The sequence below is a fragment of the Lethenteron reissneri genome, chromosome 52 (genome assembly GCF_015708825.2).
Source record: "Lethenteron reissneri isolate LAM-NWPU_2019-01 chromosome 52, ASM1570882v1, whole genome shotgun sequence".
Lineage (NCBI taxonomy): Eukaryota > Metazoa > Chordata > Hyperoartia > Petromyzontiformes > Petromyzontidae > Lethenteron > Lethenteron reissneri.
In genome coordinates this window covers 2,532,532-2,591,458 of record NC_083830.1, presented here as the reverse complement: position 1 = coordinate 2,591,458, position 58,927 = coordinate 2,532,532, and the positions used below count along the sequence as shown (strand labels likewise).

Sequence of the window (58,927 nt, the reverse complement as noted above, 5' to 3'; positions counted from 1 at the left end):
AGTGGCAGAGTGGTTAGCACACTTTGCTCTGACCCCAGCGTGGCGTGAGTTTGAATCGAGGCCACGAATTATGTCGGTGGTGATATCTGACTCAGTTTTGTGTTCCGCCATCACCAACCCGCACTGGCCAGTTTGGTGAAGTATTGTGAAAAAAACCCAACGGCCGAAGAAAGGCATGGTGGAATGCCTGAATGGTAAAGGGCTGTATATTATTGCTTTCATATCATTTTAATCGTTCACACATTGATTGCTGTACATTGTTGACCTCGCAGGCATCCTGACGCCCGTGGTTTACTTTGTGGATTATGAGCGCCATTGCATTTACATGGAGGACCTGGCGAGCGCCATCACGGTGCGCGAGTATGTGCAGTCCACATCGCAAGCAGCAGCAGGGGGAGAAGCTGCTAACCTTGGCGGTGCTGATCGGACGCACGCTGGCGCACATGCACACACAAGACGTGGTGCACGGGGACCTCACCACCTCCAACTTGCTGCTGCTCTTCCCGCCAGCGGAATCCCCCGAGCCAGGAGCCGGCGCTGCCTCACCGGAACCCTGCACACAGCAACCCCAGGTGAGCTCAGTCACTCTCCTCCACCCCTGTCACTCAGAAATTCCACTGCAGTGGTTAGGGGCAGTACCGTGGCCCGGGCAGTTGTGCGTGTGCTGCTTTTGTTGTTGCAGAGGTTTGTGGTTCGAGCCTTCTTGGCCATACTGGTTATTGCTGCAGGTTTATCGACCGTCAAAATACTGCTTCACAGGGGACGTTGAAGAACCAATGACGTTATTGTAAAAAAAAGAGGCGATGTATTGCTGGCATCATGGTTAAACTTTTAAGGCGGTCTGTGTGTGTGCGGCCGTCTGCTGCGTCAAGGTGGGTGAAGAAGATATCCCTGCAGATGCTCCATCGCTCACCGCCGCCACCAACACCACACACCCCGCACCATCCGTGCTGCACGTGCCCCCACAGCCGACTCCGCGCATGGCGCTCATCGACTTTGGGCTGAGCTGCGTGTCGACGCTGGTGGAGGACAAGGCGGTGGATCTGCACGTGCTGGAGAAGGCCTTTCTGAGCAGCCACCCTGGCACGGAGGCTATGTTTGCGGCCGTGCTCGCCGCCTACACGGCGACGATGAAGGGCCGCTTCGCCGCACCCATCATCGCTAAACTCGACGAGGTGCGGCTCCGTGGCAGGAAGCGCTCCATGGTGGGGTGAGGAGGAGAGGGAGGAGGAGGAGGAGGGACGAAGGAATGGAGGTGGAGAGGGAGTCGGAAGGGGTGAGGGAGAGTGACTGACACGCCATAGTAGGTTGAGAAAGATGAGGGGGTGAAGGGGTGACTGGTGGCGGAGGAGTAGGAGAAGGGAGGCGGCAGAGGAGGGGGGGTGACGGGCGCTGTTTATGATGGAGTAAAGCATAACGAGGTGGAGGCAGCAGAGGACGTGGGGGAGGCTGTAGTGGTCCCGGCCAAAGGAATATGGCTGTTGTGGTTATAATGTGGCTGTTCTGTACTGATGCACCGCATTTTTCCCTTTGAAACTCGCTGGGTCGCTGGCTGAACACATTTTCTGTTTAAGAAATAAACATTGAAATGAATGGTAGTGGTTATGGTTGTGATTATGTGATGCCAGCTGTTATTGGTGCTCTGTAAAGCACACATTCAGACAAAGGTGGAACACTGTCATCATATTTGGGGGGGAGCACCCAGTTCTACATCACTATACTCGATAGAATTCAACATGCAGTTAGGTTGATTGATGGTCCAGCATTGATGCACTCCAGTTACTCAATCACAAGGGGTCAGTTGCCTCTTTAATGCTCTTCTGTCATTATTACTGTAGTTTATGATCTGATGACATTAACTTCTTGATTCCTCCATCCATTTTGAGGAAACAGTATACAAAACACTGTCTCTGCATTCAGCCACCAATGCTGCAAACCGAAACACTTCTGTTTCTGTTACTTCGCTAGCACGGATCGACTACGGGATTACTTCTTAGTGTCGTTTTTTCCCAATCTGTCATAACCTTGCACAATTCAAGAAAAGTCTCAACTCTTATGTATTTCAACGTTTATTGCACTGTGTCTTGCTGGCAACTTGAGGTTTTGGACCTTTGCACCTGTGCTCAGTGTCTGGATTAAACATATATTGCAGACTAGCGGTAAGTACCCGGCGTTGCTCGAGCGAAAAAGGCAGACACACACATGGACTTACACGCAGACATTGACCCACACACATAGAAACACATCGACTTAGACGCACACACACATATGGTTAAACCCAGGATGGATCGTTAGCAGGCCAGCCTAAATGTTTCTAACCGGCGAAGATGTTCCATTAGGGAGGTGCATGTTTCGCAAGCGTATAGAAGGGAGGGAATTACCGTGGCCGAGAAGACCTGGAGCTTCATGTGGAGCGAGAGACCAGGTAGCTTCCACACAGCGTAACGCATGCGATGAAAAGATAATGGCGCTCGACTGATTTGGGGTGAGACCTCTGCTGTTAAACCGGAGCCGGTCATGAGCACACTGGCCAGGTATGGGAATCTCGGCAATCTCTCCACAACCGCCGCATCACCAATTGTGAGTTGGGGTGGATTGTTGGATGGTATAAAATACCCAGGCAGGTGCTTAGTTTTGGTGGGGCTGATGGTAAGGCCCCACCTCTTAGTGGCAAGCTCCAGGTTCATCAGCAGTGAGCAGCAATCACCAGAGCATCGGCATACATAACATGGTTGAGTAATAGGGAGGCATCCCTTGACCGCACCCGGGCATCGATCAGCCTCCTATTGTATCTGTACCATATGGTAATTCCTCGGGTACAGCCATTGAAGGCTTCACGAACTACGTGGTCAAAAGATATGTTCAATAATGTGGAGCCAGAGGGACATTCCTGTCACACCCCAAGGTGTAGAGGGAATGGCTCTGACTGACGGCCACCTAGTTTGACGTGGGACCGCTCACCATCTCTGATTGATGGACACAAGACGGAAATCTGACGCGACACAGGGGCCAGCGTGCCACTGGTTGAGGCCCCGCATCGACCAACTGCTAACTCCAGGCCCGGAGCTGCACACTGCCGGTGGAGTGGAGTTGGGTTGACTGCACCGCCCGATGCTGGACCTCCTCCTGGGGAAGGAGGGGGGGACACAGCATCCAGCATTAGCTCCTTGTCACCCAAACTTTGTCCCAGCAACGCATCGCTGGGACAGACCTGCAGGAGAGATGTCCGGCTGTACCTCCATTATTATTTGATATTTTGTGTTTTATAATGCGCAGCAGACCCAACAAAGGGCTTCAGAGCAGCGTCTATAAAAAATTAAAACTCTGGGTTGAAGCCAGGCATCTAGACAGACAGATCGTTGATGACCAGTCTGCCCAGCAGATGGGGAAAGAGATGCAATGGAGAGAGGTGACGGGCTTATAGCTGTGTGTGTGTGACCGCAGTGAGCTGTCACCATAGTGAGTTGCATTTTTACTTATTCATCATTAAGTGTCACAAGCTTCGTAGTTGAAATGTATTTAAGCAGTGATGTAAAGTCCTTTGTATAGACCAGGGGTCGGCAACCTACGGCTCCGGAGCTGCATGCGGCTCTTTACGGGCTGCTTCTTGACGATATGTACGTATGTACAGTATGTACATAGATGCATTGCGGCTCTTGAAATACTGAATTTTGTACCGAATTGGAAAGAAATGGCTCTTCTTGTTATTTTGGTTGCCGACCCCTGGTATAGACAAATCGCTGATATTTTATTTATGAAAACGGCCACTAAAACCTATAATGTATTTACCAACTTTACCGTTTCTTTCAAATCTATACAACCAAATGACCCTATTTTGCCGGCTCTCAGAAGCTAATTGGGGCTGGGAGATTGCTGGCCACTATGCAGGCTCTGCCCGCATAGTGGCCAGTAGATGGCAGTAGAGCAATACAAATCTTTAATCTATCTGTGCTGAGCTTAGAGTGTGTCATGCATGGAGGGCTTTTCTCCGGGTTCTCAAGTTTCCTCTGACGTGTCAGTTTCATTTATTAGGTACTAGCTGTACTACCCGGCTTCGCCCGGGACTTGGATTCACGACGCCCGGCCGCCTTTGTCTCCCCAGTGGCGATGTTCACACACCACACCAGTTACTCGTTTGAGGCTGAGTCGACCTAGGGGAGGCCCAGGACCGGTTAAAATAATCGTCACCGGTGGTATCCGTGAGCGGGAATCGAACTCGGGTCGCCGGGTTCGTAGCGCGGCGCGCTACCCACTACACTACAATGCGTGACGCTTCCACATGCGCGGGTCACGTGACAGATTTGACGTCACAGCTCACTTGTGCAAAAAATATATGCATTATTGAGCTCCCCCCCCCCCAAAAAATATACAAAGTATAAAAAAATATATACAAAGTATATAATATACAAAGTATATTTTTTAAATATAATTTTCGCATGGCGTACAGTCTGGAAACTACCCACATGGCAAATTTCCAGTTTGTTGCATGTCGGGAAGTACGCAAAACATTTTGAACAGACACACATAATCACAACTTTGCCTTTTATATATATGGAGATAACCCTGTGAGCCATGCGGCTCTTGACTCGGGTGCAATCGCATGAACCAAAACACTCATTCGTGGAATCGGCAAAACATCCACAGAGCAGGACCCTCTTGAGAAAAAGTATCGAGACTCAGTTAAGGATGTCCTGGGGAAAAATAAAAAGAATGACTATACTTTTAATAATTTTTTTTTTCCTTGGCATCTCAGTGTCAATTTCTTTTTCCAATACATCTTCAGCCTTTCAGTCCGATTGTCAGATATTGGCAGAAACATTAACTCATTCTAACATCACAAGTGCAGTCTTTAGCTTTAGGGTAGGGGTTTTCAATTACATCATTGTCAGCAATATTCATGATTAAATCGCTTGCAAATCAATCACGGTCCTACAAAGCAATAATCCACCCAGCACCTGAGCACGATCTGATTTCCGTCGCTCCATCTCTGCAGTGAACGTCATCTTGGACGCATTCTAGAGCTTAGTTGCAGCCTGGTTTGTCCAAAAAAAAGTTGTATTTACACACCAGGTACTTCAACATGCATGGCACCTCTCGCTGTACCTGTGGCTTTCCGTCACGCGCCTCCCTACCGCTTCAGTCTACCAGCCACCCGGAAAATATTCGGCGATAAATTAAGCCGTGGCACATTATATACTTTGGCTGCCACCCAGTTGTGTCGCCGAGGGGGTGATGTACCATTCTCGTTCCGTTGTGGATGTGCACTGATGCCTACTCTCAGGCACGTAAAATGCAGATCGATCGATCGAGTTGCTATTCTTACTCACTGGCCATCAGTCCACATTCGTGACGTTTCCTGCCCAAGCCCAATTACTTTTCTGAACGGTCAATATCTTGTCTTTAACACGCATCTGCTCTCCAATCCATGTGCGCTTCTCTTTCCGTCTGTGTCAGCGAAAACAATGTCAAGTCTTTGAAAGAAGAGGGTTACTCTATGAGACCTCCTTTACCAGTGGCAAAATATAGTAATAGGGTTTTACCCTTTCAACTGGTACAAAAACTGACATGATGCCTTGTATAAAGGTGTCAGTTTTTGTACCAGTTGAAAGGGTAAACACCGATTACTATATTTTGCCACTGGTAAAGGAGCTCTCATAGTGTAAATACTTACCCCGAGCTCTCAATATTCTGATAGTGCGCTGTTTTTTGAGTTGTACGCCTTTTGGCGTCATCTGGTCCAACAAAAATGGAGACTAGGCTCTAAGAAAAGCTGTCTCGGGTGTGGACCAATCAACTTCAAGGACAGTGCATATCATTATCATCATCAGAGTTGTTTCATTTTCTTTGCATTTGACTGCTTGTGTTGTGGTTATTGCAAACATGATGCCTTGTATAAAGGTGTCAGTTTTTGTACCAGTTGAAAGGGTAAAAACCTATTACTATAAGAGGGTTACTCTTTGGTTCTTTCGGTAAAGTCACGTAGAAAGAGAAAATAATAAATTAAATAATAGCACACGACGTTTCGATCGCAACACGAGCAATCATCATCAGGTACAAATGAAAGAGAAAATATAACCTAGTAAACTTAGAAATATAATGCAATACAACACAGATAGTCGGCTAACATAACAGTCAACACCCTACCTATTTGTACCTGATGATGATTGCTTGTTTTCATTTGTACCTGATTATGATTGCTTGTGTTGCATTCGAAACGTCGTACGCTATTATTTAATTTATAATTTTCTCTTTCTACGTGACTTTACCGAAAGAACCAAAGAATAATTTCCTGCAGTCACTAAAGCGCCAAATCAAGAAGAGGGTTCTTGATTGCCAACGCTAATACCTGGTTCTACGTGTCCCGAAGTTAGGATCTCTGTCACGTAACTCAATTCCGCACTGTCAGAAATGTTCCGATACGGGAATGTATTTCGATAGGGCTGAGTCGAGGGTTACGATGGGACCCACATGACGTGCAGGGACAATCACTCTGAGTGGCTGTTAAATAACGGAGGTGGTGTCTGGCAGGGTGCAGAGGAAAAGGGACAGAGGGTTCAAGAAGTGGTCAAACATTCATGAATGCTGGATACAGTATTCTTTTGCAAATACAAGCTTCAGGTGTATTCTGTTTAACCAGGTGATAACTCAACGGGCCAAGATGTCTCATTTGCAAGAGTGACCTGGATCACTAAATAGGGCACATAAACTTGCTACTTGTCTGAGTAAAAAAAAATGTTAATATGATTTTTTTATATGGCATTGTGGTGCTTACTTGCTACGTTTGCATGCCTAATCCTTGAGTGAGGGATTTCTCTGGGAACATGTTTCCTCCCCACTGTGAATAACGAGTCAGATATTAATCCCCGCCTGAACGTGTCACTTTCAGGCGGGGATTTTTTTTTATATAAGACACGCACAGGTTATCATACACCGGTGACATTTTTCTGACCGGCATGTTACTCATAGTTATCTCGTCTTTCGCTCCCCTCTTTGTGTTCCTGTGTGCGTTCGGTGCATACCGGTTTGTTCCTTGGGGTTTCTGAGGATTTGATGATCAGAATCAGAATCGTAATATTTATTATACTGGGGGAATTCGATGAGCTATAAAAAATATACTATTTTGGACATCTGTACACTACTGTCCATCTGTACACAGATGTCCAGTAGGGGCTGGTTAAGAACGTTTCAATAACAGTACAACACCATTTTAACACGTAGGCTTTCGCGACCAATATCCATAAGAACGTTTTTTGGGTTAGATCGCGTAAATCTATAAATGTGTCGTAAAAACCCGCCACCACCTGACACAGCGGCGTCATTTTTCGAACAACAAAAACAACAAAAGGAATCGCTAATTCGGACCATGACGCAGCCAAACAATGGGCCTCAACTCCCGCGGATGGCGTCGTTGTTCGCTTCCAAGTAGTCGCCCGCGCGTCGAACACTTTCAGTGCGCACCGGCAGGGCTCATCGGCAGCGCAGAGGCAATCGTTTGATGATTTCCGGCCAAATTTCGTGGGTTTCCTCTCAACGTCGTCGCCCCCTTGAATTGCCAACGCCAAATGCGCCCCGCCCTCGGTTCTACGTCGTCCTGAGGTGAAGCCATCAACTCTCAACGTAACTCCATCGCGCAGTGTCAGATGTGTTGAACCAAGGCCGTAATTATAATATTAATTGGGGGGGACACAATATTCAAATATGCTCAAAATGCCCCCCCCCCCCCAATATATTGCTATAAAAATAATTGCTATCCAATATCTGGACTTGTCCTCATATAAATCAATGCACAGATTTCTGTTAATATTATTGTGGTTATGGTTGTTATTTATTAATCCCTAATCTCTGCCATTACATACAATGAAACAAGAAATTGTAAAAAAAGAAAAAACAGAGCAATGTAATACAATACACTATTAGACATTATTGTAAAAAATAAATAAAAAGTCCATCTTTTTTTTAACCTACGTGACTTTACCGAAAAAACCAAGAGTATAAAAAGTCCATCCCATGTGTTAGTGACTTTTTTATATTTTAGGCAGGAAATTAGTTTTCAAATTTAAATATTTTTTCTGGGTTGGTGACCCCCAGACACTCAGGAAGATTTGGTCCCCCCCCCCCAATGTTGACTCCATGGCTACGGCCTTGTGTTAAACCAACGTCAACACCAACGTTGGCTCAACGTCGAAACCAACGTTGGCTCAACGTCGAAACCAACGTGGCATTTATTGCCCCCCGACCCGCCATTGCCCCCCACCGCGTGCCGCTTAACCTCATGAGCGGCGACGCTGCCGGGCAGGCCACAGGGGCCAGCGGGGGCGGACGTGAAGGTCGTCGGCACGCGCCCATCGCTTAGCCCGCCCGCTCGCTCTGTGTGGACGGGGCCTCCTCCCCTGTGGCCCCACACACGCGCGCAAAAAACAACACACAGGGGGTGGCAGTGACAGATTGGGAGCCCCCCCCCCCCCCCCGAGTTGAAAGTGCAGCCCGACCCACATCAACCATCGTCGTTACGCGCAAGCTTCCTTCAACGTGACGGTTGATACAATCACGTCCGGGACACCCCCCCCGACAAAGACAAAGATCCCCCGTGTAGCCTGTGACAGATTGTTGGGGCAAGTGCTGTTAGCGAGCACCTACGACGGGGTGGGTGGACAGCACCACGCCCCGGCCGCCGATGTCTCCCTAGTGGCGATGTTCCAACAACCCTAACCAGGTACTCATTTGAGGCTGAGTCGACCTAGGGGAGGCCCAGGACCGGGTTCGTAGCGCAGCGCGCTAACCGCTACGCTACCGCTCCCCACTACCCCCCCCCCCCCCACATATCCTCACACCGACACGTGCCCCCAACACCCCCTCCCCCACACACCCTTCACGCCCCCCCCCCCACCTCTTAAACCCCCCTCGACTCCTCACCCCTCCCCGTGCACCCCCCACCGCTGCCCCTAACGTGACGCTGCTCAGGTTGTGTGCGGGGGGGGGGGTCAGAGGTCAGCTTCCTTCCGCCCGTCAGCAGCTGTCAATCAAAACAGCGGCTGCACCCAATGTCTCACGAAGCGGGTGCTGTGTCAGAGTGAAGGCTGCTGTTGCTGCTGCCCGAGGTTGCCTGGCATGTGCATGTATGTGATGTAATGCTGAACTTCTTTCGCGCCGTACGTGGCCAACCGTGCTCATCGGAGGAGTCGGGGCTGCTGCCATCTGGAGTGGAACTCGTCGTGGTCTTCGCCTCTTCAAGCTGTGGGTCTGGAAGCGTGTTGGCTGTCCTGACCCGGTATGTAGTTAGGGGCCGGCCATAAATGACGTCACGCGATTTTGGACGATTTTGGACTCCCCCCCCCCCCCCTTCGTCACACGGCGTCACAAAAAGTCAGACCCTCCCCCCCTCAAATATGACGTCACAAAGCTCTGCCCCCCCCCCCCCACAAAAAAACACATGCTTCAAATCGCTTTAAACTATTGTCATTGTAGTGCGTATTTAATGTGGCGCTGCACTCTGATGTTGTCGGAGAAAACATTTATTAAAGAGTCTATTTAATTAAGTAGAACATGTTGTCTATATGTATTTAAAGTTGCGCATTTTGATGTGACGTCACATTTCTCAACCCCCCCCCATCGTCACACATCGTCACAAATGTCTGACCCCCCCCCCCCCACTAGATGCGTGACGTCATTTATGGACGGCCCCTTATCCCCTATGGCTGTAAAGGCTGGAATAAGAGAGAGTGCCTCCTACTAGTGTTTCTGAATTGGTACACTACACGTGTTGAGTACATGTCTGGGTGGTAACCGGCAGAGATGGGTTTTGATGAATGCAGTGAATTGAATTCGAGGAGCAACTGCGGGGGTTCTTTGATGCAGTTAGGGAAACCTGAGTTGGTTTATGATGTCCGAGTCGGCGTTTGATCAATGTGACATCTGTTTGCTGCAGATGTCACTTGTAAAGTTCAGCCCTCGGCATGTCACACCATCCAGCGTTTTATGGCTTGAACGAAAAATACGAATCCTTGAATAGACATCTATAACAAAATAAAACATGTCTGCTGTATTACTGTTTGCTGCAGATGTCAATCGTAAAGATCAGCCCTCAGCATGTCACACCGTCCAGCGATGTATGGCTTTTAAAAACAATTATTACAATAATCTTTGAACAGACATCTCTAACAAAACAGACCAAATTCCGCCGCATTACTTAAGGTCTTTATTCATTTTACTAATTGACCCGTTATTATAGTTTTTATTTTATCTTCAAAACAAGTTAAAGAGGCTCATGGGGAGCGAGGTGGGAAAAAGAGATGTGGGAACAGGGGGGCCCACCCCGCTGATCTCACATTTGTGACCCTGACCCAGCTGCCCTCCTCATAAAATGCCATTCTATCCGAAAATACATCACTCGCGAATGACAATGGGTGGTATTTGGGAGGGGGGGGGGAATTATGCTGGCTAGGTAAACACCCCCCCTCCCCCCCCGTGGAAAGATTATATCCATGTTGACAGCCTTGATAAACGGGCGCGAACAAATGCTGGAAAAAAACCGCCGGCAAGTTGCAACTTTGGAAGGAAGCCACCGTTGTTTGTTCAGCGGCCGTCACTAGAACGGGACTGGCAAGAAAATGTCTCAAATATGCAGCTACCATTCTCTGATTTCAGTAAAAGAGATAATGTGACAGCTTGGGGTCAGGGGTCAAAGGAATGAGGGATTAGAGTTTTTTTTTTTAAATTAAGAACGCGGCTCTATGAGCGTACACGTGGGACCATGATTAAAGGGAGCGGGACAAAAAAAACACGCAAAAAATATGTATTTGAAGACCGGGTGTTTGTTCCAAAAAATGTTTTTGTCGCAATCGAATGAGATGTGGGCCCAGACACACGAGCAAAAACAGTGGTGGTGCCCGCTCCGTGCGTACGTATGCATAAACACACACAGAGGCCCTTTCAAGTCGACTGCTCTATGATGAGTCATTGGCTGGGTATGAATGTAATTGTATATTTGTGAGGTGCGCGCAATAAAAAAAACACTAAAGGATTGGCCTCAAAGGACGAACCATGCCGGAGGCAAGCTTCCGACGATCAACGATTCCAAAGCATCCGGATCCATGAGTAATTGTGTCTGAAATGTGTGCGCGCGTGTGTGTGCGCGTCTACGGGAGGGGAGCGGCAGTGCAGCGGTTAGCGCGCAGCGCTACGAAACTGGCCACCCGAGTTCGATTTCAGACTCGGGAACACAAACACCAGCGGTCCTGGGCCTCCCCTAGGTCGACTCGGCCTCAAATCAGTATCTGGTACAGTGCGTACCAGGGGGTGCCGGAGTGGCGAGATGTTAACTGCCTCGCCTGGTATGCAGGAGGTCGTGGGTTCGAGCCCGATCCTGACGCCACTATATTTGGAGTTTGCGGTGTCTCTCTCCACGTGGTCGCGTGCATTTTTCTCCGGGTCCTCCAGTTTTTCCCTCCACATTTAGAATCAAACTGCGTTTAGAGTATTTGGCTGCTATACATTTCCACGTGATAAGCCACTTCGTTGAGCTATCATTTGTGGCCGGGTCGCTTCTGAAAAATAGCTTTCAAGCTCAGTGGGTCTTACATGATAAAAAAAAAGTTTTTCGAAGTTTATTATCATCAACATCATCATCATAATATATGACTTGATATTGCACCTTACAAGTATGAAACAAGTCTCGAATTGCCAACAGAATTAAGGGGCACAACTAAACGGAGCACCGCACACAAAGGCATGAGCGGCACAGGTCAACTTAGAATCGCAAACGGTTTACATGACAACGAGCAACATTGTCGATACCGGAGGGTATATGATCATTCGTCACGTCTCTCCCCACTGATTTCCATCTCCAAACTCATTCCCATGGTCACACAATAACAACAACAAAGTTAACTTTCTATCGCCTCTAAAGGCGATTGTATTTAAATTTGACGTTTCTGGCGTGCTTTTGCTCTCTGACCTATGAAATGTCACGTCGATATTGTCCGATGTTTGTTCGTGAACTTTTCAACGAAACTCAAAACTATTCTTTTACACGACAACGCCTGGCGAATTCCTCATTGAAGAGTTTCAAGAAGGAGAGCCGGAACGACTAGTTGATGACGTCGATCCATCGACTAAAAAAATATTGAATCACTCCTTTTGCACGGAATGCTCGCAAGACACAGTGGGAAACTCCCTGAAAGCCACGTCCAGCGTGACGTGTCTGATAATGCGGATAACATCATCAAGTCCCGCCCATCACCTCCCGTCCAGCGGCACACGTGGAAACACAGGTGCTTTTTTTTCCCCGCCCAGATATTCTTGCGTTATCCAATTGGTTGAGTAATTTAACCAATACTTGCTAATCAACTAGAGTACTTTAATATTCATACATCCCAGCTGTAATTGTAGGTTTATAACAGTATTACCCATTTATCGTCCTCAACCATCATCTATCCACTGCTAAATGAAGGGCTGCCCGAGCCATCACCACTCATCGCGTTCTTGCGATGCAACAATCCATCTCGCACCCACACGCAGGAGGTGATCCCATCGCTCCATCTCAGCAGAGGATGCCCTCTCAGACGCCTGCACTGCATTCCCAGTGTTGTAATATGACAAACGCTGTGATTGAAAGTGAAATGTAGCGGAACACAAAGGACAACAAACGTCTCGATGGCTTTTAACTGCGTTAATATAATGCATGACAGTGAGATTAATGTCAACTGCCCGTTCAAGTAAAGAATAGACTATTATCCATCAGTGGATGGAGACTGGCTGATGACAGCAGACCTCTGATCTTGTCAATATACCATGCTACCGTCTTGTCTCATCCACACCCTGTCCAACCACCTCGTGTCTCATCAACTCCGTGTCAAACCATCACACTGCAGCTCACCTCACTTCTCTCTCTCTCTGTGTGCTACCTTCCTCACACCGCTCCTCTTTGGAATTCCCCCCCCCCCCCAGCCAAGCGCTTTGCTCAATCCACTCGACGCGTTCCACACTCTTACAACTTTCATCGAGCTGTCTGTTGCTGACCGCTTGACATTGTTGGGTCTTTGGGCCTACTGTGCCCAGAGATCTCGGGTTTTAAACCCAGGTCATTAAATGGGCATTTAAAGACACGATTTCATAATGAACCTTTTTTCCCCCTTCAGAGACTGGTTTCTCAGGAATGGGGGGGGGGTGGGGCGGGGTAAAGGTCAGCGTGTATTGTGACACAGAGTGTAGCTACGGGAGATTGGGAGGGGGGGTAGTTGGATGACGAGATGGATTGGGGATGGGGGACAGGATTCGTGCTCATGGAGGGACGCGGTGATGATGTCACAGCCGTGCTGAGATGATGTCACAGCCGTGCTGAGATGATGTCACAGCCGTGCTGGGATGATGTCACAGCCGTGCTGGGATGATGTCACAGCCGTGCTGGGATGATGTCACAGCCGTGCTGGGATGATGTCACAGCCGTGCTGAGATGATGTCACAGCCGTGCTGGGATGACGTCACAGCCGTGCTGGGATGATGTCACAGCCGTGCTGGGATGATGTCACAGCCGTGCTGGGATGACGTCACAACCGTGCTGAGAGAACGTCACAGCCGTGCTGGGATGATGTCACAGCCGTGCTGAGATGATTTGCGGTGTCAGAGGCGCAGCTTCTTCTTTGCGCCCTTCAGTGTGCGCCTAAATTGCTGTGCAGAAACAGAGGGCGTAGGTTTGATATGGGCAGAGGGAAACAACGGGGACGTACTGAGCCTCAATCAGGGCAGGGAGTCGACAGCACGGGTGGCTGGGGTACGTTGCAGACCATGTGGACAGCAGAGAAGAATGAGTGGCCTCGCACTGAGCTAAGGCTGACTGGGAGCTTTGATAGAAAGTCTTGGTTTCTGGAGCTGAGGAGTGCGTGAAGGGGAATAGGTTCAGATGGGAGGGGAGTAGAGTGAGATGCGAGAGGAGAGGTAGGAGAGTTTGTGGATGGGAGCAGAGTGACACTCTGCTGTAATGCACATTTTCTGACTGATGGGCGTACAAAAAACAAGTTACTGACCCACATTGTGCCCATCGCCATCAACATTCGGGAATATACATCACCACGCTGGTCAGTGCGTGTTGGTGACGCTGGCAGAACAGCAATGGATGTTGCTGCACGGCCCTCTGCTGCATGCCCAACAACGCCTGTCTCTCGCGCAAGCTGGGTCGCCCATCCTGCAAGCGATGTACAGGCTCAAAACCTGCTGAGCATACGAGGTCCGATGGGGATCGCCCGCGCTCCGGGTGATTTGATCCCAGTTCAGCCGCGTAAATCGGGTGCCGTCATAGCTGCTCGCAAACTCGTCAGACGTGCGCCACAGTTAAGGCTCAACGGAGGAGAGATCTTGTCAGTGATGGCAATAAGGAATGAGAACAGGACGCGAAAGCGCAGGGCTCCAAATGGCTCAAGAAAAATACATCGACACGGGATATCGGACGTCAGCTCAAATTTAGATCCTATTAACCATGCCACGATCAGTCACATAAAAGGCCAATTCGTACTATTTTGTTCTTTCGGTAAAGTCACGTAGGTATAAAATATAAAATAAATAAAAATGTATTTTATATTTTCTTTCGGTAAAGTCACGTAGAATGGAAATAATAAAATAAAAAAAACATAATAAAATAATTCTCACGACGTTTCCCTGAATCCCTGCAGTCACGAAAGCTTTAAATCGAAATTTACCGAAATAACCAAAGAGTATGAAATCTTGCAGTCACAAAAACTTCAAATCTAGGCCAATTCATCTCTCATCTTTATGGTGTCTGCATCTCTCATCTCACTACATCTCTACTTTGCGTCTACGCATCTCTCTTATCTGGCTACAATACATCTCTTATGAATCATCTCTGCTTGAGGGCCCACCAGCCGCTGACCCTGGATCCTTGGGCTAGCGGGTCGCTCTACCTGAGCGGCGTGTCTCCGTGTGCCGTGTGTTTGCGCAGGGGATTGCACTGTTAATGAGAAGAACGGAAGGCGAGCCCAGAGATTGTAATCTGGACATCAACAAAGAATTAGCCGCCCGAGTTCCAAGTCTCTGCATATCGCATTTCCAGCACTAATATGAGCCACACATCACACACCCACACACCACACACACAAGCACACACACACACAGACTCACACATCACACACCCACACACACACTACACACACACACCACACACACTACACAGACGCCACAAATCACATAACCCACACACACCACACATCACACACCCACACACGCCACACACCACACATCATACACCCACACACGCCACACACCCCACATCGCACACACACTCCACACACACAACACACACACTACACACACGCCACACACCACACATCGCACACACACACGCCACACACCACACATCACAAACGCCACACACCACACGCTACACACCACACATCACACACGCTACACACCACACATCACACACCCACACACTAGACCCACACACACACCACACTCACACACGTACAAAACCGAGCGTCTCATCAACAACAACAACAAAACAAACCCAGCGCACACTCGCATGCGTCGCATTATCCGGACTGACAAGACACTGGATTCGTGAGACGCATTCCAAAACATGAACCCGGTTGTCAATAAAGTTTCACGAATCCGGTCACACGTACACCGGATTATAAGACGCAACCTCCCCCCATAATTTTTTTTTGGGAAAATTCAAGAGGAAGAAAAAAAACGTGCGTCTGAAATTCCAGAGAACGGGATAAAGGGAATAACATCCCACCTGTAAATCCACTGCTGGATGAAGGCCTCCTAACTGCGCGCGGATCATGATTTTAAGGGGCGGGTTTTACCGCACTGATCGGCGCGCGATGGCAAACAGCGAGCATAGAAGTACAGTACAGCAAAGGGTAATCTCTGAAGTGCACTTATAGTCCCGCAGCAGCCTATAGCAACCTGTTGCACACATTGCCCGCCCCCACATAATGCCTGCCGAAGGGGGGCAACCCCCCGCAAGCCACGCTCACCCACGTGACTGATAAAGGACGGTGACGTCACCAAACCCATACAAGCGCTAACCAAGTTAAAAGCCTGCTTAGCTTTCGAGATTCGGACGAGATTGAGCGCGTTCGTGGAAGATGTTGGTCATCGCTGACCTCAGAGTGCGCGCGTGCATGCGGTGTAATGATGATGGCGCAGTAACTCGCTGATTTAGAACTGAGATCGGATGGGATGGTGTCACGTGCAGCTTATATCGGCCTAAAACTTGAGAGGCATCCTCTATAGGGTTGGTGCTGTGAGCTCCTTCCACTCTACCCTGACCCCCCACCACCACCACCTAGAGCTCGTGTTGCCATGTTCCTCCTTACGCACAAGCAGAATCTTTATTCATACCGGAGGAATTCGATGAGCTATAAAGCTTTTTTTCCCCACAGACGCCCAGTATAACGTGCATCCTAAATGCTTGTAAATGTTAAAGGCGCAGCCCTGCAATTGCCCGCTCAAGCCAATGCTGGCAGAAATGCATCCGCTAGGAGCTCTCGGGGAGTCGCTCGAGAGGATATTTTGCCCAATTCTCCCAGCTCTTACCATACGTCTTGGCCTCTTCCTCCAGACATGAAAAAAAGTTATTGCCACAAACACGTCGTCTTGAATTGATGTATTTTCATGTTAAGGAAGTGTTACTGACACGTGTGCCGGGTCTTCTTCTTCCAGACATGTTGGAAGAGGTGGGAGTCCCCACTCTTTACCCCACCGAACGCGACCTGCCGATCTACTTAACCGTAGTTGTACCCATGCATATAGTACTGCTGCGTGGACAGAGGCCAGGAATTGGAGAAGCAGCAATATTTACTCTGCCGCGCCTGGAGATCGAACCGGCGACCTCGTGATTGCAAGTTCGGTGCGCTGACCATTACCTCCGTGGGGAAGGGAGGGGAAGGGGTGAGGGGGGAGGCTTGAGTCATTCCAGTTCTGGGTGCCCCTAGGGCCAAAATACCTAAATCCGGTGCTGATTGTACGTATGGTCAAATAAAGTTCAAAGCGTCTCCCTGCTAACAGGAACCATTGGCACGGCACCCCCCCCACCCCCCCCCCCATCAGCATTCGGCTTTCGTGAGCCACCAGTGGTGGAAATTCCACGTTTCCGTGGTGGGAGCCAGTCCACATACGAGCACACATGTTTCATTGGCGCTAGATATTCCCGCGGATGGGAAAGGGGTTCATGCGAGTGAACTCGTCCTCCGAAAAGAATTAGGCTCACGTTCAAATAAAAACATTTATTCCAGCCATTCTTAATCCACATATGGATGCTGATACGTTCTCAAGTTCGTTATTTAATCGATATTATTTCAACATGTTGTAACAGCTCAAGTTGCAACGTTTAATAATGCTGCCACTGAAACAGTGACGGGTGCGTGCGGGGCGGCGGTTAGCGCACCGCCTTTTAAACTCAGTGCCCTCAGTTCGATTCCTGACCACAGCTCAAATCATGCGGTAGCGAATGATATTCGAACCGGTCATTGTGGTCGACCTTCACCAATCCGCCGTGACCGACCAGCGTGGTGAAGTATGGACAATGGAACCCCACCCCACCTTCCCCTACGACGGATACGGCGTATTGACAAATATACGTAACATTTAAAATGTAATTTTTTTAATTACGTGCAATAACACATTACTACTAATACTACATATAATTATTAACACTATTTATGTGTTGTTAATAACACAACAGTATATACAGTACAGTATATACAACGTAAACATTGACTCGTACTGCAGTTATCGACTTTCGTTGGACGTGAGATGAGCACTTTGTTCATATTCTTGTATTCGATTTAAGATCGATTAATATCCGGACCTTGTGCGTGGTTCTAAAGAGATCATGGCATTATCATCATCATCGTTAAGCATGCGTTTGAGCGTGCACGTATTCGCGTTAATCATAAGCTGAACAAAAAAACACCTTCGTTGGAGAAAAGTAAAAAAAAACAAGCAAGCGCACAACAAGCCTCGCTCGCAAATCTGTCCCTCCACAATTAAACAATTAAAAGTATCAATCTTGATTTTAAATTTTCGTGATTGCAGGAATCCACGTAGTTCTTTCGGTAAAGTCACGTAGGTATAAAAATAATAGATCACGACGTTTCGATCGCAACACAAGAAACCGTCATCAGGTGGGACAACCACAGCAAGAAAAAGAAAACCTACTTCAGCAGTTTGTTCTTGTTATGGTTGTCCCACCTGATGACGATTGCTTGTGTTGCGATCGAAACGTCGTGATCTATTATTTTTCTACCTACGTGACTTTACCGAAAGAACCAAGGAGTAATTATACAAGTATGTTTAAGCGCATCTCAACAGCCACACGGCCTTCCTAAGAGCGCACAATTTCAGCAGCATTTGCTCAACAAAAGTTCAACTCCCGCAACTGACTTCGACATTCGATGTCTCGTCAGTGGCTCGCTTGAACCAATCCTGGTGAACTACCAAATGTTCACAGGCAAGGGTCCCTGTCTCTGTTAGATATGGGTCCTAGTTCCACGCACATATCGATCGGACACAACACAATAATTATTAGGCTCATTGTGGAGTTTAAAAGTAACAATATATATAACGAAGCAGACACAATAAGCCTCCTGCGCATATTATTCAAGAAAAGACATCGCATTCAACAAAGTGATAAACATGTAGAGTTTAATACAATAAAATGGAAATGTATAGAAGCATTTAAGTCTTAACAACCTATCGACTATATTTAAAATACGTTGAGAATGCATTGCACTGTTTTTTTAAGTTAATAAAACATTTAAAAAAATCATGATCAGGGCTTTGTTAATCATCTGCTGGATGATTTGTGTGTGGGGTTGTTTTGGACATACTTCACCACGCTGGTCAATGTCGTTTAATATAGTATATACTTTTTTTACAGAACTTGCTGAAAATTATTAAGCGGTAGGGAATGTTCCTACAATAGATATTTACAGAATACATTTAAGAAACATGTTTCGGATTGACATAGCTAGAGCAGATCGTCATCACACGGTTGAATCTCCGACTGGACCTGATGTTGTTGGTGTCACGCAGAGATATCCTTCCCCGTGATTTAGACGACTGCATACAGAGAGAAGCCTCACCGGGGCTGATAAAGGATTCCTCTATCTAGGAATGTATATTTCCGATAAGGGCTCAGTGTGTACCGAGGACCCTTTAGAAATCGTATACTGTATATGTTTCTTTAGAACGTTTTTTTCCTTCTCTTTAGAACTGGTGATTGGTGTGTTTAGTGTTTGTTGTCCATCCCCGCGCCTCCGATTAGCACGGTTTGCTACGTACGGTGCGCAAGAAATTCAACATACACACATGGGTGGTCTTGGCAAGAGGAGGGCTCTTAAATGTTTATGCCCAATTCTGTATCTGTCCAAATATCAGCAAATTATTTGGGTGATGCTGCTGCTGCTGCGTTGGCAGCGGTGCACAAGCACAAATGACAACAACAAACGCCACACATTCGTCAACAGCACTGATTTAATAAGAAACGTCGCCTATTATCTTAGATCAGTGGCACTTCTTCAGCGCACCAAGTAGGGTGATTGCCCAAAACGTCACCTAGTTTTTCCCCCCATGTTTAACGCAGTGTTGATGGACACAAATGCGTCGAGTCTCGTGAAAAAGAATCGGATTTCCGTTCTCTGTCCTCCACGCATCACCAACGCGATTCGTTTTAATCCGTCAGCCGACTGGCGCGTTGACGAAAACGAACGCTTTGTGTCGGATTCGCTCTTCTGGGGACTCATCAGCAGAGTCGGGCTTGTTAAACAAACGCTTTCTGGATTCCCGGATGTTTCTCTGAGAGAGCACTCCATGATAACCGCGCAGCAATGTTCAATGCAACACGATGATTGAATACAAACTTACTCTGCGTTCATATTCTTGGTTCTTTCGGTAAAGTCACGTATAGAAGGGAAATAAGAAAATAAGAAAAATATAAAACAATAAAATCATCAGGTGTGTGAAATCCACAACAATAACATTTTCTTGTTGTGGATTTTACACCTGATGATGATTGCTTGTGTTGCAGTCGAAACGTCGTGAGAATTTTATTGTTTTATATTTGTATTATTTTATTATTTCCCTTCTACGTGATTTTACCGAAAGAACCAAGAATATGAATCCCTGCAGTCACGAAAGCTTTAAATCAAAATTTACTCTGCGTTGTTATTTGTTTTTCTATGTTGGAGACTGAACATTATGTTTGTATATATAATGCTCCACAACAACGCATAATGTTTGTATACAATGTATGTAATGTAACTGTGCGCAGTGTGTGAAGCATTAGGAGAGACAAAGGCGTCCGGGCGTGGTTCTGGACCCCCCCCCCCATCCCCTTGTGAGCCATTCCGGCCTTAATAGGTGCTCGCTAACAACACCTGCAAATAAGCGGCGAATCTCTGAACCTTTACTGGGCGTCCCCTAGGTTGACTCGGCCTTAATTTAGTACCTGCTGCGGTGTGTAAAAACATCAGCACTGGGCCACCCACTCGTGCGCTTAAGCTCACGAACAGCACTTGCTCCAAACGGTCTGTTGAAGGCTATACGGGGGATCTTTATCAGGTTGAATTCTCCGTGTGTGTGTGTGTGTGTGAATGCGCTGCGTATTTTTTTGCCCGGGACGCAACCCAATATGCCGAATGGATGAACACCGGCTCTTTAAAAAAAAATCACCTCTAATCCGTAAGGACAACACAGCAAAAAGACGGGGCGCAAATATTTGCCCATTCAGCGCAGAGACAATTTAACACAATGCCTGCACAATCATCTGCAATGCAACATTACGTACAAAAGACAAAGATCCCCCTTATAGCCTTTTACAGGCTGTTGGGGCAAGTGCTGTTTACGAGCACCTATGAAGGCCGGCACGGCAGACGAGGGGGTAGGTGGCCAACACCACGCCCGGCCACCTTTGTCTCCCCAGTGGTGATGTTTACACACCACACCAGGTACTCATTTGAGGCTGAGTCGACCTAGGGGAGGCCCTTTACCGGTTCAGATAATGGTCACTGGTGTTGGCTGTGAGCGGGAATCATTACGTATCAACATTACGCACTCAATCACACACACATTCAGATGCACGTATGTGTGAGTAGACATAACACGATATTTTTGTTGTTGTGATACTACGTTGACAGTGAAAACAACTATATGTCTGTCTATAACATCGTGGCATTAAAGGGAAAATATAACAGAAAGCGTTTCGGAAAATGGCCCATCTTCATAACACATGGAAAGTCCAGATAGAGTGAATAAGAGTTTAATGTTTCTTGATGAACATGCTTCAATTGTAGTATTGAGTAACATACACTCTTCAATAACCAAATGTGTACTGACACATTAACTAAATTGTGTTAAATGTCATAAAATGTGGCTGGAGCATTGCATTATGGGTAGCCCTGTTGCAGTGTGGTCTCGTATCTGCCTACGCCAAAATAAGCATTATCATTGTCTACTTAGTTCTAATTGTAACCATGAGTATTAGAAACAGTACTTGTATTTTCTATTTAATTCTGATAATCATTCTAAGTATTTACTCACATTATCCACTTCTCAAATGTTCATTTTCGGATTGTTATCATTATAAGCGTAGATTGGACTATATTTTTGTACATAATTTTTGATGTCAAGCCAATATAAAACAGCATAATTCACATTTAACTTAATTTAAGTTACGGCCGTTAACATGTTAAAATCAACGATTGATTTTATATATATGCACAAGTTTGTCTTTTATAAGTTGTTAGATGGTTGTTCACATTCAACGGTATTTTTTAAAATTGTGAAATTACAAAAAAACAATAATAGGAATTTAAATACCCTGGCAGTAATTTGGCAGTATTCGCCCGCATGTGTAAGGGACCGTCCATGAATGACGTCACGCGATTTTTAACGATTTTTGACCCCCCCCCCCCTCGTCACACGGCGTCACAAAAAGTCAGACCCCCCTCAAAGCCCTGCCCCCCCCCCAAAAAAAATAAAACATGCTTCAAATCGCTTTAAACTATTGTCATTGTAGTGCGTATTTAATGTGGCGCTGCACTCTGATGTTGTAGGAGAAAACATTTATAAAAAATTATATTTAATTAAGTAGAACGTGTTGTCTATCTATATATATAAAATCGCGAATCTGTCTGTCTGTCTGTGTGTGTGTCTGTGTGTCGCCGGACCATACGCAGTTTCATTGGACGGCGGTTGCCCCTGGCAACGGGTAGCGACGCCTTCGCAGCTTTCATTGGACGGCGGTTGCCCCTGGCAACGGGTAGCAACGCCTTCGCCGCGGAGTGGACGCCATTTTTAATTCCCGTTAAAAATAGGCGCACGCATTAACACGCGACTCTGAGGTAAATTCATCAAAGTTTCACGTCCTCTTCACTTCCCCCCCCCCACCACAATGTGTGCAATTACTATTATAGGGTCGGTCGATTATAAAATTATAGCGATTAGACAGTATTATTATAGCGCGGGGGAGGGGGGGGAACGGCACCCGTACCCAGCGTCAGCCGGGTGGGAAAATCAGGCGAGGCCGGAGGCTCTGCACGGTGCTAGGCCTCGACACCCACCACGCGACTCTGAGGTAAATTCATCATAGTTTCACGTCCTCTACAGAGTGGTGAGGGAGGGAGAGTGGTGAGGGAGGGAGAGTGGTGAGGGAGGGAGAGTGGTGAGGGAGGGAGAGTGCTGAGGGAGGGAGAGTGCTGAGGGAGGGAGAGTGGTGAGGGAGGGAGAGTGGTGAGGGAGGGAGAGTGGTGAGGGAGGGAAAGTGGTGAGGGAGGGAGAGTGGTGAGGGAGGGAGAGTGGTGAGGGTGGGGAGAGTGGTGAGGGAGGGAGAGTGGTGAGGGAGGGAGAGTGGTGAGGGAGGGAGAGTGGTGAGGGAGGGAGAGTGGTGAGGGAGGGAGGGTGCTGAGGGAGGGAGAGTGGTGAGGGTGGGAGAGTGCTGAGGGAGGGAGAGTGGTGAGGGAGGGAGAGTGGTGAGGGAGGGAGAGTGGTGAGGGAGGGAGAGTGGTGAAGGAGGGAGAGTGCTGAGGGAGGGAGAGTGCTGAGGGAGGGAGAGTGGTGAGGGAGGGAGAGTGGTGAGGGAGGGAGAGTGGTGAGGGAGAGAGAGTGGTGAGGGAGGGAGAGTGGTGAGGGAGGGAGAGTGGTGAGGGAGGGAGAGTGGTGAGGGAGGGAGAGTGGTGAGGGAGGGAGAGTGCTGAGGGAGGGAGAGTGCTGAGGGAGGGAGAGTGGTGAGGGAGAGAGAGTGGTGAGGGAGGGAGAGTGGTGAGGGAGGGAGAGTGGTGAGGGAGGAGAGAGTGCTGAGGGAGGGAGAGTGGTGAGGGAGAGAGAGTGGTGCGGGAGGGAGAGTGGTGAGGGAGGGAGAGTGGTGAGGGAGGGAGAGTGGTGAGGGAGGGAGAGTGGTGAGGGAGGGAGAGTGCTGAGGGAGGGAGAGTGCTGAGGGAGGGAGAGTGGTGAGGGAGAGAGAGTGGTGAGGGAGGGAGAGTGGTGAGGGAGGGAGAGTGGTGAGGGAGAGAGAGTGGTGAGGGAGGGAGAGTGCTGAGGGAGGGAGAGTGCTGAGGGAGGGAGAGTGGTGAGGGAGAGATGGTGAGGAGGGAGAGTGGTGAGGGAGGTGAGAGTGGTGAGGGAGAGGAGAGTGCTGAGGGAGGGAGAGTGGTGAGGGAGGGAGCAGTGGTGAGGGAGGGAGAGTGGTGAGGGAGGGAGAGTGGTGAGGGAGAGAGAGTGGTGAGGGAGGGAGAGTGGTGAGGGAGGGAGAGTGCTGAGGGAGGGAGAGTGGTGAGGGAGGAGAGTGGTGAGGGGGCGAGATGACGTGCTTGTAGGGAGGAGAGATGTGATGAGGGAGGGAGAGTGGTGAGGGAGGGAGAGATGAGTGTGAGGGAGGGAGAGTGGTGAGGGAGGGAGAGTGGTGAGGGAGGGAGAGTGGTGAGGGAGGGAGAGTGGTGAGGGGGAGGAGAGGTGGTTGGGAGGTGAGGGAGTGGTGAGGGAGGGAGAGTGGTGAGGGGGGGAGAGTGGTGAGGGAGGCGAGAGTGGTGAGGGAGGGAGAGTGGTGAGGGAGGGAGAGTGGTGAGGGAGGGAGAGTGGTGAGGGAGGGAGAGTTGTGAGGGAGGGAGAGTGGTGAGGGAGGGAGAGGGAGGAGAGTGGTGAGGGAGGGAGAGTGGTGAGGGAGGGAGCGTGGTGCGAGGGAGTGGGAGAGTGGCTGAGGGAGGTAGGAGAGTGGTGAGGGAGGGAGGAGTGAGGGGAGGTGAGGGAGGAGTGGTGAGGGAGGGAGATGGTGAGGGAGGGAGGTGGTCTGAGGGAGGGAGAGTGGTGAGGGAGGGAGAGTGCTGAGGGAGGGAGAGTGGTGAGGGAGGAGAGTGGTGAGGGAGGGAGAGTGGTGAGGAGAGAGAGTGGTGAGGGAGGGAGAGTGGTGAGGAGAGATAGTGAGGAGGAGGGAGAGTGGGGAGGGAGGAGAGTGGTGAGGGAGGGATGAGTGCTGAGGGAGGGAGAGTGGTGAGGGAGGGAGATGGTGAGGGATGGAGCTAGTGGTGAGGGAGGGAGAGTGGTGAGGGAGGGGAGTGGTGAGGGAGGGAGAGTGTGAGGGAGGGAGAGTGGTTGAGGGAGGGAGAGTGGTGAGGATGGGAGAGTGGCGAGGAGGAGAGTGGTGAGGGAGGGAGAGTGGCTGAGGGAGGGAGAGTGGTGAGGGAGGGAGAGTGGTGAGGGAGGGAGAGTGGTGAGGGAGGGAGAGTGCTGAGGGAGGGAGAGTGGTGAGGGAGGGAGAGTGGTGAGGGAGGGAGAGTGCTGAGGGAGGGAGAGTGGTGAGGGAGGGAGAGTGGTGAGGGAGGGAGAGCGGTGAGGGAGGGAGAGTGGTGAGGGAGGGAGAGTGCTGAGGGAGGGAGAGTGGTGAGGGAGGGACTCAGCCTCAAAACGAGTAACTGGTGTGGCGTATTAACATCGCCACTGGGGAGACAAAGGCGGCCGGGCGTGGTGGATACAAGTCCCGGGCGAAGCCGGGTAGTACAGCTAGTATTTATTTAAAATTGCGTATATTGATGTGACGTCACATTTCTCAACCCCCTCGTCACACATCGTCACAAATGTCTGACCCCCCCCCCCCCCCTAGGTGCGTGACGTCCTTTATGGACGGCCTCTAAGTCTGTGGATTTGTGATGCAGTGTTGAGTACCAGCAGAAGGCATGTTAGCCATCACCAACATCACCAACATCATCATCATGAAGAGCAGAATAATCTGAACCTGGTCTGGGCTTCACCTAAATCGACTCGGCCTAAAACGAATTCTACCCGGTGCAGTGAGGGGCCGTCCATAAATGGCGTCACGCACCTGGGGGGGGGGGTCAGACATTTGTGACGATGTGTGACGAGGGGGGGAGGGTTGAGAAATATGACGTACATCAAAATGCGCAACTTTAAATAAATATAGACAACACGTTCTACTTAATTAAATAGACTTTTTAATAAATGTTTTCTCTTCTAGATTTGAAGTTTTCGTGACTGCAAGGATCCATACTCTTTGTTTTTTTCGGTTAAGTCACGTAGGTAAAAAATATAAAATAAATGTAATTAAATTTAATTTTTTTATTTGTTTTCATTTCAACGTATTTAATATATTTTTACCTACGTGACTTAACGAAATGTTTTATCTAACAACATCAGAGTGCAGCGCCACATTAAATACGCACTACAATGACAATAGTTTAAAGCGATTTGAAGCAAGTTTGATTTTTTTTGGGGGGGGGGGGCAGAGCTTTGTGACGTCATATTTGAGGGGGGGGGGTCTGACTTTTTGTGACGCCGTGTGACGAATGGGGGGGGGGGAGGTGGGGTCAAAAATCGTCCAAAATCGCGTGATGTCATTTATGGATGGCTCCTGATGCCAGCAAGAACATAATCAGCGAATGGGGAGACAAAGGCGGTCAGGCGTGCTTGTTCATACCGTAAGACACACGGACAATCCACGTACAGTACAGCACCTTTGTCATTCCTTCCCACGCTATTTCGACCGCGGGTGTTGTTTGACCATACTTCACCACGCTGGTCAATGGTGCGTGTTGGTCACGACGCGACTGACGTTAAGCCACGGCCGGTGGTCTAAATCGGGTCCCACGGGTTCATAGTGTGCAGCGCGCTAACCACAGCGCCACCGCTCCTACCCCACCTGGACAATATGTGCTCACTGACAGCGTGCATCTAAAACAATGTAAACATAGATTTTAAAAATAATAAAGAGTTGTGATAACAATAATGAGAGGCACACTCTCTCTGTGTCTGTGTTGGTATCCACGAATTCGTAACATCGCCCCCCCCATTATCCCCTTAACCCCTCTGCAGCACGGTCACACAATTACTTGGGTCGGGACAGTTTAGGAGACTCGAAGCCGGAACGAACCAGATTTAACAAGCGCCCATCACAAACATCACAACAACCACCACAACTACGCCGACTCCTCCCCTCGTTGCCACTCAAGCAGCCACCACTACCACCACTCGCCTCTCTCCCTCACTCTCTACCCCACTGATACAACCACCACCAACCCCATTCACTCTTCCACGATCACCGTAAACCCCTCCCCCGCAATTACAACCACAGCCGCCACCGTCATCACCACTCACCGCTACACTCTCTCCGACCAATACAACACCTCCGATTAGCGCGGTTGGCTTCGTACGGTGCGAAATAAGTTCAACATACATACAACTATCACCGCTCCCCTCTCTGCCCACAACAACCACCACCACCATCACCCTCCTCCCCGAAGATCCAACAACAACAACCAGAGCCACTACCTCCCCCCTCCTCCTCCAATCGCTCACTCCACCACGGGCATGATCCCATTGTGGGCGATGCGAGATGGGGCGCGTGATGTTACACAAAAGGAGGCGAGAGGTTTTATAAGTAACCCATTACTTAATGAATTGATTCGTCATTGCCGATGACTCGCGCAGATGAATTAGAATTATGCCGGTTGTGAATTTGAACCGCGAACTGAGCGCTCACTACACAATCGCGACTCGAAAAGGACATCAATGGCAAGGCGGGCCCGCAGGTTTGGTCTACGTGACGGCATTATTCATGGCTACGTGCGCATGTGAATACGCCACGTGTTTATTGTAGTTACAAGGGACCGCTGATCGATGGCGATGGTCGATCATCGTGAATAATGACGGAGTGGCAGCCGAGTAATGGAACGCGGCGTCTTGAGTTCGATGTCGAACTCAGGTCACCACCGGGGTTCGTAGCGCAGTGTGCCAACCGCTGCGCCACCGCTCCCCCCTTGCAGGCTCTAATTCGCCCGGTCAAACTTAAACACGTGCATTTCATATCTGCCAAAACTGCGCCACGAACCCGGCAAGATGAATGTATATTCCCCGGCCACAGCGAACATCAGCGGCGAGCGATATCTGAATTGGTCCCTGCGCTAAATGGACCCTGATCGACCAGCGTGGTGAAGTATGGTCTGCACGATGACGTATCAGCTCATGGTGTGCTGTTGCTTGGTGGGATACGTCACAGAGTCGTGAGATATGACGGTGCTTTGGGGAGGCATTGATCCTGCACTAGATTGATCACGGCTGATGATGATGACAATCATATTGTCCGTATGTGGAGCGGTGGCGCTGCGGTTAGCGCACTGCGCTGTGAGCCGAGCCACCCATGGCCCTATTTATGGGTCGATTGCCGGCCGGGGAATAGATGAGTGGCGAGTGATGAGTGAACTGGCCTAGTGGTGCCCCTTCTCCCAAACCTGCACTGACCAGAATGGTGAAGTATATTCAGAGTGGTTTATTTCCCTCGCCTCCGATTTTAATGGTTGGCTACATCGGTGCGACAGAAGTTCAATATACAAACAACTTTCGTATATATGTCCAGAGCGCGGTTTTCGACAGCATCCAAAAACGGATTGATACCGGGCTATACATTATTATTATTGTGAAATCTGCATATAATTAGTTCAGCATCATTATACAATGGTGTGACAATTCACCTTTTAAACGATGATCGTTCATATTTTATTCAATAACCATACCGATAATGCAGATTTTCACCAACCCAAACGTATACATATGATGTATTTTATAATGCATTTATATACACACTGTATTTTCTAGTATGCAAGAATACATTGATTCGTTCATTAAAATCGATTCTTACGCCCACGCATCGAATACACATCTCAACGATGTATATGTTAATATAATCAGCCATGATCCATCCACTGCTAGATGAATGCCCCCCCCCCACAGCCCCCTCCTATTCCCCACGGTGTCGCCATCTCTCACGGTTATGGATGTAACAGCGGTCCGTCTCGAGCAGTGGTTCTTAACCCTTACTGCAGCCTTGCACCCCTTTGATTCTCAACTGTTAATTATTGTTAATAAATACGAAGGTTTGATGAAACAAAGTACACTGTAGTTGTGCTTAGGTGCCCAATTTGTAATTTCGATTATTTATCTTCTAAAGAAATCTGTCCCCATGTCTCACACCCCCCAAAAGGCCATCTCGCACCCCCAGGGGGTGGCGTGCACCCCACATGAAGAAAACACTGCTCGATCGCTTTGGATCACGAATTGATTTACACGCGCTCCGTCTCCACGTTGGACGTAACTTTTGTTTGGCAGTCGTCACTCCTTTGGCTGCCATTCCGTCGTTAGTCTCGACCACGGGCCGCCGTCTTCATCCCTTCTCGCAAAAAATGAACAAATGAGACAGACAAAAAAAACTCGAGCCAACTCGCATTGACCCGAGCAGGGAAGTTTCAAGTTTCATTGATTAGGTATAGCCCTGTGAGCCATGCGGCTCTTGAGTCGGGTGCAACCGCAACAAACAAAATATGAACAGAGAACATCTTAAAGCGACGACGCACAACAGAAACATCCTGGAAAAACCAGCAAATCTTCCAGAGAAAAAAAACACCGTATTACAACGCTGTGTGCAAAAATCCCAGTGTGATGCAAGCCAAACAATAACAACCATAAGACAATTTACATGAAAGTTATCAGGCCAACTCCGCACTTCCGCAAGAAACATGGCTTAACCACATGTTTTCGAAATCACGAAAATAAAGCTATAAAAACAAGTGTGGTCAAACAACCCGACCTATCTACTCGGTGGGGGGCAGACCTTCATCTAGAAGTGAATAAACAAACGTACGTAAAACACAATGTTAAATATCATGGCATAGTATTAACACAACATCATATATAAACTACAGTACAGTGTATATAACGTTACAATGCACTCATGCAGTGATGGATGCATATCCGGCGTTTTGAGACTGGTGGCAACAGAGGGCCTGGCAGCAATGTGCATATTGTTGTACTCCTCTTCTATGCGCCCGTCGGTGGGTTCATTCCAGCAGTGGACTGACTGCGTACGTACACACCTAAACTCATCGATGGTCTTAAGCCTGCCATGGAAATTCCACCTTTCTGTGACAAGGATTCCCCCAGGACAACCAATGGTCATGGTATATACATGTATGTCTGCATGTTTAACTTCTTTCGCACCGTACGTAGCCAACCGTGCACATCGGAGGTGCGGGGGAAGGACAGCAAACGAAACACAAAAACAAATTCTGCACGGATTAATGGCAATCCCCCTACCCGTCATACGCTATGGGTTTAATGACAACCACGTGTTCGCATTTACAACGTTTAATGCAATTAAGCTGATGGGCCATCATGCTAAGCAGTTATGAACATCTAATTGGCGACAGTTAAAAGGGCAGCCCTGCAATTCCTGGGCACGCCGCTGCTGGCGGATGCTTAACCACTAGAGGGAGCACTAGAGAGCCACTATCGATCTTTTATGGCACAATATTCCACGCTATTATTACCACTGTTGTTTTTTACACAGGATAACAACCCCCATCTATATTTACATAGGTTTAAATGTATATTTTTAATAAGCATCCTTATTGGGGTAATCCGGGTTTCCTTCAACCGGAGATGACGCGCACACGCGAGCGCGCGCGTAAAGCTCCGCACAGATAGATCCAATAATCCACTGCCGAATTGCCAACCAGTGCTTCCTGTGAACACGATCGCACAATGCACGGGAGTGTACGTAACGAGGTGGGTGAGTGTGTGTATGTGTGTGTGAATTCATAACGAGATGCAGCAGCTTCATTACTCGTGCGCTTAATCATATTCCAGCCTCCGTTTAAACCGTGACCCGGTGCACCCCTCACGGTGACCTCAAATTCTGCACAGATTTTTGTTCCCTATTGAGTAGTGCAAGCTATATACCCACTACCTTCACCCCCTCTCTCTCTCTCCTCCTCTTGCACTCACAACCCCCATACCCCCTCCCTCCTCAACATCCCCTTCCCCCATTCCGCTCACCGCACCCATCCACATCATTCCCTCCGCTGATTCATGCAAGTATTTCTTCCACCCGCCCCCGAATTCTCTTTCTGTGTCTGTGCGTGAGAGGGACCCCCCCTCCCTCTCACCGCCCTTCACCATCCCCACCCTTCGCCATCCCCACCCATACCACCCATCACCACTCACCCACCCAACCCCACCCCATCAAGCCAAGCCACCCATCTACCCAATCCACAACCCGAGCCACCCCTTACCAACTCCCACCGCGCGCGCGCGCTCTCGCTACACACACACACAAAACGGACGCGCTAATTGTTTAAGATCGAATAACTCGCATAATCTGGGGAGGGGGTGGGGGGTATAACGTGTCCAATCGGAGCGCTAGGTAAAGCATGCATCATCATTACAGCCACCACGACCATCATCATCATCACCACCACCACCGTTGCGAGATCATCGCATGCACGCGGTAGAATGTGCGTGGCTCACTCGGACAGCTCGTTTTTGCGAGCGCCCATTGGCAAGAGCCTCTTGTGTTTTCTCAAGGGGTTGTAGGTGTAGTCGTCGTGGGCTGTTTTGTATACCCCCCCCCCCTCCTCCTACTCCGACTCGCTGTTTGGGGGGGAACAAGAGAAACGTGGAGCAAGAACTACAAAACAGTTGCTGTGAAGATCGCTTTTTGTTGTGCGTCGCTGTTACCGGCTGCTGCTGCCGCCGCTAGCGAGCTGATCAGCGGCTTACTAGAGGGGTCGGGCTATTGCTTGCTGCTACTGCTGGTGGTGGTTGTGGTGGTGGTGCTGGTGGTTGTTGAAAGATAGAGAGAGGGGAGGGGGGGGAGAGCCGGTGTCTGCGGGACACCAGGCTGACGAAATGTCTCGGCGGAAACAGACGAAGCCTCAGCAGCACTTCGGCGAGAGCGGTGAAGGCGGACCCGACTCTTCGGAGAGCGGTGAGTGCGTTCGCGAGATGTCCCTCCGCTTCCTCTTCCCCCCCCCCCCACCGTCTCCTCGAACTTTTCATCGCGCTCATGGCTCACTTTTTGTTTGTTTGTTACGGGACCCCGTATCACCCTCCCGTCTGCCACGGTCCAATCCACTGCTGGATGAAGGCCTCTCCGAGCCGCCGCCATCTCTCCACGTTCCTGTGACGATGTTTTTTTTGTTGAATGATAATGACAAATAATCCAACCGCGAGCGCCCGCAACGCGAGTTGACTTTCATCGTTCCGTCTCCATCCATCGGGGTTGTCGGCCGAACGGTTCCGGCTTGTGGAAGAGCCGCGCGCTCCGTTCGGGACATCGTCCCGCAGGGCCCATCCGTCTGTGTCGTGTGTTTGTGTTTAAAGGGACGCATTGCTGCATCCATAGTTACACTGCTAGAGTGCGTACAAAGTTGCGTAGCAGTGCCTGCCCCCCCCCCCCTTCCACCGCTTGTTCGCACAGCCATCGACGGCTACGAACCTGTCCCCCCCCTAACCTCCTCCCCCCCCCCCCGTGATTATTCGCCGCCTGCGTTATGAAACCCGAGTTCGATTCCCGGCCACGGATACATTTCCCGCACGGATGAACACCGTGCGAAGTTGCATACTCTTACTTGGGAGATGTTCGTATGTTTAACGAGAGTAATACTTGTGTAATGTTGCATGCTTGGTTCTTACTGTGAAGTCTCGCTCTATCTTTGTTGCACAGCCACGTGATTTGGATGCGCGGAGTTGAATGTCTATGATCGAATAATGTAGTTGCATGTGGGTATGTTCGTTCGTGAATAGATTTGAGCACGCGAACGTAAATACTCGCGCTATCGCACACAAACACACGCGTTCACCGTTACATCAATAATTTCATAGCTACCATACACGTATATGCGTGCACGCGATTAATGCGCGCACACGATGCATAGCAACACTGCAGTAACAGCGGTGATTCCACGTGCTATCCAACAGCCGCATGCGAGTGTGCGCGCATGACGAGGACCTTCTCGAGAAACTTCACCACTCACTCGGCATGCAACTTCGACCTTGTTAACGATGGGGACCGCCCGATCGGGGTGTTGCGAGACGTTTTGGTATAATTCAATAAAACACAATTGAATAATCAGAGTAACGTTCAGCCCATTGGCGATCCACTGCTGGGGAGAAGGGAGGTCGTTTAAAGCCATACTTCACCACGCTGGTCAATAGGGGAGCGGGGAGGGGGGTGTGCGGATCGCTTTCCCCGCTCGTCTGTGGTTCCTGCTCGCTCATTCTGCGTCGTCCTCTCTCTGCGAGAGCGAGCGGAACCGTGCGTGGCAGCGGTGCGTTACAGGATGATGTTGTTGTTGTCGTTGAAAGGCGGCCCAGAAACGGTTCGTGTATCACCTCGCCACCGATGTTCGTCGCAGTCGGGGAATCGAACGCAGTTCTCCCGGGTTCTTGGGAGCGCAGTGCGCTAACCACTGCGCCACCGCTCCGCCACACAATTGAACACGTGTAGCGAACGCACGTTCGCGTCTTAACTGCAGTGTTGTAATCGTCTTGAGATGCGGTGTCATTTAGATATGACTGTGTATTCCAAATGTTGTACAGTTTACTTGGTGTTTAAAACGATGATTGCCGTTTGTATCCCTGGGTAAAAACACTGCTTTTAGAACTATATCCTATATCTTACAAAAACAGGCGTACGTTCCGTTCCGTACGTGTGCGCGCGTGCATTTATCCGCTTTGATGAACGATGTACATGCATCAAGAATATGGAGACAACTCGTCACAAAGAAAATGGAACAAAAGGCGAGGAAGCGTGGAGTAAAAAAAAGAGGCGTAGACCACTGAGGCGCTTTGGAATTGCCAAGAGAGAGAATGAGGAGCACGTGGGGAGCTGGGAGGGGGTAGAACACAACACAGGCCACTTGGTCACGTAATCATATCGCCTGTTGATACAACCAAATAACAACGGTGGGCTTGGACACAATACATCGCTCGAAGGGTCCCGGGATGACGAGTTCGGGAGACTTCACGACCATGCCGAGATGTCGCCATGAAATCCGTTCGCGCGTCGTCGGGGCCGAGATGGATGGCGACGGCGGCGTGGGGATAGGAGGTGGAGGGAGGCCTTTCATCCAGCAGTGAATAGACCATGGCTGACTGATGATGATGATGCTTCAGGCCTACAACCCCATGGGGGGGGGGGGGGGGTTACGATGATATACAAAGCGGGCGTTGGCACTCAACTATATGAAGGGCGCAGCGCGTTAATAACAGCAACCACAATCAGTCGGTCATCGGTTGCGATTTGTGTTTTTGTTTACGCTTCCTGTAGAGGTTTGATTTCTATTTGAGACGATCATCAACATCAGCCATGGTCCAACCCACTGCTGGAAGAAGGAATGCCTCCAAAGCAGCTGCCACCTCTCGATAAACCTACAGCGCAAGAATCCACCTTGCACACGCGCTGATCCCACGCTCCATCTCCACACTGGACGTCACCCTGGACGCGTTCCGTTGCCCCCCGGCTGCCGCTCCATCACCGTTCTATAGACCATGGCCTCCTGCTCAAGCCAACTCAACTTTGCTCAACAGTTCGATTGATGTCCCAGATCTGGGCACCTTCTCTAATCCACGCGTTCCTCCTCTTTGTCTCGCAATACAAAATCCAAGAATGCATCTATATCCGTGCTTTGAGCTCTTTCAAGTGTTAATTGAGTTTCGTGGAAGCTCAAGTTTTCCGTACCACATGCAACGGAGTGAAATTATGTATAAAGGCAGTAGCTTCGCACCAACTAAATTCAAATGCCAGGATAACTTGATGAATTATTTTAGTTTTGTCTTTACGGGGTTTGCTTGTTTTTTTAAAGTATTTTTAAATTAAACTCCAGTGGTTGTCTGTTAAGCCATTCGCCACACTGACCAGCGTGGTGACGTATGGCCAAGCAAGCTACCACGACCCATCCAGCAGTTGATTGCCAACAGGGGGGGATGCGCGTGATTTCGCTGCTGTTAAAAATGAAAGTCGGGATGTAGCATCAGATCTCGTGGCGTGGTGGATTGCAAGCGACGTCGTAATTCACAGCCATCCTTGAATCCACTGAATACTGAAGGCCAACACCCCCAACTCACCGCGCATCTTGTCGGTGTCCACCGGAAATATTCGACCATACTTCACCACGCGGGTCATTCGTGTGTCACGAAAGTGCGTGATGCGTCGTAGAGCACTTATGAGTGGTTAATTTTATTGTTCCTAAGTTGGCCCGAGATTATGAAATATTATTGACCAGCGTGGCGGGGGTGTGGGGGGGGGATACCCCCCCCCCCCTTCGCCCCCCCCAGGTACCTTACCTACCGATGTCCAAGCACGTGGGCCCCCCACTGCGCACGCTGCTGTAGCCGCGGTCATTGTAACGGTACGGATCCTAATCCGTAACAACCACCCCAACGTGGGTCATCACCATTAACGTCACGAGCAGCGACAGAGTGTCCATTTTTTAGGTAGTGTGGTTCCCGCCATAGGAACGTGGAATTCCCACCACTGGCCTCGTGCGTGCTGTCACTCCTCGCTGTGTCCGACTTGTTCAGCTGGTGGTGTTTAGTCCAGGTGACTTGCGTGCGGAGAGTACACGGTACAGTCCCCGTTGTCGGAGTCGTCTTCGGGATGAAGGAGTTGAGGGGGGTGGGGTCACGGAGGTCGTTTGGCCATATTTCACCACGCTGGTCGGTACGGGTTGGTTTAAAATTAATATTGGGGTGCGATGTTGTGATCTCGTGCTACGCTGGGTCATCGTATAACGAGATTGTGCCCTAATGTACAGCTGTGTTGCGTCCATTTTAACAAAGACAATAGCGATCGTATAAAAATAATAATACATGACTTAAAGCTTTCGTGACTGCAGGGATTCATTCTTTGGGTCTTTTGGTAAAGTCACGGAGATAGTTTATTTGTTATTTTCTTTGAACCTATCTCCGTGACTTTACCGAAATACCCAAATACTATAATAATACCCGACTTTGGTTATTTATGAAAGACTTAACCGAGTTTCAAGAATAATTTTCAGGAGGGTTCTGCATTGCAATGTTTGGCCAACTCGTCCGCGATTTGTGAACAAGATTATCGGCGTCAAAACCCACCACCCATGTGGGAGACGCCACCCAAACCACCTGATAGGGCCTGGATATTCAGGACGTGGTGTTTATCGCTTGCCCAGTTCAGAATCTATAAGCTAGATCTGGTATGTCCAGGGCAAGTCTCCCATCTAAACACAGTATACAACTAACCATGATCGCCCTCCTGCTCGCCTTGATAATTATTCATGCGATGAGATGGGGAGACGCATTCGCAGGGTAAATCCGTTTAAAGCTAAAGGCATAAACCACACACATCTGTGTGTATCCGCTCTGTCGGAATATAAGCTACGCTAACCGTGTGCCGTGTTTACTGCAGTCCAAACGTGTACATAACGGCACGTACATACTTTTAAGACTATAATTCATTACTTCGTTATTTAATACAGTATAGAAGAGAACATCGTGAGTACATGGGTTGCGTGTAATGTAAGCTACAATGGTGTACCGGATGGGATGGAAGGATATAAACATTTGGTACCTCGATATAGTCGAGTCTATATGCTTACATCTGAAAGGGCAAAACTTTACGAATTTGGGCTCTCCCAAAAATGACGACGAGAAGTGTTGATTGATAGGGCGGGCGGGGGGGGCGGGGGATTTCGACCCTTTAAAAGTTCCACATTTGCTAAGCCCGCGTGCTAAACACCGTCGGTGAACCGAGTCATTTCCCTCTGGCCGAGTGCGACGCTGAAGCCGACAGAAAGCGGGCGAGGCCCGCTAATGGATGTGCACAACAACACTAGTCGGGTTTCTGCAGTGCTGGTAGGACGCAGTGGTGTGGCAGCGGGTAGCGGACTGCGCGTCTGAAAACCTGCGACTCGAGATCAAGCCCCAGTCCGCAGCTTGTCATCACTGGGCGAGTGGTTTTAAAAAAAAAAATATCTGAACCGGTCCCCGGGGTGACCCATTTCACCAAACCCACGCTGACCAGCGTGGTGAAGTATGGTCAAAAAATGCCTTGGACCGGCATTGAATTTTGAAGGCTTTCCAATCCAGCAGTGGATTGACGGCGGAATGTTTTTTTTATTCATAGTCGTGTTGGTGTTCAATGGTTGTGTGTGTATATACACACAGCATAGTGTGCAATAACACCTTTGTATTCATATTCTAACAAATTGAAAGGTTTGGTATAGTTAACTCATTAAACTAGTGTGTGCATACTTTAACTTTTCCTTTTTACCATACTTCATCGCGTTTGTCAAATGTGTATACTATAGCTCGTGAGTTTTCGATATTGGATTTCATACATGTTAAGCATTAAAACCCTGTCAGATTTAATGGGATGTACACATTATAATTTTGTAGATATTGAACGTAATATCCAAAATAATAATCGTAAGGTTGGGATGATGGCAGTGGCGCATATCTGCTGGCTATGAATTCGATTTCGACTCCCGTCCACACGGCTATCACCAATGCTGAATGATATCTGAAACCAATCTTCTTCCTCCAAACTTTACAATATTCAGAGTAGTGAAGTATGGTCAATCAACCCCCCCCCCCCCACAACCGAAAGTCAATTGATGGAGATTTGATATCAACCACTGTTAAATATCTACAGTTCTAAAGAAGCGTTCAATCAGATATGGTGTTCGAGTACTCTTAAAAAGAAAAACATAACTGCTCAACGTGAAACCATGCATTGTACTACATGAAAGTTTTATGTTATGTACATATACAATTATTATACATTAACGATTATTCCTCCTGTTTTAATACGAACTCGTTTCAGCGAAAGATCTTGCTGTGCCCAACTGGTGGCCTCTCCTACGTTGTCTTCAATGATGGAATGGTTTTGATTGATATGTAATATACGATATGTGTAATCATAATCCATGTGCAAATTTATACTGAACACGATTACTACTCAAAGTAATAATTCGCGTCATTGTGTATAATGCCAAAAAACAATGAAGAAGCGCGCGATGAGGCTATGGATTTATTCTTTAGTTCCGTATAACAAGACCTGAAGCGTAGTATCGATCCTGGGACTCGCATAGCGCACAGATCGCGGGAGTGTTCCTCCCCTGCCTGTAAACATCTGGTGGGCAGGTTCACCGACGTCGATTCAAGCGAGCCTGCCTCTGCTGCTGCTGCTGCTGCTGATGAGACGCTGAATGTCAAAACCGGTCCAGAGTTTTGCTTTTGAGTCTGAAAAGGACGCTGCCGATATCGATGCACGCGCCCAGGAGGTCGCGTGTGGTGCGGCTGATGGCACGAGTAAGACATACTTGTACAGTCCCGTGTTTTCACGTGGAGACGAGACGGATTATTACAGTGTGTGTGTGTGAAGGCGACTTTGCTCATTTATTTGGTTAGCAGGCGACGTTTCGGGTAATGGCCCTTCTTCATAGCGGTGTAAATCAGTATTACTCCGTCGCGCGCTGTTCGGTGCGAATTGGAGAGGGAAGCTTGGGACCGGTTCAGATATTGCTCGCCACTGATGTTAGCCGTGACTGAGAATCGAACTCAAAGAATTTGTGTTCGTGGCCAGCAACCGCTCACCCCCCCCCCCCCCCCATATTGATATGTGCCATTTATGGTCACATCAATAACAGCATCGCACGCGACTGCTGTGTAATACTTTACCCCACTCCCTTGGCACCTGACCCAACCACGGATTCTCCCCCCCCCCTCCACTTCAACCCACAATGAGCAGCGTTTGGCGAAGTATGATTCAAACGTCTCCCACGCGGGGGCGGTGAGGATGAGGCATTCGTGGGTTGAACACGGGGGGGGGGGGGGGGCTGTGAAGTACTTGCAGGAATGACACCCGAGAGGAAGATGAGCATGGTGGTGGGCTGCTGCTGCTGCACTTGAGGGCTGTGTGCGCGCTGTGTGCGTGCTGTGTGCGCGCTGTGTGCGCGTGCTGTGTGCGGGAGCGGTTTCGCGCGCCGTGCTACGAACCCGGCGAGGCGAGTTCGATTCCCCGCTCACGGCCACCAGCACCGCTGACGATTTGTAATTAAGCGATGCAGCCGCACTCCCCCCTCCCCTCCCCTAGGTCGACTCGGCGTCAAATGATTACCTGTGTGCGATGCGTGAACATCGCCACTAGGGAGATGAAGGCGACCGGGCGTGGTGTTAGCCACCATAATACCACCTCGTGTGCCGTGCCGGCCTTCATAAAAGTGCTCGCTTAGCAACACTTTGCCCCAAACGTATGCAAAGCCTGGTGGGGGGGGGGGGGGGTCTTTGTCTTTTGTTTATTTGTTGACGCGGCAAGTCCCATTGTTCATAAAAAAAAACTATAGAATGCAAAATCTTAAGTAGAAAAACCGGTCCCACACCTCCCCGGCCGACCCCATTCACAGAATACGCAGCGCCACCCATCCCGATCTAGCGTTTAGTTTTTGTTTTAATAAGCCTCCAAGAAGCACGAGAGAGTCTAACAAATAAAAGTTGATGTTCCAAAGTCAAATAATACCGGTTTAACACGTAGCCTCTCGCGACCCATTATCCATAAACAATAATAATTTTCAGACCAAACAATAATTTTCAGACCTTAGGCAATCCGCTGCTGGATGAAGGCTGATCGGTACGGGGCAAGGCAGTTGGGGCACGTAGTGGGATGCCCATGGTCGGGCTCGTAAATCCTCTTCACCACGGCCGCGGCCAGGAGTCGAACCCAGTTTTCCGGGTTTGTAGCGCAGTGCGCGATCCACGCCGTGTGTCTGTCGGTCGTTGCGAGCGATTTGACCATACTTCACCGCGCTGGTCTCAGTGTGGGTTTGTGAAGGGGTCTAGGCGTGGGGGGGGGGGGAGAGATTAGGGCAGGGAGTTGCAGTATATCTCTGACGCTTTAAATGATCCACCCCGTGTCTTTAGCTGAAGCTATGGGTGCATTTCTTCTAAATGGCGAGTTTGTAGAAACAACGGTGTCATCTATCATCAACAAGTGGTCATCGTCACGCCGATTGTCCTTGCCTACCGCCATCGTCAGCGGCCATGTTCGCTTCACTGCTGGATGGAGGAGGCTTTCCCATCATGCCGTCGCCATCCTCGTGGGCTCTTGCGATGCCCCTCCATGTGAATGATCTTGGACGGTCGTGCTCTCTCCGTGCGGGTCGTCCCTGGCTCACGGATGCGTTCCTTCCCATTCTTCCACTCTCCATCCTGACCACCGGCCATCGTGTGTTGTCCTTCCCCCCGCTCCTCCGATTTTAGCACGGTTGGCTAAGTACGGTGCGAAAGAAGTTCAACGTACGTACATCCCTGCTGGCCACGTGGTGTTTCTGGCCCGAAGCTTGCTTACTTTAATAAACAACTAAAATGGAACTTGCCATACTCGTTAATAACACTGGCCATAAAATAAAAAAAATGCATAGTCAAATACATAATCGGCGACGTTTTGTGAATGACTGGACCTTATCGATAGCACACAAAGAGTGAGATCTTTAATAAAGGTAGGAGACTGCACGTAACACCATTTGGGCCTGGTGAGAATAATTTCTTTTTTACTATTTTCTGATAAAAAAATGTAAATAGGCATATGATGAGTTACCTAGCAGCAGCCATTGTATGTTGAACTTCTTTTGCACTGTACGTAGCCAACCGTGCTAATTCGTAGGTGCTTTGCTAAATGCAGCAGCAGTATCTGTGTGATGTGTTTAATTCTTACTAATCATAAAGGGGGTCTTGGCTTTGTCTGCGTTCTCTGATCTACGTGTTTTTCCAATATTATGATCCTCTGGTTCTGTTGATCTCTTCACGTGTCCCAACAATGCCTTTTCGTTCGATTTGCATCGCTTAATCGCATCTCGTCATGGCATATTTTTACCATTCTCAATAAGTATGATTAACTAAATATACCCCAACGTAATGTAACCCCTCGTGGTGATGTAACCGCTGACCTATGTCAAAAGGTAAAAAAACACTCCAATGGTAGCCTTTGTTGAATTGAATACACTTTTAATTTTGATCTAAATTTTCAATAAGTTTCATTTTAAATAATTTGAAATTACATCTTTACCAGGTTAGGCCAACTGAGCTTACATAGTCACAAATGATAGCTCAACAAAGTGGCTTATCACGTGGACATTTATCGCAGCCAAGCAATCTAAACGCACGTTTCTAAAATGCGGAGGAGAAAACCGGTGCACCTGGAGAAAAATCTACGCGACCACGGAGAGAACAAGCAAACGTCAAATATACAGCAGGCGTCAGGGTCGGGATCGAACCCACAACCTCCTGTGTACCAGGCGAGAGCGTTAACATCTCGGGTGGCCTGTGCATGCAGTATACATATGATACCTTCTCGTTAAGCTATGACAGTAACGGTACTTCACCTGGGGGCCTGCCCCTTGTTGATTGCAGTGTCATTCTTGTATCCAGCCCTTTGTCAATCCACTTTCTGGATGCAGGCCTCCCCTATGCCGTGTCGGTCATTGAGCTTGTTGAGCATACTTCACCACCCTGGTCACTGCGGTTTTAGTCGTATCTGAACTGATACTCGGGGCGGTGGGAGCATCGCTCGGCATTTACCCGTGGCCTGGAATCGAACCCCGATTGCCAGGTTCATGTAGCCCGGTGCCACTTAACCACACTGCTGGCTCTGTTTTGATGGCCGCATCGTGCTTCCTCTACAACTAGGCATGGGCAGGACCTCATCCAGCAGTGGATTGGCCAATGTCTGTAAATAATACCAGTATCTATATGTAATGTGATTATAATTTTTTTGTGATTTTTGGTGCTTGGCCTGTAGAGGTTTTGAAATGAAAAGTTGTTTTCTCAACAATTGCTGTTATTTTAGTGAGGGCACAGTGTATATTTTCCTCGATGTGATTTTAATATCTGGGAATTTTAAGAAACTATTGAATGCTTATAACCAAGACTGGTAATACAATCTACATACACAGTACAGCATATGCATAATCACCAACGGTAGGCGATTCATACATGAATTTTCAGGAATGTATAAAGAATTTGATTATATTGCATGAATAATAATTTAGCATATTTGCTCTTTGAACTATACTCCAACAGCATGAGACTTTTACAAAGGTAAGATTGTGCTTTTTCGCCAACAGTTGTATGGTCGGGGAATCTTTATGGCGTCCGCTGCGACGAGGTCATGCTTGCTCACGAGCCTCTCGCTTCTGCACCCCCCCGCCCCCTGTCTCTTGTCCCCCACAGCTTGCTCCTCGGCGCTGAACCAGAGCGGCGGCGATGGCGCCAGCGACAAGGGCAGTCCGCGGGCACACGTCTGCGACAGCTGCTGCGGCCAGTTCCCCACAATGGCTGCCCTCGGCCAGCACATGGAGAGCTGCGGCAAGGCCCCCGCTGTTTTCATCGTCGAGGAGAGTGACAAAGTCCCGCCGGACGACGGGAGCCCGGGCAACGGAATCGCAGTCCTCCGGGAAGGATTCCCGGTCGCCGTCGCCGTCGCCGTCCCCAATGGCGACGGCAAAACCAAAGCTCCGCATTTCCCCGACGACTCGCCGCCGCCCCTTGAAGGCAGCAAGCGCTTCAGGGCAGACTCCAGCGGCTCCGTGGGAGGCCACGCCGTGACGTCGTCGTCGAGTGGCGGCGGCGGTGGCAAAGGGAAGGTGAATGGATACTCTTCGTCCGAGGCGCTTGAGGTGGGACGCTCTGAGAAGGCGGCGGCAGCAGGCGGTAGCAAGGTGGCCATGTCTGGCGCGGCAGCGAGCTTGCCATTCATCGTGGAGCAGCTCGTGTCCCTGCACCAGCAGCAGATGAACCAGCTCCACCTCATCGAGCAGATACGGAGCCAGGTGACGCTCATGGTGGCGGCTTCGTCCGCGGCCGCCGCGGCTGCGGCCGCGTCCATCCCAATGCGCCTCAACCACGCGGCGAAGATGACTACGACGATGGCGCCGCTGGGACGACCGCAGCCGATCCACGTCGCCACGTCCAGCGTCTCCGCGGCGACCAACTACATTCAGGGTGGCAGCCTCGTGAGTGCTATGAGCTCGCCGGGCATCCTTCCATCGTTCGGAACCATGACCACTTCGTCCCCCGGCCTGGTGTACCCCATTCTGACGAGGCTGCCCCACGGCGTCGTGCCCTTCCAGAGCCAGCACGGCGAGCCGGCGCTGTCCCACGGCAGTCGCCACCGTAGGAACCGGCACCTGTCGGAACGCAAGGCCGGCGGGGAGGAGGTGTCTGCGGCGGCGGCGTCGTCGGCGGCCATGGCGGCGGTGAGCTTCATAAAAAACAAATGCCGCTACTGCGGGAAGGTGTTCGGCAGCGACAGCGCCCTGCAGATCCACCTGCGCTCGCACACAGGCGAGCGCCCCTTCAAGTGCAACATCTGCGGCAGCCGCTTCACCACGCGTGGCAACCTCAAGGTGCACTTCCAGCGTCACAAGGAGCAGTACCCCGACATCCCCATGAACCCGCACCCCGTGGCCGAGCACTTGGACAACGTCGTGACCAAGTCGGGGCTTCCCTACGGCATGAGCATCTCGGCCGAGGAGTCGGCGGCGGTCCGCGAGAACGACAAGATCGCCTACCCTCCCCTTAAGCCGAGCGACGATGGCGCCTTCGGCATCGGCGGCATCGGCGGCAGTGACAAGCTGTCGTCGGTGAAGGTCGAGCGGGGCATGGGCCAGGGCGGCCGCGACGACGAAACGGCGGTCAGCTTCGCGACGTCCACCAACTACATGTTCTACAACAAGATGAACTCGCTGAGCAACTCGGAGGCCTCGGCACACGTGAGTCGCGCCAACTTCGAGGAGCGGCTGCGGAGCGACTTCTCGTACGGCAGCGGCGGTGGCGGCTTTCCGGACCCCAGGCGGCGCTCGGAGACGTCCAAGCTGGAGCAGCTGGTGCAGAGCCTCGAAGAGCGGGGCCTGCCCGGTGGCTCCGCCGGCGCTCCCGGTGACGACGGAGCGGGGGTCGGCGCCGTGCCCAACCAGTGCGGCGTGTGCCATCGCGTGCTGAGCTGCCCGAGCGCGCTCAAGGTGCACATGCGCACGCACACGGGCGAGCGGCCGCACAAGTGCAAGGTGTGTGGCCGGGCCTACACCACCAAGGCCAACTTGGTGCTGCACTACGCGGTGCACCGGGGCAAGCCGGCCGTGCGCGCGCTCCACTCGTGCCCCATCTGCCAGAAGCAGTTCACCAACGCCATGGTGCTGCAGCAGCACATCCGCATGCACATGGGCGGGCAGATCGGCGGCAGCGGCAACGAGAGCGAGGGGGGGCCGCCGTCCGCCCCGGGCTACGCCGCTGCAGTGGCTTCCCCCGAAGCGGGCGAGACGATGAGGGTGGTGGTGGCGGCGGCGGCGGCGGCGGCGGCGGCTCCGGCGGAGGATGAGGAAGAAACGGGCGATCGCTACGCCGGCGAGCGGGACAGACCGGCGGAGGAGGCCGCGAGCTACTTGAGCGGCGACAACATGGAAACTGCCGAGGGGGGATCTGCCGACGGCGAGAATCGCGATGCGGACGACGACGAGGAGGAATTTGCCGACGCGAGGGACACCAGTTTCACGGAGGGAGCTGCGGAACCCGGGCCCAGCTTCAGCCAAGGGCCGTCTCCGCCCGGCTCCGTGTCATCCGACGCATCCACCGGAAAGAAGCCCAAGTCGGGCCTGTTGAATTTCAGCCAGGAAAGCTTCAACGGCATCACCGAGGGCGACGCCTCCAGCCAGGATGGCACGCTGAGCTTCAAATATGGGGAGTTCTCGCGCATGGACTTCAGCCCTGCGCCGTCCAGCGCTGCCTCCCTGTCCAACGGCAGCACCAACGACCACCGGCTGAAGCTGCTTGCCCTGGTGGGCCTCGGCGAGGGCTTCAACCCCATCAAGACGGAGTCCAACGCGGAGGGGAGCAACGATGGCATGGCGGACCAGAGCCAGGAGAATGGCTCCTTTCGCTCGTTCTCGCCCTACGATCAGAGCAAGGGCAAGGCCACCACCTGCGACATCTGCGGCAAGCGGTTCCCATACCAGAGCGCCCTTGACATTCACTACAGGAGCCACACCAAGGTGCGGCCGTTCATCTGCCCCATCTGCAACCGTGGCTGCACCACCAAGAGCAACCTCAAGCAGCACATCCTGACCCACCGCAAGGGGTACTCGGCAGAATTTCTTGGCCAGAGCTTGGAAGAGAGTGTCGGCTCTGGCACGGGCCTCGTGGCTCGGGCCCTGTCGCTTCCTGGCGACGCCGTCAACGGCTTCAAGCAGGAGCCGCCGTCCGTCGCTCCGCCGTCCGAGGGCGAATCGCCTTCGCCCGGCCAGGCGCTGGGCCTAGGCCTCGGGATGGGCCTGCCGCGAGGCTTCCTGCAGAGCCTCGTGTCGCCGCGGTCGTCCTCCACGCCGCCGTTCGCGAGCCGCCGCTCGAGCAAGCAGCACAACTGCCCGGTGTGCGGCAAGAATTACTCGTCGGCGAGCGCCCTGCAGATCCACTCGCGCACGCACACCGGCGAGAAGCCGTACGCCTGTTCCGTGTGTGGCCGGGCGTTCACCACCAAGGGGAACCTCAAGGTGCCGATTATTTATTTTACCGCGCTTTGCAATTTAGGCTGAAAGCCTTTAATGCGTTGTCTGTCTGTCTCTCTGGGTATCCTACCATGGAATTCACGTCTGTCTGTAACATGAGGGTAGTAATGATGATTCCCCCCCCCCCCCCTCATCTAATTGTAATGCGAATAAAAAAAATAGATTTAACTTTCCCAACAGTTGCATAATACATGCAAAAGTGTCCGAAAAATTGGAAATGTGCAAACGCTTTTGGCCTCTGCTTCCGTCCTGCTAATTTAAATACTTCCGTGGACAAACGGCATTGAATAATCCATGTGTGTGCACGTTTTTTGGAAGCTTTGATTTAACAATGGCACATTCTTATCTTATTAGATGAAGGACAAATATATACCCTGCCCACACAGTGTTGCTTTCTCATGTCAGTGTTTTTTAGTTGGTTTTCAGCTTAGTAAAGTCAAGGTACATCTTGGTAAAGTAAGATCAAGCCTTTAAACATGTTTTCCTCCTCGCATACCATTTATTTATCGAATGCTGGATGAAGGCGTCCAAGCCTTTTCCTTGGAGGCCCAGGCCTGGTTCAGATAATTGTCACTGGTCGCCGGGTTCATAGTGCAGCACGCTAACCGCTACACTATCGCTTCGTAAGGACAGTCTCGTATTTCCATGCATTGCGGCTCCGGAAAGATAAAAAATGTCTCTTGTTATTTTGGTTGCCGCCCCCCCCCTCCCTTCCGCTCTCTAAGTGCTCGCTGCGAACAGCACTTGCCCTAAGCTCTGTTAAGGCTATATGGAGGAGACCTTTTGTTTTAAATGTACGTGATGTGCTTTCGGCACCTAATAAGGCAATTGCCGATGTTCTCCCGTTGCCCATTGTACCACCGTCAGGTGCACATGACGACGCACATGTGGAACAGCGTCCCCGTGCGCCGCGGACGCCGCCTCTCCGCGGAGCTGCACCCTTGCATGCTCGACTCCGCCGTGCCACCGCCGTCGTCGTCCGACGCCTCCGACTCCAACGCGGCGACCGGGGAAGACGGCGTCGCCGGCAGCGGCAACGCCGACGGTGGCGGCGGTTCAATCGTCGTGAAGCACCCGCCGCCGCCGCCGCCGCCTCCGCCGCCGCCTCCCCATCACCTGGGCCACTTCCCTCCCGACGTATTCTCCGCTGGGCCCCATGCGTCAGGCCACCGGTCTGGGTCCGACCCGAATTTCTGGATCCAGTACGCGGCGCTGCTCGCCAACGGGTTGGCCGTGCCGCCGCCGCCACTGCTGCCGCCGCCGCCGCCGCCACCGCCGCAGCCGCTACTGCCGCCTTCTCTGCCCATGTCATCGGCGATGGTGGGAGCCGTGCCGGCGGTTGGGGGAGGTGGAGGAGTGGCAGGTGCTAGTGCTGGTGGTGGAGGAGGTGGTGGAGTCGGCATTGGCCTTGGTGGTGGCAGCAGCTGTGGTAGTAGTAGCAGCGGTAGTAGCGGTAGTGCCAAGGTGAACGAGATTTCGGTGATCCAGAACGTGGCTGTGCCCGGCACGCCGCCGAGATTTGGCGGAGGCGTTGGTGGCGAGGGAGACGAGCACGAGGAGGCAGCGGCGATGGAGCGGATGGTGAGCGAGGGAGAAGCGGCGCACCGATACGCGCGCTTCATGGATGCCGACAAGGAGCTGGCCTAGTGCCCTTCGTGCCGTTTTGATATGGCGATGATATTAGCTGTTGGGTTCATCGATAATGGTGGTGATGACGATATAGTAGTTCATGGCTGTGGATTCGTTCATGATGGCGATGATGATCAAGATGATAGTTGTGGCTTGATTGATAACGGCGATAATGATACATTAACTGGTGATGGCTGTGAATTCATTGTTGATGGTGATGATGATGGCTGTGCATTCATCGATAACGGCGATCATGGTGGGTCACGTTCATAGCTGTGGACTCATCGCGTCGACCGTGTTATTAGTCGTTGGATACTTGATGCCCTGGACTTAAAAGTTGGGCTGGTGCCGTCCCGTGTTAGATCTCTTGACTCTTGCATTAAAAACGCAGCACCCAGGACAAGTTTATTTCTTTGAAACAAAGTATTTTTTCCAGCAATCGATGTATGCCTTGAAGTAATAACGTCGTACATTTGTATTTTTTACACTTGACGAAGAGTCGCGTCAAACGAAAAAAAAGAATTGTCTGTCACTAAACGTGGAAGAAGTGAAAAAAATGATTGAATTATCTTTTTAAACATATGTTCCAGCTGCTTAAACCTCTACGCCATGGAACTGGCCTACACGCGTAAGTAAATAAGTAGAAAATAATAACGGGCGAGGGAATGTTTTCTGCATGCCCCGAATTGTTTGAAAGGTTGGGAATTGATGCGAATGCTATCATCACATTTGAACGGCGACAATGTTGTTTTATTTGGGCACGTGGCGGGCCTGCACAAAGCGTATTAATACAAAAAAGAGTGAGAACTAAAAGTTTAAAGTTTACGTTTCTAAAATACCACTGGTCGGTCGTGTTATTTTGATTAGCTTTTATATATTTGCAAGCGAGGTGAATTATTCCGTTTTGCCCAGAGGTCCCACTTCTAAGTTTTAAAAGGCCTAACGACATAATACAGTGAACAAATGATTATTTTAAGGCCGTGAAATGTTTTGACGTGTTTTTAAAATGAATTTGTGAAAGTCCGCCGAAAAGTTGTACGTTTTACGACGGACCACAGCGATAGAATTTGGCTTTTCTGTTGCTTTATGCATTGGCCTTATTGGTTGCAGCCGCCCAATTTTAACCGTACGGCACGTAAGTTCAGATCCCTATAACCGCTGACTTTTCAAGTCGTTTGTGGTGCCAGAATCAATGTTATAGGAACTGTACAAAATTTGGCAATGCCGTTATTAAAAAAAAAGTCATCAAATTGTTTCCGTATAAGATAATACCTGAGTGAAGTAAACTTAAAATAATTAGCATTGCTATATATTTCTTCAAATGGACCAAAATGTCTACGAGTGTGTGACCATTGCATACTTTGTGGCAATTTGTGCACGTAGTGGGCTTGTATATAATGTAATATGTTTACACGCGGAGGTGACGTAACAACACTTGGCAGTTTTAATAAACATGTTTTTAGACGGTAGTTCTTTTTTCAGGTTAGTGATTTACGCGTACATTTACACAACAAAATAAGCTCTCGTGACCATTTTTATATATCAATATGAAAAAAAAATCGAATGTTTTTTACCCCCCCCCCCCCCTCTTTACGTTATTGTTGATGCATAGACGTAGAAGGTGGCAGCGTTAAGCTGCGAGCTGTTTTATTTATTACTGCGTTTATCGTAGACTTGTTTTTTAGTGAAGTTACTTTTCAGGCATAGGGTGGGGTGGTTGTGACGATGGGGGGGGGGGGGAGCCTCGCCTATTGCAAACTGTATTTAAAAATATATATTCACTCAGGATAAGCTAATGGATGATGGAGTAAATTAAGTGGCTTTTTGTGAATCTGTTGAAAAGTGGAATGTAGGTGGGTACCACATTGTTCACTTTGTCGTGTTTTCACTTTTCATGTATAACAGGTCGTGTTAACGGAATACCAAAAAAAAGTTTTTAGTTTTTTTTAACCCCGTAAAGTGCTTGATGTCACATTTAGAAACCCACAATGAGAGTGAAGTGATTGTGAAATATTTGATACATTTAGTTTACAACCGAGTGCCTTCTTTGCTACTGATGAACATACTACTCGCTCTACCTCAGTGCCTTGTAAATATATATGCTTGAATCTTTGTTTGGTTAAAGTTGTTTTTTGTTGATAATCAGTCGTATAAAACACATTTTACAGCTTTTGTTAACTAATTAAAATATTTCTGGCCTGGTCTGCCTTAGTCTCGATGGTTATTCAGGAGGCCTTTGTGAAACAATGACATGCTACGATTTCTGGAAGTATAAAACATCCTCTCTTGAACTAAGTATTAATTATAGCTGGTTTACTACTTCAGTGGCAATATTTTTCCAACGTTTTTTAAAAGGGGGAAAAAAGTACTGTAATATTTATCAACCAATACCTCAATGTATTTACTGAATGTACGTAGGAGGAGAACTGGAATGTCAAATAAAATCAGGTTTGTTTTTGTATTGTTTAAAAAAAATGTTGACATCTTTTTATACGGTTCGTGAAGTGATGTTTTGGGTACGGGGGGCATATTTAGATAAGTTACGACTTAAGGGGGCGGCTATTTTTGGACAACGAGAAGTTTGTGGCAAGGGGGTGGATTTTCTCATCATAATTCTGATCGAAAAATGCATTTCTGTATTCGTAACAGGTCCGGGAGACATTCTTGAAGTGCCGTTGTTCATAGCGTCTGGAAAAAAAAAAACACATGTGCCTGGTTTGTTGAAAGATGCAGTGAGGGGAAATGCAGTGAAATAAATCTGTTCATGAATCACAGCTCGACTGCGCTTGTCTGCTCTTGTATGTGCATCGTCTGAGGGTGACATTGCCCCAAGATCATCAGTCTCTTGCGTCACCAGTTCTATGAACTTCTTCCACGCCGTACATAGCCAATCGTGGTAATCGGAGGTGTGGGAGGGGGGGAAGGACGACGAACTAAACACAAAGTGAAATTAAAATTAATACAAATAAAATAAAATATTAATTTTAATTTCATTTTTTACCTACGTGACTTTATCAAAAAAATATGAGCGAATCCTTGCAGTCACGAAAGCTTCAAATCTAGAAATAAACACAAAGCAGTTCTAAAAAAATGAGTTTTCAACCTATATTATTTAGAGGTGCATCGCTTCGGTGGCTTTCTAATATCGCAAGGAAGAACGTTCCAGACGACCGCAGAAGCGCATCTGAAAGCGCGCGGTGCGGTGAGACCGTCTTTGTTTGATGGCTTTGTTCGTGCAAAATGATCGTTATAAGAAGCCTGGAAATGCCATCGCTTGATGTACAACCTCCGCTAGTTTTTTGACAAGGTTAAGCCGAGTTGGTTAGCAGTGACATTTACATCGATGTATTGACGTGTAATGTAACTCGTCCTTTTGTTCATTGCGTGTGTCTTAATTCGGTACATGCGAGTTGATGCTTATTCGGAGTGCGTAGACGTCTGTGGGAACCTGAATACCGTGAAAAATTCTGAGTAATCCCCTTGATGCATTCGTGAGATAATCACTTAAGATTATTACGTTGTAAATCATTAAACGTGTGGTTTAATCTGCATTTAAGAAGGGTGTGGTCTTAATGAGATGTACGTTTTCTTTTTTAAAAATCCGTACCAACTAACGTATGCTAACGTCTTCTTGGTTCTTTCGGTAAAGTCACGTAGAAGGGAAGTAATAAAATAATAAAAATAAAACATAATACAATATTTTTATTATTTTATTTGATGAATCCTTGCAGTCACGAAAGCTTTAAATCGAAAAGTATGCTGACGTGTTTTTTTTTCCGTTTTTAAAATTAAATTTATATAATCGGCACTTAACTTAAATTGTTTAAACCACTTTTTTTTTAAACGAACATTACATATCCATGCACGGTGTGTTTGAATAGATAACCGAATACCTTTTTCCAGAATAGGAACTTATTTTTTAATGTTTGCTGGAGAGACAAATACGCAAAGAAAGATCGCCTGCCCTTTTATAACACATCAATGGTGTGATCTGAATTAACAGAATTGTTTTCCTGCAAAACATTAACTTTTTTCATGTTCTTATTTTCTTGCCCTTTCAAATGTGTATTACAAAATGCTCGCATTTTATTTAAATCGGTTTTATCACCACCATTTATATGTTTTGTGTATCTAAAATTGAATTTGTATAATAACTACGTGCTGTACGTACAGTACCATACTGTGTGTATATTATCGATTTACGATGCCGTAATAAGTTTGCAAATATCAATCGGAGTGGCTTAATCTTTTACGTTTAAAGGGATGGTCTGCATTTAATAATTTCCTGTCCAAATATTTGTAACCAACTAATAGCAACGTTTCGAATTATTCCCTTTTTACTCCCATACTACATTTAAATTATTAACATACACAAACCATGCGTACATTTACACTACACCGTATTATTGATCAACTAAACATCGGTGTGTTGTGCACAACGCAGAACGGTGTGTGTGTACACACACACACCGTTTTGTATTGCGCGTCTTCAGTGTCCACGTGTGAGCACGCGGGATATGAACATTGTTTGTATATCTTGTTACAAAAAAGTTACGAGAAAATAAACGCGTTAAATAACGGCTCCAAACACAGGTGTGTGTGTGTGTGTGAGGGAGCTTGGGGCCAAGTTAAACATGACAATTGGCTTAAGGCTCAGCGAATTCAACACTTTTGGTGAAGATTTTTACAGTAAGCTTTTGATCTTCGAAAAATAAGGCTGTTAAATGAAAGCCAACTTTAACATATAAAGTAAGAGTCGTGGAAGTTTACCGTGATTATTATGTTCTCTTTAACTTGGCTTAGAAGATGGCCAGGCGCGCGTGTGTGATGTTTTATATCTTGTGTATAATGTGCTGCAGTGGTTAGACCGCACCGCCTGATGAATCAGGCCCCCCCCCCCACCCCGAGTTCGATTCCTGGCAAAGGACATTTTTTATTTCGTGGCGAATGATCTACGGAACCGGTGATGAACGACCTCCTTCCCATAAACAAACCGTAATGACCCCGCGTGGTTTGCAGTACAGCACTTCGTGTGTGGTCAGCCAACCTCCCAGGACTGATGCTGCAGTTTGTAATCGAGCAGTGGATTGGTCCACTGTGACACCCCCCCCCCCCCCAGATTTAATTCTCTAAAAGTTTTTTTTAAGCAAGGTTTTGTGTAGAACTGAAATTAATTTTCAAAGGAGAAAAACAAAATTCTTAGGTTTTTTCGGTAAAGTCACTTAGGTAAAAAATTTAAATTAATAAAAGTAAAATAAAAATAAAATTTTTACTTTTATTAATTTTAATTTTTTACCTACGTGACTTTACCGAAAAAAACCCTAAGAATATGAATCCTTGCAGTCACGAAAGCTTCAAATCTGGAGAAAAACAATGTTAGTGGTCAATTCGGCGTCACAAGAGATGCTGACCACCACTCTGTGCATTGTTGTAATTCTATTCTTGTTGTCTTTAGGGAAAGTCACGTAGATAGGTTCAACCGAAAGACCCAAGAATATGAATTCCTGCAGTCACAACAGCTTTAAGTCAAGATTGTTGTAATCGTTACAGAATATCAGTTTAATTTAAAGTGAGAGTCTCTTAGCAAGAACAATTTGAGTACAAATGGGGTACTAAGTGTAAGCAACATATTTTTTACACGTAGGCTTTCGCGACCAATAACATCCATACGTTTGTTTGGGGTTAGATCGCGTAAATATAAATGTGTCGTTAAACCCGCCACCACCCGACACAGCCAACTAGTAAGGTTTGTCACGTAAACAGAACGTGGCCAATTCGTCACTAGTACAGCACACCGGTGTGTTGGAGAGCAAATCCACAACATTTATAATCGGAGTACGACGTTTTGCCTGTAATTAAAACTAGCATCATCAGGCGACAGACAGATCTGTGGATAAATCCTCCTGTTTCGTTCTCTAATTATGGCTAACACCATCTGTTACACGCGCAGAAACACATTTATACACGTGCACAAATTGACTGCCATTTACAATTGTCTCGCCAAAGCCTCATCTTTGTGAGGAATCTCACGGAATCCACTTTGTGAGCTTTTCAACTTCGTTTTTAGGTGCCGTTGTGGATTGGGTGATAACACGTTGAGCAGGATTTATGAATGTGAACTCTGAAAGGTCTCCAAGGACGTGGGACATGGACTAACCTTCTTCATGGGGCCATCGATACACACGTGAAAGCGATCCGGGGGCATACGGCCCTTTCCTCAATTACAGTTAACCGGCAGCCATGGAGATGGTTTCAAACGAGACGTGCCTGGGTTTGGTAACAGGATCTTGTAAAAAGATGGGGGGGGGGGGGTTGTTGTTTATGTGCCTCTGTGTGTGTGTGTTGCGTGACAATTGGATCTGTGCTAAGAGTGGGGGCATCCATTTTACAAAAAAACCAAACTGAAGAGCGAGAGTGGGGAGGGTGGAGTCGGAGAAGAGATGAAGAAGAGATGGAGGGGGGAGGGGGGTGAAGTTTGAGAGAGGGGTGGTGGGGTGTGGTACACAGCCTAGAAATCTACTTAAATTCGAATGAGTAACTTGTGCATTAACAGCTCATCAGGTGGCCTGAATCTAAAAGACCTTTCACATGGAAATGTGGCTCCGGAGTGATGGGGGGTGGTGGTGGTTGCTGGTGGGAGGAGGAGGATGAGGAGGAGGAGTTGCAAAGTCCTTTGTGTCACTTGGACGCTTCAGTTTTCAGCAAAAACTTTGCAAGCAGGAAGTTTCATCCATATGGAATGCGGTTTCTGTCGGCCATGTTTGAGAACGTAAATATATAAAGAACAATGTTTATAGGGCTGGTCACTCAGGAGGGGTTTTTTTTTATTTAAACCAGAAAAAAACACCTACAAAAGAAGCCAGTTTTCTAGCCTTAAATGAGATGCGTTTTGATGCTACTGAATTGGCGGTCACCTTAAGCTTTCAGTGTCCACGCGGATCCATTTTTCAGCAACGCAGTCGATCTATTAAGCAAACGTTACAGGACTCTTGGAGTTTTTTTAAATATAATCTTATGGTCTAAAAAACACTTCACCCATAACATCCGCCAAATTAAAACAGTTGTGGCGAAGTGCACAACACCCCTCACTAGAACCTAAATGTAAAATTAATTTTCAAATTTAAAACGAATTTCTATAGAACTACTTTTGTGTTTTTTGTTTGTTGTCCTTCCCCGCATCTGCGATTAGCACGGTTGGCTACGTACGGTGCGAAAGAAGTTCAACGTACACACGAATCTGACAACACGAGTTTGATGCTCACCCACGGCCTGTATCGACCGGTGCGGTGAAGTATGGTCAAATGGCATTCAGCCAGTCGTGGATTGGAAAGGGGATGCACGTTATTGTCATTGAACAAGATGTGCGCGTCGATTGTTAATGTTTAACAGTTAACCAAAAGAGCACATTACTGCAGCAGGTTCTGTACTCTGTGCGTGTGTTGTGCCGATGCACACGATGTTTGCGGCAGGTACATGCAGAGTCGTGTGTACACAATGTAGGGTTATTTTACTACAACAACAGCTGACATTCTCTGCTCGATGATGGTGACAAAGACAACGACCCCCCGTGTAGCCTTAGACTGTAGGGGCAAGTGCTGTTAGCGAGCACCTATGAAGGCCGGCACGGCACGCGAGGGGGTGGGTGGCCAGCAACCACGCCCGGCCGCCTTTGTCTCCCCAGTGGCGATGTTTACGCACCGCACCAGGTACCCATTTGAGGCCGAGTCGACTTAGGGGAGGCTGGGCACATTCGTCACCGATGTTGGGCCGTGAGTGGGAATCGAACTCTGTCCGCCGGGTTCGCAGCGCAGCGCTAACCACGATCACTGCTGCCCCGTGATGTCGCTCGACATCACTGCGGCGCGAACAGGGTGGCCACGTGGAGTGGTGAAGGACCGCTCAATCCTTACGGCGTCAACGAGGAGACCCCCCAAGTTATTGTGTGTGTTTGTGTGCGTGGGGGTGGGGTGACCGAGCTCTGTATTAAAGATCTACACACTCGTGATGCACGCTAGCAAACCTACGTACGCAAGCACGCGTGCAGTCAACACAAAGCAGTGTGGCACATCGCCGATTTTAATGGTTCTCACAACATACCAGCGGCGTTGGGCCGAGTTTGCATGTTTACTCGGTCCCCCCTTTGTTAATATAATAAAATTGAGGCTATACCCTATCATTACAGTCTCGCATTGTGCGGTGTGTTGTAAACAGGTTAGGTATTCCTGCCCTAGATTTATCTCTTGCCGCCTGTACTGCACACAGCACTATGCTAATCTGCAACATTGCTTATCAGTCTGTTTAAAATGGTCTTAGGTATGTATGATTAGAGTTATCTGGCCCAAAGCAGTGCAATTTATTTGCTGTGTAGGTGCATTTTAAATCAAATAGTATGCTACTTATAAAGCTGCGTATCCCGTGCGACAAAGATCTGTACTTGTAAACGTTTTAATCATTGTTAACTTTTCAGCAGCTGCTTTATCAGTCAACGTGGAAGGTTGGGTCAAAGTTGAGCCCACGGTTGTAACCACATGCAGGACGTTGCAGGCTCAATTGTGGCCCTACTTACTTGTAGAGTAATTGAGTTTCATTACCAACCACGGCTAACATCAGTAGAGAGGGTTTTTGTGGTGCAGTATTGGGCTCCCTTCGTCAACGTACAGCAATCATTGGGTCAAACAATCTCCATGTGGGGAGGCCTTCATCCAGCAGCGGAGTGGGGGTGCAAATTATTATTACGGTGTACTTTATCACTCTAATATGTTACAGAAATATACAATACTGTTATTGTTGTTGATCCAGAGCTTCAAGACACCTTTCACGAGAATCCTGCTTTGTTGGTTACCCAATTCATCATTGTTTAATTCACTTAAATTATCATTATTTTTAATTAAACAAATGATGTGGTGATGCCGCTGGCTTTGGCAGTGGTGCACAATTCACAAACACCAACACTGTCTTAATCGTAAACAATATATCCTGCATATAAAAAAATACGTGACGCTTTGTGCAATTGCCCACCATAATATCACAAATAAGGGCAGCGTTATTGACGAATGTCTCTAGTTTTCATATTTTATATACGTACATGTTGCTGCAGGAATGCTGGCGTTTTTGGCATTTTCTGCTGCTGTCTCTGGCGGATAATTTGACTTACAGCACCACCGGTACAATCGGTAACAGCCCTACAAGTCGTCAGTGCGTACAGGTGTTGTAATTGCCAGGTGGCTTAAGCACAATAAAATCCCTGCGACATTTGCGCGGTACAATACACGCGAGCAATGTTAGATTCAACAAAGTTTATAATTATATGCAATGGACAACGCTGAAACATGAGATTTGGCATACAGTAGTTTCGTTGTTTCTCATTGTAGGCTGCTTCATAAGCGATATCTTCACAATGTACACAATACATTAACATATCAGACCCTCCACGTGGCCTCGTGCGAGGCTGGTTATGCTGATGAGACAATTAAATGTCGAAACCGGTAGACAGTGTACCGGTCTTGAACCATTGCTGCTGAAATAAGGCACTCCCAGGAGGCTGATGGAAATTGTAATAGTAAAATATATTTTTTATGTGGATGGACAGATGTAAAGGCGGGGTCTGGTGTGTTTATTTATTTTGTCCGTGCTTATATTGCGTTAAGTAGAACCAATGGTTAGCGTCATTGTGGCAACAAAAAAATACATTTGCATAGGGGAGACTTTGCACAGAAGGCGCATATGGTATGAATTCACACATACGGTGGTGTAAATGAACATCTGCCTTTCGGGAAGGACTCGCCCTCCTTTTTATGGGAATATGGAATTTCCACCACTGACACACAGCCACCCCTGCCAACGAGAGACACTGCCACGTGCTCGATTGATGGGGGGAAGACAACTTCCACTTGACACTTAAGCCCATCTCTCTAGCCTCCTGCTAAAATTTGCAGGAAATGCAAGGGTAGTAAAGGCACGCACAAGAAAAAAAAACTATATCTGGGCAGCGACACACCCCGCTCATATTTGTCCACGCTTTCTTGTTTGTTTGTTGTTGTTGTTGGTGTTGTTGGGAGACGGTGGCGTTTGAATGATTCCAGGCATGGTTGGGTAGTCGGGAGCCATTCGCACTTTTGGGAAAGCTTCTATTGATGCCGGTCATTGCTCTCACGGGATGGTGTGATGTGTTTACAACACTCATTTCCTGAGCCCTCCCGTTGTTAAAGCCATTGTGGCACCTGTGACCGCATTTAATAAGACAGCCGTACATCCGGAAAGTGCCTTTCACCCTCCTCCTCCTCCTCTGCTGCGAGCGTGTGGCTTGTGAATATGCGCGGTGTGGTTAGCATTTCAGTGGAGCCCAAATTGACCAGCGTGTGATGCTTGAATAATAATACACCGCATGTGTATGGGTTATGGTGATGTTTTCCCTGGAAATGTGGACATTTTTTTTGACACTGTTGCCAGGAATTCAAATGGAGATGACCAACGCCCAATGATTAATAGGAGCTTGGGGTACTTAGAATTAAAAAAAAACCCGATAATTACAAAGGACTATAATGGTCTATTCATTTTGGACAATTATTGATATGGACTTGAGTAGTAAATTGTGTGCCTGGGAGTGTTACGTTTCATTGGGAGGCTGTGTCAGGATCACATTTTGAGTTCTCAAGTGTCTTGAGCAGTGCAGTTGATGAGCGCAGTAAATAATGAATATATTAAGCAAGAATGTCTGATTATATTACAGTACAGTATAATTTGCGGCCCTTTGTCAATCCACTGCTGGATGAATGAAGGCCTCTCAAGTCAAGTTATTTTTGGTTAACATGCAGCGCCTTTTTGGCACAAATCTGCCACCCAAGCGTTATCGCATCATTGCACACATAAACATAAAAATAAACAACTCTATACAACAACAACAAATATCAAAGGCAAGTTGTGGCTGTCAGTCTTAGGGGTGGTTGTTGAGAATGCTTCACCATACCGGTCAGAGTGTGTTGGTCAAGGAGGGGGCCCAGGACAGCTTCACATATCGCCGGCTGCTGAATCGATCTCCGGTCACGGAATTCATAGCTCGGTGCGCTAACCACCACGTTACTGCTCAACCACGACTTGTGATTGACCGATGTAAACTGTGATTCTCTAGAAGAGATAGAAAGCTGACATGGCACATATATAGTAATTCCAAAAAACTAAATCTCATGTTTTAACCCTCCCAAGTTTTTTTTGGGGGGGGGTAAAAATAATATTTTTGAGGTTTTTGAAACGAGTTCAAAATTACTGAAAGGAGATTAATGCTAACATGTTATATATTTTAAAATTATCAAACCTAGAAACCCCCGCACCCCACCCCCCAATACAATATAGTATTGGTAGGGAGACATTTAAAACATTTCAAGCAAGATTGTGTTTAAACATGGGCCTTTAAAATGCTTGAAAATTGAGCTTTTGAAGGGTGTTAGATCCCAATTGTATAAATTATTTCTGACTCTGTCTTGGTATTTTTTGTACTAAGCAGGGAATTCCTGCTACCAGTAGTTTTATACAGTATAGTTCAAGAGCTTAGAAACAGCGTATACAATATATACACACATTCACAGGTATACAAGTTTACATATAAAAAATATGCAGTTTTTTGTATCAATTATTTCACAATTCCTATAGGGCTCTAAAAAGTTATTTTTTATCAATAAAGCAGTATATACAGTGCTATCTAAAGACGCAATCTTTTAAGATGCATAAATATACATATATCAATGTGCAGGTCTTACATTGCTTTCATCCATTGCAGAATCCTCATGGCTTTCGTTTGTACAAACATATTTTATGCAGATAGAATGCATACGTTTAAGAATTCACCCTGCACCTAACATCACATTTCTAAGTGAAACAAACTGAAAACAAACCACATTGTCAACAATTCATGAAGCCTGCACATAGCATTTATTGTTAAGCTAATGGCATGAAATAAATAAACTAGTGAAATTCTATCCTCCATGATTTACAATAGCATGGAGGGTTTTAAAATTCAAGCGGTATTTTTTTTTTAGACGCCGCTTTGTTAGCATTTTCTTAAGACAGACGATATACACAGGGATTAAAGACAGGATGCCAAGGAAAAAATACAAGTGAATTGAAGCTAGCAGAAGGCCTCCTCACAAAGCCCTATCAGTCTTAACGTTGATGCACTTTGTATTTTTTTTCTCTCTCTCTCTCTCCCCTCTCTGAAGCATCATCTTAATCTCGGAGGGTTTCAATTACGGGACTGTCCAGCTGGTCTGAAAAAAAAAATTATCCCACAGATTTTACCCTCAGGGGGGGGAGCACCCACAGGTCTTAGCGAGCTTGAGCACACAGATATGTGTTGCCATCCGGCCGGCCCGTGTACAGAAGCACACACACACAAACCGTGGCCAGGGCACTCATGT

General features: G+C 48.4%; 2 protein-coding genes across 2 annotated transcripts in view; both read left to right on the top strand.

Annotated features, from left to right (window-relative positions):
* TP53RK (TP53 regulating kinase) overlaps window positions 1–1,592 on the top strand; it is a 3,458-nt gene extending 1,866 nt beyond the window's left edge. Inside the window, 3 exon segments of the mRNA XM_061573419.1 lie at window positions 273–388; window positions 390–572; window positions 873–1,592. Coding sequence (XP_061429403.1) covers window positions 273–388; window positions 390–572; window positions 873–1,214 — 641 coding nt within the window. The 3' untranslated portion in view covers window positions 1,215–1,592.
* A 29,101-nt stretch (window positions 1,593–30,693) lies between these two features.
* LOC133355964 (sal-like protein 3) lies at window positions 30,694–49,226 on the top strand. Its single transcript, XM_061573424.1, has 3 exons — window positions 30,694–31,282; window positions 41,560–44,873; window positions 45,756–49,226. Exons 1-3 carry the CDS (start codon window positions 31,204–31,206, stop codon window positions 46,533–46,535), a joined length of 4,173 nt encoding a protein of 1,390 aa, XP_061429408.1. The 5' UTR covers window positions 30,694–31,203; the 3' UTR covers window positions 46,536–49,226.
* Window positions 49,227–58,927: the final 9,701 nt, after the last annotated feature.

What these genes read in the sequence shown, in the direction of transcription:
- LOC133355964 (XM_061573424.1), top strand. Translation starts at nt 31,204, where the DNA reads ATGTCTCGGCGGAAACAGACGAAGCCTCAGCAGCACTTCGGCGAGAGC. An exon ending in ACCCGACTCTTCGGAGAGCG is followed by an intron (nt 31,283 to 41,559) that starts GTGAGTGCGTTC and finishes TGTCCCCCACAG; the next exon opens with CTTGCTCCTCGGCGCTGAAC. An exon ending in CCACCAAGGGGAACCTCAAG is followed by an intron (nt 44,874 to 45,755) that starts GTGCCGATTATT and finishes TACCACCGTCAG; the next exon opens with GTGCACATGACGACGCACAT.